Source organism: Homalodisca vitripennis, chromosome 7 (genome assembly GCF_021130785.1).
Source record: "Homalodisca vitripennis isolate AUS2020 chromosome 7, UT_GWSS_2.1, whole genome shotgun sequence".
Taxonomy (NCBI): domain Eukaryota; kingdom Metazoa; phylum Arthropoda; class Insecta; order Hemiptera; family Cicadellidae; genus Homalodisca; species Homalodisca vitripennis.
In genome coordinates this window covers 121,991,247-122,063,335 of record NC_060213.1, presented here as the reverse complement: position 1 = coordinate 122,063,335, position 72,089 = coordinate 121,991,247, and the positions used below count along the sequence as shown (strand labels likewise).

General features: G+C 33.0%; 2 long non-coding RNA genes across 2 annotated transcripts; both read right to left on the bottom strand.

Moving 5' to 3' along the window:
• Positions 1–22,301: 22,301 nt before the first annotated feature.
• LOC124366246 lies at positions 22,302–31,765 on the bottom strand. The gene is made up of 6 exons (XR_006922794.1): positions 31,633–31,765; positions 29,851–30,201; positions 28,069–28,419; positions 26,287–26,637; positions 24,505–24,855; positions 22,302–23,073 (listed from the first exon to the last, which is right to left on the bottom strand). It is a non-coding gene; the product is annotated as an uncharacterized LOC124366246 (long non-coding RNA).
• A 108-nt stretch (positions 31,766–31,873) lies between these two features.
• On the bottom strand, positions 31,874–49,808 carry LOC124366245. The gene is made up of 11 exons (XR_006922793.1): positions 49,458–49,808; positions 47,676–48,026; positions 45,894–46,244; positions 44,112–44,462; positions 42,330–42,680; positions 40,548–40,898; positions 38,766–39,116; positions 36,984–37,334; positions 35,202–35,552; positions 33,419–33,769; positions 31,874–31,986 (listed from the first exon to the last, which is right to left on the bottom strand). It is a non-coding gene; the product is annotated as an uncharacterized LOC124366245 (long non-coding RNA).
• Positions 49,809–72,089: the final 22,281 nt, after the last annotated feature.

The following is a 72,089-nucleotide window of genomic DNA, read 5'->3' as shown; positions in this document are numbered from 1 at the left end:
GAAGATGCGATTGATCAAAAATCTTGTAATCTTACTTGTTGAATCTTGTGTGTTGTTGAACAAAGCTCAAACACCTCATATATATGAGTTTGTAGTAAATTCAAGTTTTGATAGGAGTAGAATAATCATCAGTAATTAACAGACTATACTTGACGATTTGAAAAGTTGCGTTTGAAAAAGCTACATATTTAGTTTACTTTGAATAACAACTTCACAATTCCAAACTAATTATGTATTTTGAAAAAGCCTCTACATAATTTTAACAAACTAAATCTTGACGTTATGATACTTGACAGTTTGAAATGGACCCGAAAGCGAAAGCCTTAATATGTTTCAAAAACTAGTGGCTGATTGACAAAAACAAGGTTTTACATTTCCTCCTGTATAACATTTTTTAAATGAGTAATTAATAAGTATGATTATAAATACAACACCACCTATACTCATTTACTTCCAATGTGTACCATATGAACACTCCATTATCATCTATAGGACCTAAAAACTGAATTTATTAATTTATTATCGTTCACAGTCACATTACAAACTGTGCCAACCCTCTCCCTCTCACTGATGAAGAGTGCGACCATACATCAGACCTTTGACATAGCCAACTGTAGAAATTATTAGCGGGTTAAGTCGTGCATTTAAAGCATTTTAATTAACCTTTCATTATGAATTCATCCAGGTTACATGTGTAAATAAAATTGTCAGTTAATATATATAAACATAGTTTATATCACAATTACATAAAGTATTAATTAAAATGTATGGCTTTAATATAGGAGGATTTGGGTTACAATTGATGAATGTCAGCAATTAAAGTTACATACTAAGTTACGTCATTGTGGCATACAGGTATCACACAACTTTGTATAATCACCAGCGTGTTCTTAAGCAATGTGGACTGGTCTTGCATATGTTTAAATAAAAGAATACCTTCTGCCAATGGCCACCAGGCGAGCAGTATTACTAGTTCAGTTCCTGTCCACCAGGTTACTGACTGAATTAGTTTCGATCGACACCAGTAGGTTCGCTGTTGTTGTTCATATCAAATAATTATTGGTATTTAAAATAAAAATAAAATATTTAACTAAATAGTTTCACATAATACTGTATTTTAAGTTTTATCTTTCATATAGATATTTTAATTGACGTTCAATATGAGTACAAAGAGAATAAACTTTAACGCCGTTATGAATACGCTCCCGTCCAAAGGTTTACTTGTTCTAATTTTATAGTGAAAAATGATTGATCTTCAGCGAAGTTCTCTTAATTTGGTTGTTTTTATTTTGTTCTTAACTAATTTTGGAAGTTGTAGTCAGCCATTCTTACTAGATTGCTGACATACGGCTCATCATTATAATGACCGAACGAGTGAATGAATAGAGGAAGTAAAAGAAATATCGTACACATATAGCATTAAGTATATTGTAGGATCCAAGACGTAAATATATCCACGAAAACTGTTTTTAATTTAACTGTGGTAATTATCAGATACGCCAATAAATATTTTTAATGCTTGTACTCTATGAACAATGTAATTCATTCATTAACTTATAAATATTTGATATAATATAAGTTAGGGCATCATTAAAATAAGGAATAAATACTTAAATGGGTGGTCGATGATACCTAATCATTGATAATCATGAGTACTGAATCCTCGCTACAACTACTTAAACCAAATTACGTTATATTTTAATTACGTTGTATTACAAATTACAGTATAAAAAGCACTAATACAGACTGGGAATAAAAGTGTTTTTTTGTTCAAATACGACTTGTTCTTTTGTGTTGCGTTTAAAACAGTTGTTTAATAAATCAATAATATGGCTGAACAGGAATACAGGACATGGGAGAGTGTTTACAAATACAACGGACAGGCGGAATACAGACAATAAGTAAAATTCTGTAAGAGTCCACTTGGGGGCTTAGACCAATACATGCCTTCAGGCAATCATTGGTATACCTCATTGTTCTATGATATTTATTTTGGCTAAAGAGTGAAGTTCCTAGAACCTTTGTATCCGACGGATAGCTCATTCTTAAACCTGTATCATATTTCAATTATCCCACTACTATTGTGTCTGGTTACGCCACTGCAAGCACAGGAACTTCTACGGTATACCTCACACCACTAAGTATTATATAACGGGTTTTGATAAACTTTTGTAGTTGTAACTTGTTAGTTACAAACTAAAATCATTCTGAATATTATGATAATTCATTACAGTGGTTTATTACAAGTGATATTTTAAAACATCCTAATAAGATTCGGTTTAATTAATAATAAGTATAACCAGTGCTTAATTTCTAAAATTTTAGGTGTGGGAACTCTTAAAGCGGGAAGCTCAGACCGGTGGGTATGGAATACACCCCAGGAAGGAGGGGGGCCCTCACCCAGGAAAACTTTTGAAAATTATAACTGTAAACCTTTGTTTTTAGGCCACCCAGACATAATAATACATTCATTTTTATATAATACCAAGTGATATTTTAATGCTGTTTATTTTCTTTAAGGTGCTTGATTATGATGTAAGAAAATAAAAACATGAATTTAAATTATTGAGTTTACTCTCTACTCTACTCTACTCCATTAACACCTTGTTGCCTACTTTAAATTTCCCAGAAATATTTGGTTTGATTTCATTGACCATTTTGTTTGAATCAATGAAGCTCGCCAATATTAATTTTTTAATGAATGGTAAAATAAAAACAAATTGAGCCTTATTCACAGTTTTATTTATACACATTACAGTAGTAATAATAATACATATTAATATGTAAATGGATGTTTGTTAATATAACAGCTTTTTTACAAGTTTGCATATTTTACAAAAAAATTGCATACCTTATGGGTACAAAACAATATTAATACATTCAAAATAAACCAACTTCTTGGAAAGGAAAAGAAAGCGTTTAATTACACACAAAATAAATGACACACAGAGTGGAGTAACACGGTTTCATTTTTTAAAATTTAGTGTAGTTTTAAAAAGTTAAGGTTGATTATTTTATTTGCTTATTAGTTATTATAACAAATATGTACGGATTTGTAGTATAATATTGTAAGGCAATGCCAAGACTGTTGGTAAACTTAGTTTTAGTTGTTTGTTAATATTTTAAAGTGAAAACTACAAAAGAAACAAAACAACAATACACAAAACTAACTGTAAGTACAAAAAAGAACTCAGAAACTTGAGTTCAGAACACAACTATAAGTTAAGTTAGGCATAGGCTAGTTATTTTAATGAAAACTTAATGTTCTGAAATTCTAAAAGATATTTAAAAAACAGATTTAGGAAAAAAAGTTCCCACAATGCAATGCTGTCTTCATGGTAAGTTTTCTGCCCTCGTTGTTTTGACTTGGTGTCAAGTGCAGAATGGTGTCCCTTCGCCAGCCAGGTTTTGACGTGTCTCTCGGGATTGTATCTAGCCACAGGAGGTCCTAGGAGCCTGATCCGCAATAAATCGCAAACAGTGCTAATGTAGAGTGAAGATCTAAGAGGAGACATAATTAGATTCATTGCAGAAAACCCACGTTCACATTCAGCACTAGACACTGCAATACTATTTATGATGGAAATCAGTTTCTTAAACGACGGCGGTTGCTCTAGAATAGTAGGTTTCTCTCCACTTAACATAGGCTTCAGTCCCTGCTTGAAGTGTCTGAAGTCTCTAATTATATCCTGAGAGCTGCTAATCTTAAATCTATCGCAGATTCGCTGGATCTCACATTCTCCGTAGGTGATGGATAAGTCTTTTGGCCAATACATGGGGTGGATCACTTTGATGTCATTCATGATTTTGGTGTAGTGTTCAGCCGCATTTGAAGATGATGATAGCAACCTTGAAGTCAAGTTGTTAGCGAGGCTCCGATAGAACTGTTTTTCTGGAATACTGGGTATCTTGGATCTTACACAAAGTTTAACATCTTGAAACATCAAATCGTCAATAGCAATTTTAGCTTCCACTGAACGTCTACCCATGTTTTCAACTCGGTTTTCAAACACTTTGATTAACAGTGTTATATCACTGTGGGCTTGGATAAGGTTGAGGCTTGATTTTTGAAGCTGTAATGACAAATCCGATAACTCTTCTAGAGCATCGAACATCAATGCCAGGTTGTGTACAAAAGTTGTAGAAGATAATGTACTACAAAGCCCTTTGTAAGTTGAACGTTGCTTCGAGTCCCTTTGTTTGTCTTCAGATGCTTCAATGAAATGATTGTACAAAGCTTTAAAATCTGTCCAAACTGCTTTCACCGCCATTAAGCTGGAGGCTACCCAACGAGTATCTAAAACACGGCCGATTTTCAACATTTGCTCCTTTAGTCCTTTAGCAACTTCTGCCAACTCCCTGATGTTTTTCGGTGAACAACTAAACATGTTTCTAATTTTATCCATGAATATCTTAAAATGATTGATTCCAGCTACTTCTGCTATGGAATCGTGCACGGCAAGCTCTAAACGATGGTTCAAACAATGCCAAATGAAACAAGTTGGGGAACGTTTCAGTAAGCTGTATAGCAAGGCCAGATTTCTTGCCTAGTAGCACTGAAGCACCATCACAAGTTAGAGCAATCATATGGTCTTTCATGAATTCAAAGCTTAGACCTAATGCTTGTAACTGATTTAAAAGTTCTTGTAATATACCAGCTGATGTTGTGCTATTTAGCTCAAAAAGTGTTAAGAACACTGTCATAGGGTTTTGCATTCCCTTTAGAACAGTTCTGATATAAACCACCAAAGCATTTTTGTTTGAAACTGAAGTGGCTTCATCCAAAAGCAGGGAAAATTTAGAGTCTGACTTGATTAGGCCATTTATCAAGTCTGATTTCATTTCATCAGAAATATGATGAATATATTGGAGCAAGCAACATTTGAATGTAGGATTCGCCCCATATCTAAGCCATTCATTATTTGAAGATCAATTTCAGTTTCAAACTCAAAAAATGGCCTATTTAGTTTAGCTTGCTTATAAGCCGTGCGGAAAATGCGCTCAGTTACAATCTGCTGCTCTTTATGCATAGAAGCAACAGCTTTTTTCATTGTATCTTTCTTAGCTTCAATGAGTATTTTTTCAGCTAAAGAATGAGCTCGAGACCCACGGTGTAAAAATATCTTTTTCCTAAGAGAGGATTGCTGGTTTTTTTTATTGTTTCCATAAGCGGTAACAGTTCCTAAAACCCACTCTTCGCTAATCTTTAGGCCCTTCGTTTTCTCTGCACCTAGAGTACTCACACTACGGCAAACGTTGCAACCTAGTTCTCTGTTCACAATTAACCATGGATTTTTAGCTTTAAATTCAACAATTTGTTCTTCAGACCAACAAACTGGCTGTTCACCCCTATTAACAAAATCATTATTTTCATTACTAACCTTAGCTTCGTCTGCATCAGATCCCAAACCCACCAACCTGGATACTATTTTGACCGACGAGGAAGTCGAAGGGGAATGGTAATCGCAATTATCCTCATTGATCCCGATTGCGTCTTCTTTTTTATCTTGATCAACAATTGAAGTTGTAGTCAATGCTTCCGAACTGCAGTTCTCATTATTCGCATAACCTTTTTGTTTCTTAGGGTTAGGTTTAAAGAAATCAACAATTTTTCTGGTAGTCATAGTCAATTAGGAAACTATTTAGCTGCACCAGCACTAATAAGCATAAACACGAACACAATCAACGACCTGCACCTCAAAAACGAACTTAAGCGTGATGGGATGCGATGCAACTTGTAACTTAAACGCGAAACACACCAAGGTCAAGTCAACTAGTCAACACACTTGTGATCACTGGGGCGGTGGCGCGGTGAAGGAATGGAGGGGGAAAGGAAGGGGGTGGGGTGGGTATTGCTTGAGAGGCGCAGCCGCGCATGCGCGAACTAGGATGACTCGCCCGTCACCTTCCTTCTGCCTGATTCCGTGCAAGACTCATCACCAACGAACTATACTACTGGAACGCGCACTGCCCATCAAGCCACCATGTTTGTGTTTTCCCGGTCGCACACAGCCTGTGAGCTTACTTGGGTGTATCCATGGGTATTTGGCAGGCGCTTAAAGTGGGCAAAACGAACATCACTCGAGTTCTTGTACTCCATGGCCAATTGATGACTGATCTTAGAAACACATTAACTGTTTATTGAATTTTAAATCTAAGGGTAAATTAAGTAGAGATCAAAGTGATGATGTACGGGCAATTGAAAATTGTAAAATATTGTTATTGTGCTCTAAGTTATCTCAAACAAATGCGACCACTTCTAAATTGACCGAAATTTAACTGGAAGTCCCACGTAGTTATTTTTAATTAAAAAACTGGGACTAAAACTATTTTTTTAAATTAATATCTGCCGTTAACATCGAAAAAACATAAAAACTTTTGACGATTATAAAAAAATCCAACTTAGATAAATATAAGGCAAAAATTGGTTCAAAAATAATTGTTATTTTCTAACACACATAGATTAAGTATGTCCATGCTTGTAAATTTTATGTAGTATTAATTTTGAAAATAAAATACTGTCCAGATAAAAAAGTTGTTTTTTTTTCTACCTGGTGAAATATTTTAAATGCCTGTAATCTTTGTTTCCGACTTTGAAAAGTAAAATAAAAAATCAAAATCTCAGTTATTTTGATATTGTACAAAAATTCAGTTTTGTTTTAACTAAAAAATAAAAATCCACGTGTTATAAAAATGCAGCTACTAAACATTTGTTAATAATAAAAATAAATTTTATGTATTTAAACAAATTGCTATTAAGTCTAGAAGGCGTTCTTTAAAATGATGTAAGATTCATTTACTATAATGCCTGCCCATATCGGACGGAGTTAGTTTCTTGCCCATTTATCCAGCGCCCTTGCAGGCTCGGAACGCAGCCCAGGATTTCGGCTCAGTTTCTCCGGCCCAGAGGCGCGTTCCATTATTATAATTACCGTTGCTCATCACAGCCACAGCTCAACAACCTGCTTGTAACGTGGCGACTTTACTATCTGCTTACGAGTCCACTCGCAAACAATATGCATAGCATAATATTGAGAATCCTAACCTTACAATTGTTTTTTAAACTAAAACTTGTACTCGTAGTTTTAAAAGCGTTCCCTTGCGTTCCGGCACTCTTGGGAGGTAAGGGAACGCCGGTTCCCATTGCCGTTTCCCACTGAAATTAACCACTGAGTTAATAACTAAATGCATGCAAGTTACCCAACATTTGTTTCTTTGGGGGGGGGGGGTGGGGGGGGGGGGGGGTGGGGGGGGGGGGGGGTGGGGGGGGGGGGGGGTGGGGGGGGGGGGGGGTGGGGGGGGGGGGGGGTGGGGGGAAATGAAAATTCTTATAAAGCTATGATTACAATTCATCTTATTACCATAATAAAAACTCGTCATATACAAAGGATAATTAGACTAGTTCATTCATTCATTAATTTATTTTTTTAGTTTTGATATCTCTTGGTTATATTATATTTTAATCGGAGCCTTTTTTTATACTTGAAATCTATATATCAAGTTTTAATAAAATTTTTTTACTATTCAAAACTCCGTTATATAGATACTTGGTTGGCATGATTTATAACCTTGATAAATTTTACCACTTGGATGAGGAGTTAGCCCAGACAAAAATCTTTTGGGAGCAGGATTTAAAATGATCCAACAAGTTAATGCATCAATAAATTATGGAAGAGCAAAGATTTATACATAGGACATTTTTACTAATTTATCAAAAAAATGTAAGATTTGTGGTTTATTACTTACAAAGTCACAAAAATTGTGATTAAGAAACCAGCTCAAAAAAACGATAAAAGCAACTCCAATTGAGATCTAACTGAGAAGGATTCTTTTGTTTTTGTTTTTCATTTTTCTAAAAAAAGGGGAAAATGTCTACAAACCCTCTTATCGTTTTAAACCCTTCTATCGTAAATAACAAACTTCTACGAAAAAAACCTTGTAGATTGTTACACAATAGTTCAATAGCTGTCATGTACTATAAGAACAAGTAGGGACTAAGACGATTGTCGATCAATTTTAGCTGGTGTTTCTTGGAAACTTTCACCTTTCAGCACAAATAAATAATCACATGGCTAAAAGTTTGGAGCAGCGTTTTTGAATATCTAATCCTCAGCTATTAAAGCTAAATATTTTGATTTATAGCTGTAATTTATAATATTTATTTTAAACACTTTTGTTATTTTGATATGCGTAACAATAATTTTTTTTCCACGTGTAACCTGAGTGAATTCATCATGAAAGATACAGATTGTTTAATGTTATAATATGTTATTACAAATTAAACTTAGTCAAAGATTATTCCTGTAAAACAAATTTAAAATTAACTCTAATATTTTATTCACATTTTTCCCCAGCAAATAATTTAGTTGATGATCCTATTATTAGTTGAACGATAACATATTTTTACACACAGTGTAATTTCTAACGGGTTATATGACACCTGGCCAACCTAAGTAAATCATACAATAGGTGCTTGTAGTGTCCTCACACACGTCAAACTCCTTGAAGGTGACATAACTCACACTGTGTTTCTACAATTAGCTATGTCAACGGTCTGACATATGGTCGCGCTCTTCATCGGTGAAATGAAGAGGGTTGGCAACAGTTTTCGATGTGACATAAACTATATCTTATGTACACACTATAATATTTTTACTTTCTTATCTTCACCTATTTTTTTATTTGGACCTGATTACAAGATTGCTTAACCTCCTACTGTAATACCCTAGATTTCTTGTAGGATGATAAAAATGTTCACTGTAACCGGGAAAAATTAACTCAAGGGGGCTATGTATTTTAGCATTTATCCTTATTTACCAAACCCAAAATTGATAGCATAACCTTAAGGAGCAATGTTTCGAGGCCTGGCAGTGATACAATTCTTATAAATAGAACTCGAATTTGTATGTAAAATTCCAAAATGTATTATTGGATCAAAAAGTTTAGATTACCAGAGTTTGGAAAGTTAACAAACAAACTTACCAAAACACAGGTACAATATTGGGAGATTGGACTAAAAATTATTGTTTATAAATTATCCGTTAGGCACGTAAAGCAAATAATTTACAAACTAACATTCCAGTTGTCATGTCTATCACAACGAGCAATAATTTTATTGCAGAAGTTCTGTTTGTGAGTTTAAATTTACATGAAAAAAAATTGTTAATTAAATTATCATTAATTTTAACTTTTATTTTTAAACCGGATGGTACAAATTAATCTACAATAACTGTTCTCGTTATGATTTTCCTAGTCATATTAGGCGAGTGATTTTGTGTAAACCACAACTTGGGGTATAAAGCTGAGGCCAGTAACCTGGAGGGCAGGAAACTGAATCCACAGTACTGCTCGCCTGGTGGCCATTGGTAGAACTAATTTCTTTATTTAAACATAAGGACCAGTACACAAGCTGAACAACGACTCTGTAAGTAACAAATTTCAATTACCTTTCAACATTCACAAATTTATTAATTGAGTAGAGTCTACATACTACAAAACCAGTGTTAATTACACATATTGTGTAAGTAATCAATATATTTGTAATATAATGTGAATGTTCCTATTATAGTAAACTAGTATTAATAATTTGTTTTCGCTTTATGTCTAAAGTAACAAATTGTTATTTATAGCGTATAAAATGTTAAATTGATATTATTTATAGTACAGTGAAAGTAAGAATTCTAATATCTGATCAATCATTGGTATATTATAAAGCAGTCGATATGTATTCACGTCAACTAAGCTGGATATTTCATAGTTTTATAAGGAATTTTGATTTTGTCTAATATATCACATGTGTCTTTGTAAACAAAATTACTCAAAGCAATTAATTTTAATACAAGTTAAACATTTTTCCTTATGTATGTCAAAACATAGCGAAGGTTTATAAACCTAAAAATTAATCTTATTTACCTACAGTGATACACGTATATTTCATCACAACAAGATGTTTATCAAGTGCTAAACTCTTTGATAACACACTAGGGTATTTTGAAGAAGCTAAATAATTCAGTGGTGGTTCACAATGAAACCATATGCTATTAAGTACGGGAAAAAACAAAATATGTCAATTTTAGTCTCAGAAAAAATGGACATTATATATTTGAAACCATTTTCTGTAGATGTGTGACTGTATTTTGAAATCAAGCCAAATCAAAAATTGCTTAACAATGAATTGTTCAACGATACAAAAATCGGATATAATAAAATATTTGGGAATTCATAACAGCGCCACCATCTAGTCTTAGTTGTAACTAGCTCAGCTAGTAACCTGGTGGACAAAATTAGAACTAGACAATACTCAGCCAGTAACCTGGTGGACAAATTCAGAACTAGAAAACACTGATCGCCTGGTAGCCATTGGCAGAAGCTATTCATCCGTCACTGTCAAGTTTTAATAGAAAAGCAATATTATCGAAACCGTTATATTTTTTACATGATTTTAGGTTACCGGTAATGTTACTTTAATAACAATTACTTGCTAAAATAACTAGAAATAGAAAAATTTACAAATTTATCTAATTTTTGTTTTTTAAACATGCTAATTAAACATGTTTTTTAAGAACCCTAAAATAACTTAAAACAACTCAAACAATGTTTTAAAGTAATATTTTGTACATTTAATATGCTAGTAATATTCCACAAAAACAAAGAACCGCTATTAATTTCAACAGCGGTTTTACAGTTTACATTAAAAGTTTTGTATTCCAGGAGAATAATGGACTTCTATCAATGAACTAGTGAAACCACTGTCAGTTTTTCAATGCTTTGACTGATGAAATAAATGTTAAATTACGTTATTATTTAGAGTTACCTATTAAATATAGGATATATGTAAGGCACAAGACTATAAGTGCAAGTTGCTATGAGAGTAAAGAAAAATTTACTCAAACTTATGTATATTGTACCTCAAATATTTTTGTTACTTATGGAAATAAATTATTCTTAAATCAGTTTAATTTTCATTTTTTTTTCATTTGTAAGTGAATTATTTAACTTATAATAAATAATGACATAAAGATATATACATTAATTATTGAAGTCTATTCTAAGCATTACAAATGCATATTAAAATACCTGTAACTTACAGGTAATAAAAACAGTTGTAATGGATAGAAAAAACGTGTCCTAGATTCCTCAAATCATATGATTTATCTTTATTTTTCAAGTACTAGAACAGCTTCAGTTTCATTCATTAGGTTTTTTTTTAGAAAAGTGTACTTAAACATGGGCGAGATAGGCGCTGACAGGTCCACTTAAATCTTTTTGGGGACTTATCACCTGTGAAACCATAGCAATAGCAGAAGGAAGCATCGATTCTCTGATATTGAATGAGGTTTGGTGCTTTGGGAAATTTTTAGTGCTACATAATATGAAATATGAAGACTATGTTGGTTAGTATTACTGTTTAAACTGAAATTGATTCAATGATTTGATTCTTCATATCCTGAAATTACTGTTAAATAAAGCTTCCTTGAGACCATGATGCTTGGTTTCCAGATAATGTAATATTTTCGGTGGTTTCATTGATTCAGTGAACAGTACTTCACTACAAACGACATATTGCGGCTTATTTTCAAGAGTCGTAACCCCAAACTATTTAGTTTGATCCACCTCGTTCCTCACACAGGGACTTATTTAAAAATTATCAATTACAACGTTAAAATAACTCAAACTAGCAAAATAAACACGCAAAGTCTTTGGCACCTTAATTAATTTAGTTTATAATATCTCCCAAAGGTAGCAGCACAGACTGGACACGGTTGTTTACATGCTTAGCTACACATACACATTTTATATTTTGAATTCATATTCGTTACATATTATAGGTTTTTTACTGTCGTACTTCTATTGGAAAAATATATTTAGTTGTTATCAAATGCAGTATTTAATGAGAGAATTCCATAAAATAAAACCACTGTTATAGCATATGAACACATTTATTTTGTTAAGCACCTCATCCCTACCATCACCCAATTGCAATTTACTGTCCGAGGTTGTCAACATTTCTGGTTAAATAAGGAAGTCGTGGGTTCAAAGAGGTTCTCTGAGAACCACTGGCGTGAAAATTATAGAGAAGTAAACATTTTACGATATGAGCCGTGTCTCAGCATTCAGATTAGAATGACTGACCACAGCTTCTAAAATTTAATTAATGGAGATTGAAGTGACAATGGTTCTAATGCATTCTTAACTGATTATAAAGTTATTACGACTAAAACTTCGGACGGGACCGTTTTATTTATTTTATATGGCGCTATAGTTTTATTCTCTTTCTATTTGTATTAAACAAAAGTTACCATATTTGAATCAAGGCTAAAATTTTACATACAATATAATGTTAAAACATGTAACTAATTATTTTATTTTCATTTATAAAACAATAATTATGTAGTTTTGAGGAAGAGTGAACGACAACGGCGCACCTATTGGTCTCAGTCGTAACTAACTCAGCCAGTAACCTGGTGGACAGGACTGAACTAGCACTGCTGTTTGTTCCCTAGTGACCATTTGTACAACTTATTCTTTTTTTAACACAGCCCAACGTGAACATTCATTGGAATGGTATTTGCACTTACTGTCGTGGAACACAGACTTTGTGTCTGAAAGTGTTAAACATAATACACATATTACACGTTGCTTGGCAGTAGACTGGCAATTATACAAAGCTTTCTGACAACTGTCCACTAAAATAATATATCTTAGTGTGTAGCACTCTCACTCTCTTTTCAATTTCACTCTCTTCACGTGTTAATTTTACTGTTTGGTATTAGTTCAACGTTGTAATTGATACATTCTTAGAAAGAAGTATTTCCGCGAGTAAAGAAACAAATAAAACTAAAAAATAAAAAAGTAATTCAGATTAAAATAAGGGAGTCGTGGGTTCAAAGAGATTCTTTAAGAACTACCGGTGTGGAAGGTATAGTGAAGTAAACAATAATACGATATGAGCTGTGTCTCAGCATTCAGATAAGAATGACTGACCACAGCTTCTAAAATTTAGTTTTATCAAACAGTTGACTATAGATGGGAGACATAGCCATCAATGTATTTATCACTTTTGATTATAAAGTTATTACAAGTAAAACTTTGGACGGGAAGCATTTTGATATGACGCTATAATTTTATTCTCTTTCTATTTATATTAAACAAATGTCAGTATATTTGAATTAATGCTAAATTTTACATACAATATAATGTTAAAAAGTGTAATTAACTATTTTATTTTCATTTATATAACAATAATTATAAAGTTTTGAGGAAGAGTGAAAGACAACGGCGTACCTATTGGTTTCAGTCGTAAATAACTTAGCCAGTAACCTGGTGGACAAGAAATTAACTAGCACTACTGTTTGTTCCCTAGTGACCATTTGTAGAAATTATTCTTTTATTTAACAGTGAGCCCTACGTGAACATTCATTGGAATGGTATTTGCACTTACTGTGGTGTAACACACACATCGGGTCTGAAAGTGTTGACATAATACACATATTACACGTTGCTTGGCAAGAAGATTGACAATTATACAAATCTTTCTGACAAACTGTCCACTATAATAATGTATTTTAGTGTGTAGCTTTAATCGTTGACATCCGATAAGTGTAACTTGTCTCCTCAGGTATTAAATCTAAACATTTTAACTAAATTTTTATATGTAATATAATTTTTATTTCAACTTTACGAATAGTTTGATTTCCTCGCGTGTAATCCGGATGAATTCATCATAAAAAATAAAGGTTTCTTCAGTATTATAATAAATTATTACGTATTAAACTTAGTCAAAGATTATTCCTATGATAGGAATTTTAAATGGCCCCTAATATTACTTCACTTCTTCCTCAGTAATAAAATCAGTTGATGATCCTAATGATTTGAAAATAACCTTTGACATAACAAATCATTTTGACGAGGTTAGATGACGTCACGTTTCTACAGGGTAGGTCAGTGTGTCCACGTTTCCAAAAATTACCTGTACACTCTTCATTCTAGTCATACTTCTAATGAGCTCGTATAGTAAATTATGTAAATTAGTAAATGATAACTCAAATCAAAATGTATTTTAATTCAAATAGAATAGTAATTTATTATGATTACTTTGAAAAAAACTTTAGCCATCACTATATTATACTCTGAGTTATAACGTTCTTCTTTATTACTTAATAAAGGCTTGTTATTATTTTGGACAGTTTCCATAGGATTTTGATACATTTGAATTATATTATATGAGTTTGCTTAAATATGACAACAGCACAGCAATATGAGTTTAACCTACCTTAAGTTTCATTAAGTTGCGCTGTATTTTAACACAGAGTCCTGTAGCTCTTTGAATGATTTCTTATGCAGTTCAAAAACTCACCTTTAATTAAAATGTTCTGTATATTTCTTACCATAAACTGTTGAAATAGTCTTTTGAGTAATGAATATATCCTCCAGTCAGATATACTGTTGGATCCCATTCAGATTCTCCAAGAAGATATGTCGTTTGGGCGTTAAAAAGTGCATTGACTTTATTACATCTGGGTTTGTGGAAGTATCTCATACCCAAGGAAATATATTCCATTAAACTTGTTTCTAAGACATGGTTTGGCCTCTGGTTCTCAGCTACATCTGCTGTTTTGTTATAAGATTTTGCGTAATAGTTAGTAGGTTCTTTAACTCGGTTCATCCTATTATAACCGTATATTAGTTGCAACTGAAGGGTTAATGCAAAATACGAGTGTAACTCGCCTTTTAGGGTAACACATCAGATACCGATGAATTTGTACTTGAACTTTAAAGCGGTAAAGTACATTTCATGGAAACTCGTTTTGTTTAGCCACTATAATGTTTTGTTGCCTTGTATTTTTTACAAAATTCGATCATACAAATCTAGTTGTTTTAGTTTGCCCTTTACTGGTACTTGTGATTGTCGCATTTTAATTATTATTCATTCGTGACAAAAAGAGTTTAATTGTCATTTGTGACCTCCTCTGTGACATGAAACGCACCAAAGTGTATGCAGGTGTTGTTAAAAAGTCCTGGATTATGATCCACTCATGTTCTATGATAATCTGAGGCGTGTATTGGACTAAGCTCCTAAGTGGACTTCTTTAATTTTAATTATGGTCTGTATTTCGTCTGTCTGTTGTATTTGTTTCTCATGTCCTGTATTCCTGCTCTACCTGGCCTCACTACCAAAAATAAAACAAAGAGATCTGTTGTCATTTACTTAACAACAATTTAGTTTATGATAAACGAAAATTAAAATTAGTTCATCAGTGTATGAGTTCATCAACATAGTAAACGTCATTGGATACCAGAAGAAGGGGTAAAAGTTCGAGTGCTACCAGAAGAACCTCCCTTATTTAATAATATTGAGTTAATAAACAATTGTTTTAAACGCAATACAAAGGAACTTGTTCTATCAGAACTAAAGAAAATTTAAATAACTTTTCTTTAGGGGGTTTTAATGCAGTTTAATACCTGAATAAAACCATCGCAGTGCAGATCGTCCTCAATTAGGCAGTACACGTTAACTTGGAACCGAGAATGCTTTTAAATAATGTTACAGTTTCAAAACTTCTGCATTCATATTGTACAACAAATAAACTATTTAAAACATGCTGCATTTTTAAAATCCACAAATATCCTAACACGTTTATAAAATTGTAGTAATTTTATTTTAAATACCAATTTTATATGAGTACTCAGGAAGAGAGAACAACAACAGCGCACCTACCGGTCTCAGTTGTAACTATTTCAGCCTCTAACCCTGTGGGCAGGAACTGAACTAGCAGTACTGCTGCCTGGTGGCCATTGGCAGAAGTTATTCTTTTATACAAAGACCAGTACACATAGCTTAACAACACGCTGGTGATTATACAAAGCTGTGTGATACCTGTTTGCCACAATGACGTAACTTAGTATGTAGCTTTAATCACCGACATTAAAGAACTGCAATGGAATCCTATATTAAAACCAAACACTTTAATTTAAGTTTCAATTTCACACAATTATTATATGAACTATGTTAACTTAAGTTATAATTCAACCGATAATTTTCTGTAACATATGAAACCAGGATCAATTCATAATGAAAGGTTAAACTGCGTTTCAATGTTATAATACTTCGTTACTAAGTAAAATTCGTCAAAGATTACTCCTCTGACAAAAATTGAACAACTCCGAATAATAAATGTATCCCCGACCTTACCCGCAAATAATTTAGTTGATGGTCCTAATGACTAGAAAGAAATTGTATATTTAATTTAAAACACACTGTCTACCTGACATTCAACTGGATTATATGACACCTGCCAGCCTAACTGTAAACAATGGGTGTTGTAGGCTACTGTTATCACGCAATAGTGTCACACTCCTCGAAGGTGACATAACTAACACTGTGTCTTCAGTTAGCTATGTCAAAAATCTGCTACATGGTCGTGCTATTCATCATTTGAGGGGGAGGGGGCTAAATTCAGTTTGAGGCCCTATTATAGATGATAATGGTAGCGTTAATATGGTAAAAATTACACATTGTTCATAGAATATTTTGTGTTTTCTTTATATTCATAGTTAACATTAATTTTATTTAAAACTGTTGTACATAAGGATACTTAAAAACTCTTTTTTTGTCGTTTAGATACGATAAGCAAATAATTTACAAACAATAACTTCCAGTTTTCATGTCTATGACAACGAACAATAATTGCAGAAGTTCTGTTTGTGAGTATAACATTACACGAAAATAGTTCTAAATAAATTACTGTTACTTTTATTCTTGACCGGGTGGTACAAAACATTATGCATTGTTCTCGTTATGACTATCTTTAAGTCAAATTGGGCATGTAATCTTGTGTTTCACAATTTTAATATAAGTTGTTTCTCAGCATTCAGCTAAGCATGACTGACTACAGCTCCCAACATACCTCTACCATACAACTCAACACCTTTAACTATTATAAAAATGCTACTCGTAAATCTAAGGGCGGGATGGTTTTCAATTAATGTTATAGTTTTGTAATTTTTCTATTTATATTGAACTAGAAATAAAATACTTTTATAAACAAAATTTTTAAGCATTATTGTGTTCAGAAATTTATAATTAGATCAATCGTTGGTATAATATGTGGCAGTCAATATGTATATATCATTAAACCAACATTTTTTCAGAAGCTAAATTATGTTATTAATTTTAATTATAGAAAAATTTGGCAATTTTTTTTATTTTAACAGGAAATATTAACAACAACATGGTAATCCGACAAGATAAACAATATGCGTCAATTTAAATATTACATTAATACCCGTTCAAATAACGTTTACTTTTTTTATTCTGACATGTACAATTTATTTATGACTTAACGATAATGTCAAAAAAAGGATTAGCACTTTGTCTGAATAACCAATAAATGTATTCATAAGAACTAACAAGGGCTTTTATGCCTATTAATTGTATATTAATAATGAGACATCCCCCATTGGTTGTAATAAGATTGGAATTAAGGGCTTAAGACTGAGGTTTAATGGTATTGGTAAGGGCCTAAAATAGAGATCGAAGCCAGTACATTCAGTTTTTAACATATACAAACGGTAGCCCTACCCCACAATAATGTAATGTAAAAAAGAAAATTGTTTACTTTCCATCATAGCTCTAGTTTGGATCTAGATAAACCCGTGCAACCACTGCATCGTGGGTACAGTCCCTTGTCAACCCTTTGTCAAAGAGACCCTTAAGTCGGACAGTATGTCCCAAGCTGTGACCATGGACCCGGTGTCCGCCCCTCAAGAAGTAGGTGTGAATGGTCTCCATGTTTAGACTCTGCCCCTGACATGTTTAGTGTCAATCCTGGGTAAACCATGAGAGAAAGTTATAAGATTCATCTACAAACGTCTCATACGTTTATATTTGCATCATTCGTTAACATCAGAACGAACTATTTTCTAAAGGAATATATTGTTTTTATGTAAAGTGATATAATTAGTCCTGATGTAACTTTAAATCAAGTTTATTGATTTTCATATCATGCTTGATGGAATAACCATTACTCGGAAATTTTGAATCGTTATATGTTACAAGATGTATAACACAACGTTTCAATAACAAAAAAATCTATGAGAAAATAAATGTCTGCAACGCTATTACGTGTTTGAACCTCCCGTCGTAAATACCAAACTTTGTAGGTTGTTAGAAATAGTTCAATAGCTGTCATGTACTACAGAGCAAGTAGAGACTAAGACGATTGTCGATAAATTTGAGTTGGTTCTTGGAACGTCTACCTTTCAGCAAAAGTCAAATTTCATATGGCAATAAGGCGGAACACGTTTTTTAAATTCTATTACAGACATGTAGGCAATTTCTATACCAAACACACAATTTTGAATATGTGTCATTTTACTTTATTAAGAAAACTTTGAAACCACTGGATGGATGTTGGGTCGATCTGCTGGGAACTTGTTTCCAGCAAGAGATGGAATTATTTCTGGCTAGTTTGAGTAATTATAGGTTATTGAAAAATAAATATCTGGATTCTCATAATTCTGCACGTTTGCTGTTGTATGCCCTTTTTTAATCTCTGTTAGCCACTATCGGATCAAAAGGTTTACATACACCAGCGTGAAAGTTATCTACAAACTAACAACTACAATAATGAGAGATTATAATTTATTTATCCTTTTGGACACATAAAGCAAATAATTTGCAATAAAAACCCCTGGTAGACTTGTCAGTGACAACAACAAAAATCATTTACAAATTTCCTTTTTTTTAAGATAAAACTACATAAACAATGTAATTAATAAATTACCATTTAAAATTATATTCTTTTTTCCGGGTAGTATAAAATATTTAGTTTTGGTCTCAAGGTAAATCTCCGGATTTGTACTTCGGGTAAGCCACGATATAAGTATCAGCTGTACCTCAGCATTCAAGTAAGAATGACTGCCTTCAGCTTTCAAAATTATACTAAATATGTATAATAATTTCCTTGAAAAAAAAGCATCTTCAAAGATCGTTTATTAAATGACATGCTTATAAACGTACTACTAATAAACCTGGAAACGGGAGGGTGTTGAATTAACGATACAATTTTTTTAAAAATTTCTATTCATATTGAACAAAAAATGAAATAATTGTATAAAAAAAATACATTTTTAAATACAGTAATGTCTTAAACAATGTATCATATTTTGTATTGTTATTTTAATTAGCAATATTTATTTAGTACTCAAGGAAAAGTGAACAACAACAGAGCTACCTGCTGGTCTCCGCCAAAACTAACTGAGCCAGTAACTGGGTGGGCAGGAACTGAACTAGCAATACTGCTTGTACTTCGGCCTGGTGGCCATTGGTAGAACTAATTCTTTTATTTACACATATTCATAACTGTAATAATTAAATCTGAAAACTATTTTTCATTCAATAATATAAACAATTAACCAGTTTAATTACATAGACTGTGAAAGTACCTAATACAATTTTTTGTATAATGTACCTAACGTAATGTTCTTAACTTAGTCATTTACTATTAATGATTTGTTTTCTCTATTAGTAATATGTACCATGTTGTTCTTTATAGCGTATAAATTGTAATGGATACTATTTATAGTTGAGTAAAAGTAAGATTCAAAGCTCTGGTCTATTTTTTGGTATGCAGTCTACGTCAACTGTACCGGATATTTTATAGTTGTATAAGAACTCAAAGTCCAAACTAAAAACTAACTCTAAATGTATGTCTAAAATCTCACATGTTATTTGTAGCAAATTATACCATGAGATCAATATTATAGAAGACAAGAATTGTTCATTATCTTAAACATAGAAACTGTTTATAAACCCAAAATTAATCTTATTTATCTACAGTTATACACTTATATTTCATTATACCAATATGTTTATCTGGACCTATACTATTTCATAACACACTAAGATATGTTACAGGAGCTAAATTATATTAAGAATTAAAAATATTAAGAAATAAAAAAAGTTAAGAATTGGCTACTTAATATATTAACAATAGGACCTATATACAAAAACATGTTAAACCTTCAAGATAAACTATTAAATATAAATATAAAACTAATAAGCGTCCAAACACCCTTTAGTTTTTCTTCATATATAAACACTTTTTTTAATGATTTAACCATTAAGTAAAAAAAGGTTAGGTACTTTCTCTAAATAACCAATAAAAGTATTATTAAAAAGGAAAAAGATATTTGATACGGTACCTATTAATAATATAATTGAGACATCTCCTATAGTTATTGTTATACGATGGAAATTAAGGGCGTACGACTGAAACTTAATAATTTTGGTAAGGGCCTAAAATAGAGATGGCAGCCAGTACAGCCAGTTCTAAACATTTACAATCAGTAGGCCTACCCCACAGTAATGTACTATAAGAAAGGATATTGTTTTACTTTCCCTCTTAGCTCTAGTTTGGATCTCAATACACCCGTGTAACCACTACATCGTGAGTACAGCCCCTGGTCAACCCTTCGTCAATAAGAGACCCTGTGAGTAGGACAGTAGGTCTGAGGCTGTGACCATGGACCCGGTGTCCGCCCCTCAATAAGTAGGTGTGAATGGTCTCCATGTTTAGACTCTGCCCCTGACATGTTTAGTGTCAATTCTGGTTAATCATAAAAGAAATGTATAAGATTAATCTACAAACGTCCCATATGTTTATATTTGCATGATCTCAAATGTTGTGATCAATATATACATTCACTGTGGGTCACTGTGTCAAGTTTCCTTGAATTCAATTCAATATAAAAAGATCGTTTTCACGCTAGTCTCTACTCCAAACATTTTAAATTTGTTACAAGCAGTTAGAAAATATTTAGATCCTTGTTAAAATTTTGCAAGGGGACTGAAAAATAAGCACTTGAAATAACTATTTATACTTCACTTCAGGAACATTATCAAAAGCTATCCAATATTAGAGTTTTTATTTCTTTTTTGGTGCATATAAGAACCTTGAATCATGGCCAGGTCCTCGAAACACTGTTTTTTTAACTCTTTAAGTTTGTGCAATCAATTTTGGATTTGAGAAAAAAGATAAATATAAAATTCATATAACATGCATATAAAAGTTAGCTCCTTGAGACAAATTTCCTGGATACAGGAACATTATTTAACTCTACATGGAATCAACGGTATTACAGTAGGAGTTTAAGGCAATTTTGTAATCAGGTCCAAGTAAAAGCAGGTGAAAAAAATATTTTAGTATGTACATATTAAGATATAGTTATGTCACATCGCAAACTGTGCCAACCCTCTTCATCACACCGATGAAGAGCGCGACCATACATCAGACAGCTGACATAGCCAACTGTAGAAAACAGTGTTCGTTACTAAAACTCTCCGTCCGTAACAGTTCAATTCAACGTCTGTTCCGAAGCCTATTGTGATACAGTTATAGCGTTTAAAAATATTTCATATCAAAACAAACACCTTTCTTCCGGGTTACTCCGCATCAAACCATTGATTGCACAATGAAATTATTGAAATAATTTGCTTCATCGTAGAGAATGACCTGCATTAAAGTAATATTAAACCTAAAACGTCTATTAAACATTTATTTCATATCAACTAAAAAATTTAAGTTCTATTTTCCAGTGAACTACGCCTAATTATTAATACAACTAGGAGAGCCTTATTAATTTAAAATTAGAATCATGGACATAAGAAAATAGTAACTAAATGTTTGTAATGATTAAAATAATTAATTAATTAAACTCACGCCCCTGAAACTCGTGTAGGCTCCTTTCTTCTTGTTGTACTCCCATGCAGAAGAGGAAGACTTGTTGCAGTAGGGAAGGTCTTGCAAATTTTCAGACAGCACGTAGTCCTCATCACCAAAAATGTCAGACACCTGAGGATCAATAATAGTATTAGAATTTATGGAGTTTCAACTGACAAAGAATAACTATTAGGAAATTTATTTGAGGAGCTGGGACCTTTTACATAATCAGGAATTAGAACTATCAGTTAATGACGATACCTAAACTCCTACTCAGATGTATAAAATATACTGTAGCATAAGACTTGCGTACGTCAGGGTCCAAATAGCTATGTTGTTTTCACCAACTAGTAACACAAACAGCAGAAACAGCTACTGGCCGTGGTTTACTGAGACAGTGAATTTCATAGTTCAAATAAAAATAAATGTTAAGAGATAACAATTATTGTCATCCCTTATACTGATACGAAACTATATTTTAATTTAGAAATTGCCAACCCCTTATTCAAACTTTAAAAATGTATAAAAGTTAGATTAATTGAAGTATTTAACATAATAAACCAATATTATAGTCTGTAGCTGTACATATATTTCACAATTTCCGGTAGGAAAGATTTGAATGAAAATGTATATTACATTTGAATGAAATCCCGGATAGTAAACCTAATTCAAACAACAACAAAAAGAATTTTGTAAAACTATACTAGGTATGGTTTAAAATATTAACCTACTTTAATATTGGTAATCATTTTGAAATTATATAATATTACTTATTCTGTTAGTACGCTATTCATTAAGTAACTAATAAATATTCTGATTTTTGGATGATTCTTTTTTTCTCTTAATGAAATTCAATTTGGTCGACTCCATTATTACATAAAGGGTGGAGGATAACTGAGTTCGGCATTTAAACTGTTACTTTTGGACGGAGAGTTTTGTTGAGTAAAAGATTTGTACATTAGGCTATATGCGAAGCAAACATTCAAATTATCTATCTTACCTAACAGTACCTACAAAAGTTTTAGACCTCGCACGACACGTGATGTTTGGTGATCCTGGCGTTGAAGGGCTCAGAGTTTGGTTGGTTCTTGTGCCTGGAGCGTTATATAAGCTGAAAAGAATTTTCTGGAAGTGAAGGGGAATCCATGTATGCTTTTCACGTCCCCCAGAATGATCAATAATTGATAAAAATTATTGATTATAATGAGGAGCGGAGTGAGAAGGGCTGGGAGTACTGAAGTGGGTGTAGAGTCGTCGGGCAACGAAACGATCCTGCTTGAGATTTGCGTAGGGGTTGGCGGACGGAATACATCTTGTGTTATCCTCCTCAATCCTAGTGTATCCAGTATTCCTATCAAAACCACACAATGATGTAATCACAACTGTTTCGTTACTAAAACTCTCCGTCCGTAACAGTTCAATTCAACGTCTGTTCCGAAGCCTATTGTGATACAGTTATAGCGTTTAAAAATATTTCATATCAAAACAAACACCTTTCTTCCGGGTTACTCCGCATCAAACCATTGATTGCACAATGAAATTATTGAAATAATTTGCTTCATCGTAGAGAATGACCTGCATTAAAGTAATATTAAACCTAAAACGTCTATTAAACATTTATTTCATATCAACTAAAAAATTTAAGTTCTATTTTCCAGTGAACTACGCCTAATTATTAATACAACTAGGAGAGCCTTATTAATTTAAAATTAGAATCATGGACATAAGAAAATAGTAACTAAATGTTTGTAATGATTAAAATAATTAATTAATTAAACTCACGCCCCTGAAACTCGTGTAGGCTCCTTTCTTCTTGTTGTACTCCCATGCAGAAGAGGAAGACTTGTTGCAGTAGGGAAGGTCTTGCAAATTTTCAGACAGCACGTAGTCCTCATCACCAAAAATGTCAGACACCTGAGGATCAATAATAGTATTAGAATTTATGGAGTTTCAACTGACAAAGAATAACTATTAGGAAATTTATTTGAGGAGCTGGGACCTTTTACATAATCAGGAATTAGAACTATCAGTTAATGACGATACCTAAACTCCTACTCAGATGTATAAAATATACTGTAGCATAAGACTTGCGTACGTCAGGGTCCAAATAGCTATGTTGTTTTCACCAACTAGTAACACAAACAGCAGAAACAGCTACTGGCCGTGGTTTACTGAGACAGTGAATTTCATAGTTCAAATAAAAATAAATGTTAAGAGATAACAATTATTGTCATCCCTTATACTGATACGAAACTATATTTTAATTTAGAAATTGCCAACCCCTTATTCAAACTTTAAAAATGTATAAAAGTTAGATTAATTGAAGTATTTAACATAATAAACCAATATTATAGTCTGTAGCTGTACATATATTTCACAATTTCCGGTAGGAAAGATTTGAATGAAAATGTATATTACATTTGAATGAAATCCCGGATAGTAAACCTAATTCAAACAACAACAAAAAGAATTTTGTAAAACTATACTAGGTATGGTTTAAAATATTAACCTACTTTAATATTGGTAATCATTTTGAAATTATATAATATTACTTATTCTGTTAGTACGCTATTCATTAAGTAACTAATAAATATTCTGATTTTTGGATGATTCTTTTTTTCTCTTAATGAAATTCAATTTGGTCGACTCCATTATTACATAAAGGGTGGAGGATAACTGAGTTCGGCATTTAAACTGTTACTTTTGGACGGAGAGTTTTGTTGAGTAAAAGATTTGTACATTAGGCTATATGCGAAGCAAACATTCAAATTATCTATCTTACCTAACAGTACCTACAAAAGTTTTAGACCTCGCACGACACGTGATGTTTGGTGATCCTGGCGTTGAAGGGCTCAGAGTTTGGTTGGTTCTTGTGCCTGGAGCGTTATATAAGCTGAAAAGAATTTTCTGGAAGTGAAGGGGAATCCATGTATGCTTTTCACGTCCCCCAGAATGATCAATAATTGATAAAAATTATTGATTATAATGAGGAGCGGAGTGAGAAGGGCTGGGAGTACTGAAGTGGGTGTAGAGTCGTCGGGCAACGAAACGATCCTGCTTGAGATTTGCGTAGGGGTTGGCGGACGGAATACATCTTGTGTTATCCTCCTCAATCCTAGTGTATCCAGTATTCCTATCAAAACCACACAATGATGTAATCACAACTGTTTCGTTACTAAAACTCTCCGTCCGTAACAGTTCAATTCAACGTCTGTTCCGAAGCCTATTGTGATACAGTTATAGCGTTTAAAAATATTTCATATCAAAACAAACACCTTTCTTCCGGGTTACTCCGCATCAAACCATTGATTGCACAATGAAATTATTGAAATAATTTGCTTCATCGTAGAGAATGACCTGCATTAAAGTAATATTAAACCTAAAACGTCTATTAAACATTTATTTCATATCAACTAAAAAATTTAAGTTCTATTTTCCAGTGAACTACGCCTAATTATTAATACAACTAGGAGAGCCTTATTAATTTAAAATTAGAATCATGGACATAAGAAAATAGTAACTAAATGTTTGTAATGATTAAAATAATTAATTAATTAAACTCACGCCCCTGAAACTCGTGTAGGCTCCTTTCTTCTTGTTGTACTCCCATGCAGAAGAGGAAGACTTGTTGCAGTAGGGAAGGTCTTGCAAATTTTCAGACAGCACGTAGTCCTCATCACCAAAAATGTCAGACACCTGAGGATCAATAATAGTATTAGAATTTATGGAGTTTCAACTGACAAAGAATAACTATTAGGAAATTTATTTGAGGAGCTGGGACCTTTTACATAATCAGGAATTAGAACTATCAGTTAATGACGATACCTAAACTCCTACTCAGATGTATAAAATATACTGTAGCATAAGACTTGCGTACGTCAGGGTCCAAATAGCTATGTTGTTTTCACCAACTAGTAACACAAACAGCAGAAACAGCTACTGGCCGTGGTTTACTGAGACAGTGAATTTCATAGTTCAAATAAAAATAAATGTTAAGAGATAACAATTATTGTCATCCCTTATACTGATACGAAACTATATTTTAATTTAGAAATTGCCAACCCCTTATTCAAACTTTAAAAATGTATAAAAGTTAGATTAATTGAAGTATTTAACATAATAAACCAATATTATAGTCTGTAGCTGTACATATATTTCACAATTTCCGGTAGGAAAGATTTGAATGAAAATGTATATTACATTTGAATGAAATCCCGGATAGTAAACCTAATTCAAACAACAACAAAAAGAATTTTGTAAAACTATACTAGGTATGGTTTAAAATATTAACCTACTTTAATATTGGTAATCATTTTGAAATTATATAATATTACTTATTCTGTTAGTACGCTATTCATTAAGTAACTAATAAATATTCTGATTTTTGGATGATTCTTTTTTTCTCTTAATGAAATTCAATTTGGTCGACTCCATTATTACATAAAGGGTGGAGGATAACTGAGTTCGGCATTTAAACTGTTACTTTTGGACGGAGAGTTTTGTTGAGTAAAAGATTTGTACATTAGGCTATATGCGAAGCAAACATTCAAATTATCTATCTTACCTAACAGTACCTACAAAAGTTTTAGACCTCGCACGACACGTGATGTTTGGTGATCCTGGCGTTGAAGGGCTCAGAGTTTGGTTGGTTCTTGTGCCTGGAGCGTTATATAAGCTGAAAAGAATTTTCTGGAAGTGAAGGGGAATCCATGTATGCTTTTCACGTCCCCCAGAATGATCAATAATTGATAAAAATTATTGATTATAATGAGGAGCGGAGTGAGAAGGGCTGGGAGTACTGAAGTGGGTGTAGAGTCGTCGGGCAACGAAACGATCCTGCTTGAGATTTGCGTAGGGGTTGGCGGACGGAATACATCTTGTGTTATCCTCCTCAATCCTAGTGTATCCAGTATTCCTATCAAAACCACACAATGATGTAATCACAACTGTTTCGTTACTAAAACTCTCCGTCCGTAACAGTTCAATTCAACGTCTGTTCCGAAGCCTATTGTGATACAGTTATAGCGTTTAAAAATATTTCATATCAAAACAAACACCTTTCTTCCGGGTTACTCCGCATCAAACCATTGATTGCACAATGAAATTATTGAAATAATTTGCTTCATCGTAGAGAATGACCTGCATTAAAGTAATATTAAACCTAAAACGTCTATTAAACATTTATTTCATATCAACTAAAAAATTTAAGTTCTATTTTCCAGTGAACTACGCCTAATTATTAATACAACTAGGAGAGCCTTATTAATTTAAAATTAGAATCATGGACATAAGAAAATAGTAACTAAATGTTTGTAATGATTAAAATAATTAATTAATTAAACTCACGCCCCTGAAACTCGTGTAGGCTCCTTTCTTCTTGTTGTACTCCCATGCAGAAGAGGAAGACTTGTTGCAGTAGGGAAGGTCTTGCAAATTTTCAGACAGCACGTAGTCCTCATCACCAAAAATGTCAGACACCTGAGGATCAATAATAGTATTAGAATTTATGGAGTTTCAACTGACAAAGAATAACTATTAGGAAATTTATTTGAGGAGCTGGGACCTTTTACATAATCAGGAATTAGAACTATCAGTTAATGACGATACCTAAACTCCTACTCAGATGTATAAAATATACTGTAGCATAAGACTTGCGTACGTCAGGGTCCAAATAGCTATGTTGTTTTCACCAACTAGTAACACAAACAGCAGAAACAGCTACTGGCCGTGGTTTACTGAGACAGTGAATTTCATAGTTCAAATAAAAATAAATGTTAAGAGATAACAATTATTGTCATCCCTTATACTGATACGAAACTATATTTTAATTTAGAAATTGCCAACCCCTTATTCAAACTTTAAAAATGTATAAAAGTTAGATTAATTGAAGTATTTAACATAATAAACCAATATTATAGTCTGTAGCTGTACATATATTTCACAATTTCCGGTAGGAAAGATTTGAATGAAAATGTATATTACATTTGAATGAAATCCCGGATAGTAAACCTAATTCAAACAACAACAAAAAGAATTTTGTAAAACTATACTAGGTATGGTTTAAAATATTAACCTACTTTAATATTGGTAATCATTTTGAAATTATATAATATTACTTATTCTGTTAGTACGCTATTCATTAAGTAACTAATAAATATTCTGATTTTTGGATGATTCTTTTTTTCTCTTAATGAAATTCAATTTGGTCGACTCCATTATTACATAAAGGGTGGAGGATAACTGAGTTCGGCATTTAAACTGTTACTTTTGGACGGAGAGTTTTGTTGAGTAAAAGATTTGTACATTAGGCTATATGCGAAGCAAACATTCAAATTATCTATCTTACCTAACAGTACCTACAAAAGTTTTAGACCTCGCACGACACGTGATGTTTGGTGATCCTGGCGTTGAAGGGCTCAGAGTTTGGTTGGTTCTTGTGCCTGGAGCGTTATATAAGCTGAAAAGAATTTTCTGGAAGTGAAGGGGAATCCATGTATGCTTTTCACGTCCCCCAGAATGATCAATAATTGATAAAAATTATTGATTATAATGAGGAGCGGAGTGAGAAGGGCTGGGAGTACTGAAGTGGGTGTAGAGTCGTCGGGCAACGAAACGATCCTGCTTGAGATTTGCGTAGGGGTTGGCGGACGGAATACATCTTGTGTTATCCTCCTCAATCCTAGTGTATCCAGTATTCCTATCAAAACCACACAATGATGTAATCACAACTGTTTCGTTACTAAAACTCTCCGTCCGTAACAGTTCAATTCAACGTCTGTTCCGAAGCCTATTGTGATACAGTTATAGCGTTTAAAAATATTTCATATCAAAACAAACACCTTTCTTCCGGGTTACTCCGCATCAAACCATTGATTGCACAATGAAATTATTGAAATAATTTGCTTCATCGTAGAGAATGACCTGCATTAAAGTAATATTAAACCTAAAACGTCTATTAAACATTTATTTCATATCAACTAAAAAATTTAAGTTCTATTTTCCAGTGAACTACGCCTAATTATTAATACAACTAGGAGAGCCTTATTAATTTAAAATTAGAATCATGGACATAAGAAAATAGTAACTAAATGTTTGTAATGATTAAAATAATTAATTAATTAAACTCACGCCCCTGAAACTCGTGTAGGCTCCTTTCTTCTTGTTGTACTCCCATGCAGAAGAGGAAGACTTGTTGCAGTAGGGAAGGTCTTGCAAATTTTCAGACAGCACGTAGTCCTCATCACCAAAAATGTCAGACACCTGAGGATCAATAATAGTATTAGAATTTATGGAGTTTCAACTGACAAAGAATAACTATTAGGAAATTTATTTGAGGAGCTGGGACCTTTTACATAATCAGGAATTAGAACTATCAGTTAATGACGATACCTAAACTCCTACTCAGATGTATAAAATATACTGTAGCATAAGACTTGCGTACGTCAGGGTCCAAATAGCTATGTTGTTTTCACCAACTAGTAACACAAACAGCAGAAACAGCTACTGGCCGTGGTTTACTGAGACAGTGAATTTCATAGTTCAAATAAAAATAAATGTTAAGAGATAACAATTATTGTCATCCCTTATACTGATACGAAACTATATTTTAATTTAGAAATTGCCAACCCCTTATTCAAACTTTAAAAATGTATAAAAGTTAGATTAATTGAAGTATTTAACATAATAAACCAATATTATAGTCTGTAGCTGTACATATATTTCACAATTTCCGGTAGGAAAGATTTGAATGAAAATGTATATTACATTTGAATGAAATCCCGGATAGTAAACCTAATTCAAACAACAACAAAAAGAATTTTGTAAAACTATACTAGGTATGGTTTAAAATATTAACCTACTTTAATATTGGTAATCATTTTGAAATTATATAATATTACTTATTCTGTTAGTACGCTATTCATTAAGTAACTAATAAATATTCTGATTTTTGGATGATTCTTTTTTTCTCTTAATGAAATTCAATTTGGTCGACTCCATTATTACATAAAGGGTGGAGGATAACTGAGTTCGGCATTTAAACTGTTACTTTTGGACGGAGAGTTTTGTTGAGTAAAAGATTTGTACATTAGGCTATATGCGAAGCAAACATTCAAATTATCTATCTTACCTAACAGTACCTACAAAAGTTTTAGACCTCGCACGACACGTGATGTTTGGTGATCCTGGCGTTGAAGGGCTCAGAGTTTGGTTGGTTCTTGTGCCTGGAGCGTTATATAAGCTGAAAAGAATTTTCTGGAAGTGAAGGGGAATCCATGTATGCTTTTCACGTCCCCCAGAATGATCAATAATTGATAAAAATTATTGATTATAATGAGGAGCGGAGTGAGAAGGGCTGGGAGTACTGAAGTGGGTGTAGAGTCGTCGGGCAACGAAACGATCCTGCTTGAGATTTGCGTAGGGGTTGGCGGACGGAATACATCTTGTGTTATCCTCCTCAATCCTAGTGTATCCAGTATTCCTATCAAAACCACACAATGATGTAATCACAACTGTTTCGTTACTAAAACTCTCCGTCCGTAACAGTTCAATTCAACGTCTGTTCCGAAGCCTATTGTGATACAGTTATAGCGTTTAAAAATATTTCATATCAAAACAAACACCTTTCTTCCGGGTTACTCCGCATCAAACCATTGATTGCACAATGAAATTATTGAAATAATTTGCTTCATCGTAGAGAATGACCTGCATTAAAGTAATATTAAACCTAAAACGTCTATTAAACATTTATTTCATATCAACTAAAAAATTTAAGTTCTATTTTCCAGTGAACTACGCCTAATTATTAATACAACTAGGAGAGCCTTATTAATTTAAAATTAGAATCATGGACATAAGAAAATAGTAACTAAATGTTTGTAATGATTAAAATAATTAATTAATTAAACTCACGCCCCTGAAACTCGTGTAGGCTCCTTTCTTCTTGTTGTACTCCCATGCAGAAGAGGAAGACTTGTTGCAGTAGGGAAGGTCTTGCAAATTTTCAGACAGCACGTAGTCCTCATCACCAAAAATGTCAGACACCTGAGGATCAATAATAGTATTAGAATTTATGGAGTTTCAACTGACAAAGAATAACTATTAGGAAATTTATTTGAGGAGCTGGGACCTTTTACATAATCAGGAATTAGAACTATCAGTTAATGACGATACCTAAACTCCTACTCAGATGTATAAAATATACTGTAGCATAAGACTTGCGTACGTCAGGGTCCAAATAGCTATGTTGTTTTCACCAACTAGTAACACAAACAGCAGAAACAGCTACTGGCCGTGGTTTACTGAGACAGTGAATTTCATAGTTCAAATAAAAATAAATGTTAAGAGATAACAATTATTGTCATCCCTTATACTGATACGAAACTATATTTTAATTTAGAAATTGCCAACCCCTTATTCAAACTTTAAAAATGTATAAAAGTTAGATTAATTGAAGTATTTAACATAATAAACCAATATTATAGTCTGTAGCTGTACATATATTTCACAATTTCCGGTAGGAAAGATTTGAATGAAAATGTATATTACATTTGAATGAAATCCCGGATAGTAAACCTAATTCAAACAACAACAAAAAGAATTTTGTAAAACTATACTAGGTATGGTTTAAAATATTAACCTACTTTAATATTGGTAATCATTTTGAAATTATATAATATTACTTATTCTGTTAGTACGCTATTCATTAAGTAACTAATAAATATTCTGATTTTTGGATGATTCTTTTTTTCTCTTAATGAAATTCAATTTGGTCGACTCCATTATTACATAAAGGGTGGAGGATAACTGAGTTCGGCATTTAAACTGTTACTTTTGGACGGAGAGTTTTGTTGAGTAAAAGATTTGTACATTAGGCTATATGCGAAGCAAACATTCAAATTATCTATCTTACCTAACAGTACCTACAAAAGTTTTAGACCTCGCACGACACGTGATGTTTGGTGATCCTGGCGTTGAAGGGCTCAGAGTTTGGTTGGTTCTTGTGCCTGGAGCGTTATATAAGCTGAAAAGAATTTTCTGGAAGTGAAGGGGAATCCATGTATGCTTTTCACGTCCCCCAGAATGATCAATAATTGATAAAAATTATTGATTATAATGAGGAGCGGAGTGAGAAGGGCTGGGAGTACTGAAGTGGGTGTAGTAGAGTCGTCGGGCAACGAAACGATCCTGCTTGAGATTTGCGTAGGGGTTGGCGGACGGAATACATCTTGTGTTATCCTCCTCAATCCTAGTGTATCCAGTATTCCTATCAAAACCACACAATGATGTAATCACAACTGTTTCGTTACTAAAACTCTCCGTCCGTAACAGTTCAATTCAACGTCTGTTCCGAAGCCTATTGTGATACAGTTATAGCGTTTAAAAATATTTCATATCAAAACAAACACCTTTCTTCCGGGTTACTCCGCATCAAACCATTGATTGCACAATGAAATTATTGAAATAATTTGCTTCATCGTAGAGAATGACCTGCATTAAAGTAATATTAAACCTAAAACGTCTATTAAAACATTTATTTCATATCAACTAAAAAATTTAAGTTCTATTTTCCAGTGAACTACGCCTAATTATTAATACAACTAGGAGAGCCTTATTAATTTAAAATTAGAATCATGGACATAAGAAAATAGTAACTAAATGTTTGTAATGATTAAAATAATTAATTAATTAAACTCACGCCCCTGAAACTCGTGTAGGCTCCTTTCTTCTTGTTGTACTCCCATGCAGAAGAGGAAGACTTGTTGCAGTAGGGAAGGTCTTGCAAATTTTCAGACAGCACGTAGTCCTCATCACCAAAAATGTCAGACACCTGAGGATCAATAATAGTATTAGAATTTATGGAGTTTCAACTGACAAAGAATAACTATTAGGAAATTTATTTGAGGAGCTGGGACCTTTTACATAATCAGGAATTAGAACTATCAGTTAATGACGATACCTAAACTCCTACTCAGATGTATAAAATATACTGTAGCATAAGACTTGCGTACGTCAGGGTCCAAATAGCTATGTTGTTTTCACCAACTAGTAACACAAACAGCAGAAACAGCTACTGGCCGTGGTTTACTGAGACAGTGAATTTCATAGTTCAAATAAAAATAAATGTTAAGAGATAACAATTATTGTCATCCCTTATACTGATACGAAACTATATTTTAATTTAGAAATTGCCAACCCCTTATTCAAACTTTAAAAATGTATAAAAGTTAGATTAATTGAAGTATTTAACATAATAAACCAATATTATAGTCTGTAGCTGTACATATATTTCACAATTTCCGGTAGGAAAGATTTGAATGAAAATGTATATTACATTTGAATGAAATCCCGGATAGTAAACCTAATTCAAACAACAACAAAAAGAATTTTGTAAAACTATACTAGGTATGGTTTAAAATATTAACCTACTTTAATATTGGTAATCATTTTGAAATTATATAATATTACTTATTCTGTTAGTACGCTATTCATTAAGTAACTAATAAATATTCTGATTTTTGGATGATTCTTTTTTTCTCTTAATGAAATTCAATTTGGTCGACTCCATTATTACATAAAGGGTGGAGGATAACTGAGTTCGGCATTTAAACTGTTACTTTTGGACGGAGAGTTTTGTTGAGTAAAAGATTTGTACATTAGGCTATATGCGAAGCAAACATTCAAATTATCTATCTTACCTAACAGTACCTACAAAAGTTTTAGACCTCGCACGACACGTGATGTTTGGTGATCCTGGCGTTGAAGGGCTCAGAGTTTGGTTGGTTCTTGTGCCTGGAGCGTTATATAAGCTGAAAAGAATTTTCTGGAAGTGAAGGGGAATCCATGTATGCTTTTCACGTCCCCCAGAATGATCAATAATTGATAAAAATTATTGATTATAATGAGGAGCGGAGTGAGAAGGGCTGGGAGTACTGAAGTGGGTGTAGAGTCGTCGGGCAACGAAACGATCCTGCTTGAGATTTGCGTAGGGGTTGGCGGACGGAATACATCTTGTGTTATCCTCCTCAATCCTAGTGTATCCAGTATTCCTATCAAAACCACACAATGATGTAATCACAACTGTTTCGTTACTAAAACTCTCCGTCCGTAACAGTTCAATTCAACGTCTGTTCCGAAGCCTATTGTGATACAGTTATAGCGTTTAAAAAATATTTCATATCAAAACAAACACCTTTCTTCCGGGTTACTCCGCATCAAACCATTGATTGCACAATGAAATTATTGAAATAATTTGCTTCATCGTAGAGAATGACCTGCATTAAAGTAATATTAAACCTAAAACGTCTATTAAACATTTATTTCATATCAACTAAAAAATTTAAGTTCTATTTTCCAGTGAACTACGCCTAATTATTAATACAACTAGGAGAGCCTTATTAATTTAAAATTAGAATCATGGACATAAGAAAATAGTAACTAAATGTTTGTAATGATTAAAATAATTAATTAATTAAACTCACGCCCCTGAAACTCGTGTAGGCTCCTTTCTTCTTGTTGTACTCCCATGCAGAAGAGGAAGACTTGTTGCAGTAGGGAAGGTCTTGCAAATTTTCAGACAGCACGTAGTCCTCATCACCAAAAATGTCAGACACCTGAGGATCAATAATAGTATTAGAATTTATGGAGTTTCAACTGACAAAGAATAACTATTAGGAAATTTATTTGAGGAGCTGGGACCTTTTACATAATCAGGAATTAGAACTATCAGTTAATGACGATACCTAAACTCCTACTCAGATGTATAAAATATACTGTAGCATAAGACTTGCGTACGTCAGGGTCCAAATAGCTATGTTGTTTTCACCAACTAGTAACACAAACAGCAGAAACAGCTACTGGCCGTGGTTTACTGAGACAGTGAATTTCATAGTTCAAATAAAAATAAATGTTAAGAGATAACAATTATTGTCATCCCTTATACTGATACGAAACTATATTTTAATTTAGAAATTGCCAACCCCTTATTCAAACTTTAAAAATGTATAAAAGTTAGATTAATTGAAGTATTTAACATAATAAACCAATATTATAGTCTGTAGCTGTACATATATTTCACAATTTCCGGTAGGAAAGATTTGAATGAAAATGTATATTACATTTGAATGAAATCCCGGATAGTAAACCTAATTCAAACAACAACAAAAAGAATTTTGTAAAACTATACTAGGTATGGTTTAAAATATTAACCTACTTTAATATTGGTAATCATTTTGAAATTATATAATATTACTTATTCTGTTAGTACGCTATTCATTAAGTAACTAATAAATATTCTGATTTTTGGATGATTCTTTTTTTCTCTTAATGAAATTCAATTTGGTCGACTCCATTATTACATAAAGGGTGGAGGATAACTGAGTTCGGCATTTAAACTGTTACTTTTGGACGGAGAGTTTTGTTGAGTAAAAGATTTGTACATTAGGCTATATGCGAAGCAAACATTCAAATTATCTATCTTACCTAACAGTACCTACAAAAGTTTTAGACCTCGCACGACACGTGATGTTTGGTGATCCTGGCGTTGAAGGGCTCAGAGTTTGGTTGGTTCTTGTGCCTGGAGCGTTATATAAGCTGAAAAGAATTTTCTGGAAGTGAAGGGGAATCCATGTATGCTTTTCACGTCCCCCAGAATGATCAATAATTGATAAAAATTATTGATTATAATGAGGAGCGGAGTGAGAAGGGCTGGGAGTACTGAAGTGGGTGTAGAGTCGTCGGGCAACGAAACGATCCTGCTTGAGATTTGCGTAGGGGTTGGCGGACGGAATACATCTTGTGTTATCCTCCTCAATCCTAGTGTATCCAGTATTCCTATCAAAACCACACAATGATGTAATCACAACTGTTTCGTTACTAAAACTCTCCGTCCGTAACAGTTCAATTCAACGTCTGTTCCGAAGCCTATTGTGATACAGTTATAGCGTTTAAAAATATTTCATATCAAAACAAACACCTTTCTTCCGGGTTACTCCGCATCAAACCATTGATTGCACAATGAAATTATTGAAATAATTTGCTTCATCGTAGAGAATGACCTGCATTAAAGTAATATTAAACCTAAAACGTCTATTAAACATTTATTTCATATCAACTAAAAAATTTAAGTTCTATTTTCCAGTGAACTACGCCTAATTATTAATACAACTAGGAGAGCCTTATTAATTTAAAATTAGAATCATGGACATAAGAAAATAGTAACTAAATGTTTGTAATGATTAAAATAATTAATTAATTAAACTCACGCCCCTGAAACTCGTGTAGGCTCCTTTCTTCTTGTTGTACTCCCATGCAGAAGAGGAAGACTTGTTGCAGTAGGGAAGGTCTTGCAAATTTTCAGACAGCACGTAGTCCTCATCACCAAAAATGTCAGACACCTGAGGATCAATAATAGTATTAGAATTTATGGAGTTTCAACTGACAAAGAATAACTATTAGGAAATTTATTTGAGGAGCTGGGACCTTTTACATAATCAGGAATTAGAACTATCAGTTAATGACGATACCTAAACTCCTACTCAGATGTATAAAATATACTGTAGCATAAGACTTGCGTACGTCAGGGTCCAAATAGCTATGTTGTTTTCACCAACTAGTAACACAAACAGCAGAAACAGCTACTGGCCGTGGTTTACTGAGACAGTGAATTTCATAGTTCAAATAAAAATAAATGTTAAGAGATAACAATTATTGTCATCCCTTATACTGATACGAAACTATATTTTAATTTAGAAATTGCCAACCCCTTATTCAAACTTTAAAAATGTATAAAAGTTAGATTAATTGAAGTATTTAACATAATAAACCAATATTATAGTCTGTAGCTGTACATATATTTCACAATTTCCGGTAGGAAAGATTTGAATGAAAATGTATATTACATTTGAATGAAATCCCGGATAGTAAACCTAATTCAAACAACAACAAAAAGAATTTTGTAAAACTATACTAGGTATGGTTTAAAATATTAACCTACTTTAATATTGGTAATCATTTTGAAATTATATAATATTACTTATTCTGTTAGTACGCTATTCATTAAGTAACTAATAAATATTCTGATTTTTGGATGATTCTTTTTTTCTCTTAATGAAATTCAATTTGGTCGACTCCATTATTACATAAAGGGTGGAGGATAACTGAGTTCGGCATTTAAACTGTTACTTTTGGACGGAGAGTTTTGTTGAGTAAAAGATTTGTACATTAGGCTATATGCGAAGCAAACATTCAAATTATCTATCTTACCTAACAGTACCTACAAAAGTTTTAGACCTCGCACGACACGTGATGTTTGGTGATCCTGGCGTTGAAGGGCTCAGAGTTTGGTTGGTTCTTGTGCCTGGAGCGTTATATAAGCTGAAAAGAATTTTCTGGAAGTGAAGGGGAATCCATGTATGCTTTTCACGTCCCCCAGAATGATCAATAATTGATAAAAATTATTGATTATAATGAGGAGCGGAGTGAGAAGGGCTGGGAGTACTGAAGTGGGTGTAGAGTCGTCGGGCAACGAAACGATCCTGCTTGAGATTTGCGTAGGGGTTGGCGGACGGAATACATCTTGTGTTATCCTCCTCAATCCTAGTGTATCCAGTATTCCTATCAAAACCACACAATGATGTAATCACAACTGTTTCGTTACTAAAACTCTCCGTCCGTAACAGTTCAATTCAACGTCTGTTCCGAAGCCTATTGTGATACAGTTATAGCGTTTAAAAATATTTCATATCAAAACAAACACCTTTCTTCCGGGTTACTCCGCATCAAACCATTGATTGCACAATGAAATTATTGAAATAATTTGCTTCATCGTAGAGAATGACCTGCATTAAAGTAATATTAAACCTAAAACGTCTATTAAACATTTATTTCATATCAACTAAAAAATTTAAGTTCTATTTTCCAGTGAACTACGCCTAATTATTAATACAACTAGGAGAGCCTTATTAATTTAAAATTAGAATCATGGACATAAGAAAATAGTAACTAAATGTTTGTAATGATTAAAATAATTAATTAATTAAACTCACGCCCCTGAAACTCGTGTAGGCTCCTTTCTTCTTGTTGTACTCCCATGCAGAAGAGGAAGACTTGTTGCAGTAGGGAAGGTCTTGCAAATTTTCAGACAGCACGTAGTCCTCATCACCAAAAATGTCAGACACCTGAGGATCAATAATAGTATTAGAATTTATGGAGTTTCAACTGACAAAGAATAACTATTAGGAAATTTATTTGAGGAGCTGGGACCTTTTACATAATCAGGAATTAGAACTATCAGTTAATGACGATACCTAAACTCCTACTCAGATGTATAAAATATACTGTAGCATAAGACTTGCGTACGTCAGGGTCCAAATAGCTATGTTGTTTTCACCAACTAGTAACACAAACAGCAGAAACAGCTACTGGCCGTGGTTTACTGAGACAGTGAATTTCATAGTTCAAATAAAAATAAATGTTAAGAGATAACAATTATTGTCATCCCTTATACTGATACGAAACTATATTTTAATTTAGAAATTGCCAACCCCTTATTCAAACTTTAAAAATGTATAAAAGTTAGATTAATTGAAGTATTTAACATAATAAACCAATATTATAGTCTGTAGCTGTACATATATTTCACAATTTCCGGTAGGAAAGATTTGAATGAAAATGTATATTACATTTGAATGAAATCCCGGATAGTAAACCTAATTCAAACAACAACAAAAAGAATTTTGTAAAACTATACTAGGTATGGTTTAAAATATTAACCTACTTTAATATTGGTAATCATTTTGAAATTATATAATATTACTTATTCTGTTAGTACGCTATTCATTAAGTAACTAATAAATATTCTGATTTTTGGATGATTCTTTTTTTCTCTTAATGAAATTCAATTTGGTCGACTCCATTATTACATAAAGGGTGGAGGATAACTGAGTTCGGCATTTAAACTGTTACTTTTGGACGGAGAGTTTTGTTGAGTAAAAGATTTGTACATTAGGCTATATGCGAAGCAAACATTCAAATTATCTATCTTACCTAACAGTACCTACAAAAGTTTTAGACCTCGCACGACACGTGATGTTTGGTGATCCTGGCGTTGAAGGGCTCAGAGTTTGGTTGGTTCTTGTGCCTGGAGCGTTATATAAGCTGAAAAGAATTTTCTGGAAGTGAAGGGGAATCCATGTATGCTTTTCACGTCCCCCAGAATGATCAATAATTGATAAAAATTATTGATTATAATGAGGAGCGGAGTGAGAAGGGCTGGGAGTACTGAAGTGGGTGTAGAGTCGTCGGGCAACGAAACGATCCTGCTTGAGATTTGCGTAGGGGTTGGCGGACGGAATACATCTTGTGTTATCCTCCTCAATCCTAGTGTATCCAGTATTCCTATCAAAACCACACAATGATGTAATCACAACTGTTTCGTTACTAAAACTCTCCGTCCGTAACAGTTCAATTCAACGTCTGTTCCGAAGCCTATTGTGATACAGTTATAGCGTTTAAAAATATTTCATATCAAAACAAACACCTTTCTTCCGGGTTACTCCGCATCAAACCATTGATTGCACAATGAAATTATTGAAATAATTTGCTTCATCGTAGAGAATGACCTGCATTAAAGTAATATTAAACCTAAAACGTCTATTAAACATTTATTTCATATCAACTAAAAAATTTAAGTTCTATTTTCCAGTGAACTACGCCTAATTATTAATACAACTAGGAGAGCCTTATTAATTTAAAATTAGAATCATGGACATAAGAAAATAGTAACTAAATGTTTGTAATGATTAAAATAATTAATTAATTAAACTCACGCCCCTGAAACTCGTGTAGGCTCCTTTCTTCTTGTTGTACTCCCATGCAGAAGAGGAAGACTTGTTGCAGTAGGGAAGGTCTTGCAAATTTTCAGACAGCACGTAGTCCTCATCACCAAAAATGTCAGACACCTGAGGATCAATAATAGTATTAGAATTTATGGAGTTTCAACTGACAAAGAATAACTATTAGGAAATTTATTTGAGGAGCTGGGACCTTTTACATAATCAGGAATTAGAACTATCAGTTAATGACGATACCTAAACTCCTACTCAGATGTATAAAATATACTGTAGCATAAGACTTGCGTACGTCAGGGTCCAAATAGCTATGTTGTTTTCACCAACTAGTAACACAAACAGCAGAAACAGCTACTGGCCGTGGTTTACTGAGACAGTGAATTTCATAGTTCAAATAAAAATAAATGTTAAGAGATAACAATTATTGTCATCCCTTATACTGATACGAAACTATATTTTAATTTAGAAATTGCCAACCCCTTATTCAAACTTTAAAAATGTATAAAAGTTAGATTAATTGAAGTATTTAACATAATAAACCAATATTATAGTCTGTAGCTGTACATATATTTCACAATTTCCGGTAGGAAAGATTTGAATGAAAATGTATATTACATTTGAATGAAATCCCGGATAGTAAACCTAATTCAAACAACAACAAAAAGAATTTTGTAAAACTATACTAGGTATGGTTTAAAATATTAACCTACTTTAATATTGGTAATCATTTTGAAATTATATAATATTACTTATTCTGTTAGTACGCTATTCATTAAGTAACTAATAAATATTCTGATTTTTGGATGATTCTTTTTTTCTCTTAATGAAATTCAATTTGGTCGACTCCATTATTACATAAAGGGTGGAGGATAACTGAGTTCGGCATTTAAACTGTTACTTTTGGACGGAGAGTTTTGTTGAGTAAAAGATTTGTACATTAGGCTATATGCGAAGCAAACATTCAAATTATCTATCTTACCTAACAGTACCTACAAAAGTTTTAGACCTCGCACGACACGTGATGTTTGGTGATCCTGGCGTTGAAGGGCTCAGAGTTTGGTTGGTTCTTGTGCCTGGAGCGTTATATAAGCTGAAAAGAATTTTCTGGAAGTGAAGGGGAATCCATGTATGCTTTTCACGTCCCCCAGAATGATCAATAATTGATAAAAATTATTGATTATAATGAGGAGCGGAGTGAGAAGGGCTGGGAGTACTGAAGTGGGTGTAGAGTCGTCGGGCAACGAAACGATCCTGCTTGAGATTTGCGTAGGGGTTGGCGGACGGAATACATCTTGTGTTATCCTCCTCAATCCTAGTGTATCCAGTATTCCTATCAAAACCACACAATGATGTAATCACAACTGTTTCGTTACTAAAACTCTCCGTCCGTAACAGTTCAATTCAACGTCTGTTCCGAAGCCTATTGTGATACAGTTATAGCGTTTAAAAATATTTCATATCAAAACAAACACCTTTCTTCCGGGTTACTCCGCATCAAACCATTGATTGCACAATGAAATTATTGAAATAATTTGCTTCATCGTAGAGAATGACCTGCATTAAAGTAATATTAAACCTAAAACGTCTATTAAACATTTATTTCATATCAACTAAAAAATTTAAGTTCTATTTTCCAGTGAACTACGCCTAATTATTAATACAACTAGGAGAGCCTTATTAATTTAAAATTAGAATCATGGACATAAGAAAATAGTAACTAAATGTTTGTAATGATTAAAATAATTAATTAATTAAACTCACGCCCCTGAAACTCGTGTAGGCTCCTTTCTTCTTGTTGTACTCCCATGCAGAAGAGGAAGACTTGTTGCAGTAGGGAAGGTCTTGCAAATTTTCAGACAGCACGTAGTCCTCATCACCAAAAATGTCAGACACCTGAGGATCAATAATAGTATTAGAATTTATGGAGTTTCAACTGACAAAGAATAACTATTAGGAAATTTATTTGAGGAGCTGGGACCTTTTACATAATCAGGAATTAGAACTATCAGTTAATGACGATACCTAAACTCCTACTCAGATGTATAAAATATACTGTAGCATAAGACTTGCGTACGTCAGGGTCCAAATAGCTATGTTGTTTTCACCAACTAGTAACACAAACAGCAGAAACAGCTACTGGCCGTGGTTTACTGAGACAGTGAATTTCATAGTTCAAATAAAAATAAATGTTAAGAGATAACAATTATTGTCATCCCTTATACTGATACGAAACTATATTTTAATTTAGAAATTGCCAACCCCTTATTCAAACTTTAAAAATGTATAAAAGTTAGATTAATTGAAGTATTTAACATAATAAACCAATATTATAGTCTGTAGCTGTACATATATTTCACAATTTCCGGTAGGAAAGATTTGAATGAAAATGTATATTACATTTGAATGAAATCCCGGATAGTAAACCTAATTCAAACAACAACAAAAAGAATTTTGTAAAACTATACTAGGTATGGTTTAAAATATTAACCTACTTTAATATTGGTAATCATTTTGAAATTATATAATATTACTTATTCTGTTAGTACGCTATTCATTAAGTAACTAATAAATATTCTGATTTTTGGATGATTCTTTTTTTCTCTTAATGAAATTCAATTTGGTCGACTCCATTATTACATAAAGGGTGGAGGATAACTGAGTTCGGCATTTAAACTGTTACTTTTGGACGGAGAGTTTTGTTGAGTAAAAGATTTGTACATTAGGCTATATGCGAAGCAAACATTCAAATTATCTATCTTACCTAACAGTACCTACAAAAGTTTTAGACCTCGCACGACACGTGATGTTTGGTGATCCTGGCGTTGAAGGGCTCAGAGTTTGGTTGGTTCTTGTGCCTGGAGCGTTATATAAGCTGAAAAGAATTTTCTGGAAGTGAAGGGGAATCCATGTATGCTTTTCACGTCCCCCAGAATGATCAATAATTGATAAAAATTATTGATTATAATGAGGAGCGGAGTGAGAAGGGCTGGGAGTACTGAAGTGGGTGTAGAGTCGTCGGGCAACGAAACGATCCTGCTTGAGATTTGCGTAGGGGTTGGCGGACGGAATACATCTTGTGTTATCCTCCTCAATCCTAGTGTATCCAGTATTCCTATCAAAACCACACAATGATGTAATCACAACTGTTTCGTTACTAAAACTCTCCGTCCGTAACAGTTCAATTCAACGTCTGTTCCGAAGCCTATTGTGATACAGTTATAGCGTTTAAAAATATTTCATATCAAAACAAACACCTTTCTTCCGGGTTACTCCGCATCAAACCATTGATTGCACAATGAAATTATTGAAATAATTTGCTTCATCGTAGAGAATGACCTGCATTAAAGTAATATTAAACCTAAAACGTCTATTAAACATTTATTTCATATCAACTAAAAAATTTAAGTTCTATTTTCCAGTGAACTACGCCTAATTATTAATACAACTAGGAGAGCCTTATTAATTTAAAATTAGAATCATGGACATAAGAAAATAGTAACTAAATGTTTGTAATGATTAAAATAATTAATTAATTAAACTCACGCCCCTGAAACTCGTGTAGGCTCCTTTCTTCTTGTTGTACTCCCATGCAGAAGAGGAAGACTTGTTGCAGTAGGGAAGGTCTTGCAAATTTTCAGACAGCACGTAGTCCTCATCACCAAAAATGTCAGACACCTGAGGATCAATAATAGTATTAGAATTTATGGAGTTTCAACTGACAAAGAATAACTATTAGGAAATTTATTTGAGGAGCTGGGACCTTTTACATAATCAGGAATTAGAACTATCAGTTAATGACGATACCTAAACTCCTACTCAGATGTATAAAATATACTGTAGCATAAGACTTGCGTACGTCAGGGTCCAAATAGCTATGTTGTTTTCACCAACTAGTAACACAAACAGCAGAAACAGCTACTGGCCGTGGTTTACTGAGACAGTGAATTTCATAGTTCAAATAAAAATAAATGTTAAGAGATAACAATTATTGTCATCCCTTATACTGATACGAAACTATATTTTAATTTAGAAATTGCCAACCCCTTATTCAAACTTTAAAAATGTATAAAAGTTAGATTAATTGAAGTATTTAACATAATAAACCAATATTATAGTCTGTAGCTGTACATATATTTCACAATTTCCGGTAGGAAAGATTTGAATGAAAATGTATATTACATTTGAATGAAATCCCGGATAGTAAACCTAATTCAAACAACAACAAAAAGAATTTTGTAAAACTATACTAGGTATGGTTTAAAATATTAACCTACTTTAATATTGGTAATCATTTTGAAATTATATAATATTACTTATTCTGTTAGTACGCTATTCATTAAGTAACTAATAAATATTCTGATTTTTGGATGATTCTTTTTTTCTCTTAATGAAATTCAATTTGGTCGACTCCATTATTACATAAAGGGTGGAGGATAACTGAGTTCGGCATTTAAACTGTTACTTTTGGACGGAGAGTTTTGTTGAGTAAAAGATTTGTACATTAGGCTATATGCGAAGCAAACATTCAAATTATCTATCTTACCTAACAGTACCTACAAAAGTTTTAGACCTCGCACGACACGTGATGTTTGGTGATCCTGGCGTTGAAGGGCTCAGAGTTTGGTTGGTTCTTGTGCCTGGAGCGTTATATAAGCTGAAAAGAATTTTCTGGAAGTGAAGGGGAATCCATGTATGCTTTTCACGTCCCCCAGAATGATCAATAATTGATAAAAATTATTGATTATAATGAGGAGCGGAGTGAGAAGGGCTGGGAGTACTGAAGTGGGTGTAGAGTCGTCGGGCAACGAAACGATCCTGCTTGAGATTTGCGTAGGGGTTGGCGGACGGAATACATCTTGTGTTATCCTCCTCAATCCTAGTGTATCCAGTATTCCTATCAAAACCACACAATGATGTAATCACAACTGTTTCGTTACTAAAACTCTCCGTCCGTAACAGTTCAATTCAACGTCTGTTCCGAAGCCTATTGTGATACAGTTATAGCGTTTAAAAATATTTCATATCAAAACAAACACCTTTCTTCCGGGTTACTCCGCATCAAACCATTGATTGCACAATGAAATTATTGAAATAATTTGCTTCATCGTAGAGAATGACCTGCATTAAAGTAATATTAAACCTAAAACGTCTATTAAACATTTATTTCATATCAACTAAAAAATTTAAGTTCTATTTTCCAGTGAACTACGCCTAATTATTAATACAACTAGGAGAGCCTTATTAATTTAAAATTAGAATCATGGACATAAGAAAATAGTAACTAAATGTTTGTAATGATTAAAATAATTAATTAATTAAACTCACGCCCCTGAAACTCGTGTAGGCTCCTTTCTTCTTGTTGTACTCCCATGCAGAAGAGGAAGACTTGTTGCAGTAGGGAAGGTCTTGCAAATTTTCAGACAGCACGTAGTCCTCATCACCAAAAATGTCAGACACCTGAGGATCAATAATAGTATTAGAATTTATGGAGTTTCAACTGACAAAGAATAACTATTAGGAAATTTATTTGAGGAGCTGGGACCTTTTACATAATCAGGAATTAGAACTATCAGTTAATGACGATACCTAAACTCCTACTCAGATGTATAAAATATACTGTAGCATAAGACTTGCGTACGTCAGGGTCCAAATAGCTATGTTGTTTTCACCAACTAGTAACACAAACAGCAGAAACAGCTACTGGCCGTGGTTTACTGAGACAGTGAATTTCATAGTTCAAATAAAAATAAATGTTAAGAGATAACAATTATTGTCATCCCTTATACTGATACGAAACTATATTTTAATTTAGAAATTGCCAACCCCTTATTCAAACTTTAAAAATGTATAAAAGTTAGATTAATTGAAGTATTTAACATAATAAACCAATATTATAGTCTGTAGCTGTACATATATTTCACAATTTCCGGTAGGAAAGATTTGAATGAAAATGTATATTACATTTGAATGAAATCCCGGATAGTAAACCTAATTCAAACAACAACAAAAAGAATTTTGTAAAACTATACTAGGTATGGTTTAAAATATTAACCTACTTTAATATTGGTAATCATTTTGAAATTATATAATATTACTTATTCTGTTAGTACGCTATTCATTAAGTAACTAATAAATATTCTGATTTTTGGATGATTCTTTTTTTCTCTTAATGAAATTCAATTTGGTCGACTCCATTATTACATAAAGGGTGGAGGATAACTGAGTTCGGCATTTAAACTGTTACTTTTGGACGGAGAGTTTTGTTGAGTAAAAGATTTGTACATTAGGCTATATGCGAAGCAAACATTCAAATTATCTATCTTACCTAACAGTACCTACAAAAGTTTTAGACCTCGCACGACACGTGATGTTTGGTGATCCTGGCGTTGAAGGGCTCAGAGTTTGGTTGGTTCTTGTGCCTGGAGCGTTATATAAGCTGAAAAGAATTTTCTGGAAGTGAAGGGGAATCCATGTATGCTTTTCACGTCCCCCAGAATGATCAATAATTGATAAAAATTATTGATTATAATGAGGAGCGGAGTGAGAAGGGCTGGGAGTACTGAAGTGGGTGTAGAGTCGTCGGGCAACGAAACGATCCTGCTTGAGATTTGCGTAGGGGTTGGCGGACGGAATACATCTTGTGTTATCCTCCTCAATCCTAGTGTATCCAGTATTCCTATCAAAACCACACAATGATGTAATCACAACTGTTTCGTTACTAAAACTCTCCGTCCGTAACAGTTCAATTCAACGTCTGTTCCGAAGCCTATTGTGATACAGTTATAGCGTTTAAAAATATTTCATATCAAAACAAACACCTTTCTTCCGGGTTACTCCGCATCAAACCATTGATTGCACAATGAAATTATTGAAATAATTTGCTTCATCGTAGAGAATGACCTGCATTAAAGTAATATTAAACCTAAAACGTCTATTAAACATTTATTTCATATCAACTAAAAAATTTAAGTTCTATTTTCCAGTGAACTACGCCTAATTATTAATACAACTAGGAGAGCCTTATTAATTTAAAATTAGAATCATGGACATAAGAAAATAGTAACTAAATGTTTGTAATGATTAAAATAATTAATTAATTAAACTCACGCCCCTGAAACTCGTGTAGGCTCCTTTCTTCTTGTTGTACTCCCATGCAGAAGAGGAAGACTTGTTGCAGTAGGGAAGGTCTTGCAAATTTTCAGACAGCACGTAGTCCTCATCACCAAAAATGTCAGACACCTGAGGATCAATAATAGTATTAGAATTTATGGAGTTTCAACTGACAAAGAATAACTATTAGGAAATTTATTTGAGGAGCTGGGACCTTTTACATAATCAGGAATTAGAACTATCAGTTAATGACGATACCTAAACTCCTACTCAGATGTATAAAATATACTGTAGCATAAGACTTGCGTACGTCAGGGTCCAAATAGCTATGTTGTTTTCACCAACTAGTAACACAAACAGCAGAAACAGCTACTGGCCGTGGTTTACTGAGACAGTGAATTTCATAGTTCAAATAAAAATAAATGTTAAGAGATAACAATTATTGTCATCCCTTATACTGATACGAAACTATATTTTAATTTAGAAATTGCCAACCCCTTATTCAAACTTTAAAAATGTATAAAAGTTAGATTAATTGAAGTATTTAACATAATAAACCAATATTATAGTCTGTAGCTGTACATATATTTCACAATTTCCGGTAGGAAAGATTTGAATGAAAATGTATATTACATTTGAATGAAATCCCGGATAGTAAACCTAATTCAAACAACAACAAAAAGAATTTTGTAAAACTATACTAGGTATGGTTTAAAATATTAACCTACTTTAATATTGGTAATCATTTTGAAATTATATAATATTACTTATTCTGTTAGTACGCTATTCATTAAGTAACTAATAAATATTCTGATTTTTGGATGATTCTTTTTTTCTCTTAATGAAATTCAATTTGGTCGACTCCATTATTACATAAAGGGTGGAGGATAACTGAGTTCGGCATTTAAACTGTTACTTTTGGACGGAGAGTTTTGTTGAGTAAAAGATTTGTACATTAGGCTATATGCGAAGCAAACATTCAAATTATCTATCTTACCTAACAGTACCTACAAAAGTTTTAGACCTCGCACGACACGTGATGTTTGGTGATCCTGGCGTTGAAGGGCTCAGAGTTTGGTTGGTTCTTGTGCCTGGAGCGTTATATAAGCTGAAAAGAATTTTCTGGAAGTGAAGGGGAATCCATGTATGCTTTTCACGTCCCCCAGAATGATCAATAATTGATAAAAATTATTGATTATAATGAGGAGCGGAGTGAGAAGGGCTGGGAGTACTGAAGTGGGTGTAGAGTCGTCGGGCAACGAAACGATCCTGCTTGAGATTTGCGTAGGGGTTGGCGGACGGAATACATCTTGTGTTATCCTCCTCAATCCTAGTGTATCCAGTATTCCTATCAAAACCACACAATGATGTAATCACAACTGTTTCGTTACTAAAACTCTCCGTCCGTAACAGTTCAATTCAACGTCTGTTCCGAAGCCTATTGTGATACAGTTATAGCGTTTAAAAATATTTCATATCAAAACAAACACCTTTCTTCCGGGTTACTCCGCATCAAACCATTGATTGCACAATGAAATTATTGAAATAATTTGCTTCATCGTAGAGAATGACCTGCATTAAAGTAATATTAAACCTAAAACGTCTATTAAACATTTATTTCATATCAACTAAAAAATTTAAGTTCTATTTTCCAGTGAACTACGCCTAATTATTAATACAACTAGGAGAGCCTTATTAATTTAAAATTAGAATCATGGACATAAGAAAATAGTAACTAAATGTTTGTAATGATTAAAATAATTAATTAATTAAACTCACGCCCCTGAAACTCGTGTAGGCTCCTTTCTTCTTGTTGTACTCCCATGCAGAAGAGGAAGACTTGTTGCAGTAGGGAAGGTCTTGCAAATTTTCAGACAGCACGTAGTCCTCATCACCAAAAATGTCAGACACCTGAGGATCAATAATAGTATTAGAATTTATGGAGTTTCAACTGACAAAGAATAACTATTAGGAAATTTATTTGAGGAGCTGGGACCTTTTACATAATCAGGAATTAGAACTATCAGTTAATGACGATACCTAAACTCCTACTCAGATGTATAAAATATACTGTAGCATAAGACTTGCGTACGTCAGGGTCCAAATAGCTATGTTGTTTTCACCAACTAGTAACACAAACAGCAGAAACAGCTACTGGCCGTGGTTTACTGAGACAGTGAATTTCATAGTTCAAATAAAAATAAATGTTAAGAGATAACAATTATTGTCATCCCTTATACTGATACGAAACTATATTTTAATTTAGAAATTGCCAACCCCTTATTCAAACTTTAAAAATGTATAAAAGTTAGATTAATTGAAGTATTTAACATAATAAACCAATATTATAGTCTGTAGCTGTACATATATTTCACAATTTCCGGTAGGAAAGATTTGAATGAAAATGTATATTACATTTGAATGAAATCCCGGATAGTAAACCTAATTCAAACAACAACAAAAAGAATTTTGTAAAACTATACTAGGTATGGTTTAAAATATTAACCTACTTTAATATTGGTAATCATTTTGAAATTATATAATATTACTTATTCTGTTAGTACGCTATTCATTAAGTAACTAATAAATATTCTGATTTTTGGATGATTCTTTTTTTCTCTTAATGAAATTCAATTTGGTCGACTCCATTATTACATAAAGGGTGGAGGATAACTGAGTTCGGCATTTAAACTGTTACTTTTGGACGGAGAGTTTTGTTGAGTAAAAGATTTGTACATTAGGCTATATGCGAAGCAAACATTCAAATTATCTATCTTACCTAACAGTACCTACAAAAGTTTTAGACCTCGCACGACACGTGATGTTTGGTGATCCTGGCGTTGAAGGGCTCAGAGTTTGGTTGGTTCTTGTGCCTGGAGCGTTATATAAGCTGAAAAGAATTTTCTGGAAGTGAAGGGGAATCCATGTATGCTTTTCACGTCCCCCAGAATGATCAATAATTGATAAAAATTATTGATTATAATGAGGAGCGGAGTGAGAAGGGCTGGGAGTACTGAAGTGGGTGTAGAGTCGTCGGGCAACGAAACGATCCTGCTTGAGATTTGCGTAGGGGTTGGCGGACGGAATACATCTTGTGTTATCCTCCTCAATCCTAGTGTATCCAGTATTCCTATCAAAACCACACAATGATGTAATCACAACTGTTTCGTTACTAAAACTCTCCGTCCGTAACAGTTCAATTCAACGTCTGTTCCGAAGCCTATTGTGATACAGTTATAGCGTTTAAAAATATTTCATATCAAAACAAACACCTTTCTTCCGGGTTACTCCGCATCAAACCATTGATTGCACAATGAAATTATTGAAATAATTTGCTTCATCGTAGAGAATGACCTGCATTAAAGTAATATTAAACCTAAAACGTCTATTAAACATTTATTTCATATCAACTAAAAAATTTAAGTTCTATTTTCCAGTGAACTACGCCTAATTATTAATACAACTAGGAGAGCCTTATTAATTTAAAATTAGAATCATGGACATAAGAAAATAGTAACTAAATGTTTGTAATGATTAAAATAATTAATTAATTAAACTCACGCCCCTGAAACTCGTGTAGGCTCCTTTCTTCTTGTTGTACTCCCATGCAGAAGAGGAAGACTTGTTGCAGTAGGGAAGGTCTTGCAAATTTTCAGACAGCACGTAGTCCTCATCACCAAAAATGTCAGACACCTGAGGATCAATAATAGTATTAGAATTTATGGAGTTTCAACTGACAAAGAATAACTATTAGGAAATTTATTTGAGGAGCTGGGACCTTTTTTTACATAATCAGGAATTAGAACTATCAGTTAATGACGATACCTAAACTCCTACTCAGATGTATAAAATATACTGTAGCATAAGACTTGCGTACGTCAGGGTCCAAATAGCTATGTTGTTTTCACCAACTAGTAACACAAACAGCAGAAACAGCTACTGGCCGTGGTTTACTGAGACAGTGAATTTCATAGTTCAAATAAAAATAAATGTTAAGAGATAACAATTATTGTCATCCCTTATACTGATACGAAACTATATTTTAATTTAGAAATTGCCAACCCCTTATTCAAACTTTAAAAATGTATAAAAGTTAGATTAATTGAAGTATTTAACATAATAAACCAATATTATAGTCTGTAGCTGTACATATATTTCACAATTTCCGGTAGGAAAGATTTGAATGAAAATGTATATTACATTTGAATGAAATCCCGGATAGTAAACCTAATTCAAACAACAACAAAAAGAATTTTGTAAAACTATACTAGGTATGGTTTAAAATATTAACCTACTTTAATATTGGTAATCATTTTGAAATTATATAATATTACTTATGGGGGGGGGGGGGGGTGGGGGGGGGGGGGGGTGGGGGGGGGGGGGGGTGGGGGGGGGGGGGGGTGGGGGGGGGGGGGGGTGGGGGGGGGGGGGGGTGGGAAAGATAAAAAATTAACTTAACATTGTCTTGCACTTTTAATGTCATTTACTCGGTAACTTATACTAACGAGAAATGCGGGAAGAGGCTTCGTTTTAAACGCTCAATAAATGCCTGTAAATATCAAGTAAATTTGCCAATGGCGCAGTGTAGCGGGTTACAAAACGGTTATCGCGAGATAACCAGATCAGCAACGTCGTAGCGTGGCCGACTGCTTGGATTGGGTGGCCGCTGAGCCGTTCCTGTCCTTGCAAGCAGCCCGCCTGGCCCGGCCATTGGTGGTGGTTCGGAAGTCACCCTTTGAGCCGTTTGGTCCCCAGACCAAGTATTTTTTTAGACGAGAGCTCTTAGCCGTAACTTCGCCGCTGGCAAAAACAAGACACCTTTTACTTATTACTTTTAACTTTAAATTGATTTAGATTGAGCTTTAGTGAAAATAGGCAAGTTATAAGTTTATAATTCTAAGCAAGGAATGTTTCAGTTTGTACAGCTCGGTCTCACTTAACTGGCTGTGATGCTACTAGAGTACTCAGTTTGAAGATATAGGAGCAACGGCTATCTCTTCGGGTGGTCCATCCCAGCCAGTATAGGAGTACTAAAACTCGACTATTAAAAACTTTCCTTGCCAAAAATATCTCATGAGACTATAGACTAACAACTGTCTCTTTCCTAGTGGAACATCGGCACGTCCGGATACTCCGTCGGTGATCCTAGTGCCTCAACTTTGTATTTATTTTTTTCCAACTCCCAAAGGCTGGTATAGGATTTTCACGAGATAACTCTCTGTTTACCACACAAGTTTCTTCTCATTTAAGAAAGTAAAGTGTTTGATTCAAATCACCAAGGGTTACTCATGATGAGAAATGCTATTCATGACAACACGTTGAAATAACCCAAACAAACACCATAAGGAAGAGAAGGGAGTACCGATGGTCGAGTGGTCTACAGACGTTGGATTTCATGGTTGACTTAGGGATAACGTCGGGTTTTAGGTTCTGTCCTGTGACCGTATTCGGCATTTATTTATCGAGTTAACCATTTATCTTTGTACTATACCCGGACTTTCTCCCCTTATTTTGTTCGATTCAGAATCCTCGCACAGGACCAATGTTTTTCACGTGTAGGTCAGAATATAAGCCTTAAAAACGGGGATCGGTCTCTCTTTGTTTTTTTTTTTTTTTAAGAGCAAACTTTCAGGTTTTCCGAATAAAATCAGTGGAGAAGCAGGTCTACCGATAAGTTGCATTTTATGATATTTAAAAATTATTTTTTCATGAGCTGGCTTACTGGATACTTTAAAAGCTATAAATATTATTATGGCTGAATGAACAAATTAGAAACACTCTGCAATAAAGAAAATATGCCTAGTAAGTTTAGTTACAATATCAAATGAGTGTGTGTAACATGTGATGACTAGAAGAAGAAATGCCACTGGCTTCTGATTTCTCCAGGGTACGGCAACAGTGTAAAATTTTAATTTCCAAGCCAGGAGAGATATCCTGCAGGAAGAACTATTTAATAGCACTGTTCCCCGGTTGTAAGCCGAAACCACTAGGACCTATAACTTATGCTTAGAATGATAATCATTTCTCAATTAACTAGCCTCCATTATTACTTCTACTGTTTTAAACGTTGTTAGTTTGTGGTTAAGCAGGTGGGACACCTTGAGAAATTCTCCTGCAGGGGAAACATCTGGGTTTATATTGATAGTACAATGGTCATTGCTGCGTAAAACATCAAACAATTTTGAAATGATTTGTGGAAATTTAACTTATGTTTGGCTAACCAGTATTGGACTTAACTGATTAGGTATGTTATTTAGAAAGGTATGTTATTTGAATCCACCCTGTTAGTAACCAGATAGGAATATCCAATCGATTATGTGAGTAGATAATACATTCTTTCTTTTACAATTTTACTCACTATTAACTAAATGTGTTTGTGTGTGTGTATATTCTCATAAGTTACTCTATAATTTTTAAAATTAAAGTACTTTATGGATATTTATTTAATCTCCCTAACTAGTAATCGAGTGTGAGAACTTTTTGACCCTCAGCTAATTTTCCTTTACTGGTGGTAAAGACTCCCTTTGAACTGTTAATGAACACATAGCCACGTAATTCCAGAACTAAATGGGCTAGAAAATATGGATGCATGTAAACGTTTGAGGAAATAAACAAAAAAAAAGTTTTTTACACTTTGTTAAAAAAAATATTATACGAGAATGTTAAATGTTTAATTAAAAGTTTCAATATTAAAAAATAAAAAACTTTCCACGTATCCACAAATGAAAAGATTCTAAACCCCAAACACGCTAAACATTTTATTTTTATAATCTTCGAGTAGACAAAAAATTATTCCAATAAACGGACTACTTGACTCGTACTCCACAGCTGAAATGCAAAGTTCTAGAAGTGGATTCAACAGTATTATATTGAATATTTATACATTTCAGTAGCACAATTATAATTAATACTAGTAGTACTATTACAATTTACAGCATGCAGAAACACAATATTCGCTTAGAACTGCGATATGCACACAGAATTAAAATCAGATTGATTACTGTTGGCGAGAGAAAAGAAGAGAACCTGGCCGTGCCTCGGCGCAACGCTGTGTACTTGTGTGTTGCCGCCGGTAATTTCAGGCGCTTCGCCCCACAGCCACTGCGAATTGTTTTATACCTAGGCATGGAACAGTGACAATTATTAATGGAATTACGAACAGGGCCGCGGGCAACCATACTAGTAGTTAAAGCCTGCAATTTCAGATAGGCCAGAATCCAGGTCTCTTCTTTTCTCTCGCCATCAGTACTGTTGGCGAGAGAAAAGAAGAGACCTGGCCCGTGCCGCGCACAGCTGTGTACTAGTGAGTTGCCGCCCGGTAAATTTCAGGCGCTTCGCCCCACAGCCAACCCTGGCGAATTGTTTATCCTCAGCAATGGAACAGTGAAATAATAATGGAATTACAAACAGGGCGCGGCAACATACTAGGAGTACGCCCTGCAAATTTCCCAGATAGGCCAGAATCCAGGTCTCTTCTTTCTCCTCGCCATCAGTATCATTCATTCAAGTCCCCCAAAGGCAACAAAAGTAGGGGGGTAATATTATTTTATTAGTCTATGAGTGTATATTCACTGTACAGCACAACATCGCTCGGGTCCATTTTAGACGGATATATCCTAACGATAGATATACCTATGCACTTATATTACAGTAGATATCTTTCATTTCCCTGAGGCAAACGACAGTTGAGTGTTTTTATGACTCTTATGAACTGTTTAGGTCCACAATTTAGCGGCCATTTTAGACGGGATATATCCCTGACGATTAGATATATATATATATATATATATATATATATATATATAATAATATATATATATATATATATATATATATATATATACTATATATGTACTTTTATTAAAACAGATATCTTTATTCCCTGAGGGCAACGGACAGTAGAGGTTTTTTATGACTCCGATAAACTGTTTTGAGTCCACACTTAGCGGCCAATTTTAGAACGGATATATCCTACGATATATATATATACTATATATATTATATATATATAGTATATATATATATATCTATGCACTTATATTAAAGCACGATATCCTTCATTCCCTGAGGGCAACGACAGTAAGAGTTTTTTATGACTCTATAACTGTTTAGTCCACATAGCGGAGTCCATTTAGACGGATAACCTACTGATAGATAAATCTATGCACTTATATTGAAGTAGATATCTTCATTCCCTTGAGGGCAACGACAGTAGAGTTTTTTATGGACTCTATAACTGTTTAGTCCACATTAGCGGCCATTTAGACGGATATATCTACTATAGATATATCTATGCAATTATTTTGAAGTAGATTTCATCTGTTCCTTGGAGGCAACGACAGTAGAATAGAGTTATAGTATTTTTTTATTGACTCTATGACTGTTTAGTCCGACATTTTAGCGGCCAGATTTAATACGGATATATCCACAAGAGATATCTATGCACACATTAATGGACAGGATATATCATCAGTCCCTGAGGGCACACGAACAGTCCGGGTGGTAACATGAATTTATGACTCCCGTGACTGTATATTCCACTATACAGACCACAAAATGAGTGCACTGTTTTGTAAATTACCTCACTCATGTCTGCTTTCCCCAGGGCCTAGCGCGTAAATAAGTAATGGAGTCAAAGCTTTCAAAAATTATTCTAAAGACCAACGGGGTTTTGTTTTTTTAAAGTTATGAATTACTGGAGTTATGATTTGGTCCTAATGAAAAGGCTCAAAGAAAACGTATCACACATTTTTGAAATAAGGTTCTTTAGTACCACGATGAGCAACATGAGCATATAGATGTTCCAAATTAAAAACCATTAACCTATTAAGAAACATTTGGTTTTACTAAAATATAATCTTATAAGTTCAAGTGAAGTTTTCATAGTACAATTATTCTGTCAACAATTGTCTAATTGAGACTGAAAGGTCACAGATTTGGACATTGTGCGCTACAATCCCATAGTCAAACCTCTACAACTACTTGAATATACGTCCATTTTAATTTAACTTTGGTCAATTTTTACTAATTTAATTATATTTTCTTTCTGTTTCCCCATCCTTGTATTTTTTATTTATATACTTAAAAATTGTGTTAAAAGAATAATATACAAAACTTATCACAGATTTTCAAAGGTATATGAGAGATGGTGAATTGCCATAATCATATTCTGCAAAATAGATAAAATAATTTTAATTCCCACACAAATATTAGATTTTGATCTAATATTACTTTTACATTAAAATTTTTTATTTACAACTGTTTTAACCACATTAAATAACACATCATCTGTGTCATTTTTATGGGGTTTTTTTTATAAAAGTAGATTCATATTACTCGAAATTAATTTAATGTAATTACTACTAGTTATTTTTTATTTTTAGCATCAAAGTACTTTACACCATATGAAAATTATTTACTAAGTTGAGTAACAATACATCTGTAACAGGACTAAAATAGGCACGGTCAGTGCAAGCAGTCTGATGATGCAAAGGGTTTGTCTGTCACTGTCAGACGGATCTGAGAACATGTCATATCAATGTCCTACAGGGCTACTTGATTGTTTGCTACAACTAAATCCGACAAATAGGATCCTTGGTAGGGGTGGTGTGAATGTATTGTCTGCTCATGCTTCAACACACTGAATTTAATCAACTGTTTTACACATTATATCTTGTTAAGGAATGTGCGTTGTTATTTTCCTTTAGTGGTTCGGTTACCAATATGTATCTAGTCCTTTGTATGAAGTTTGTTTTTGAGGATGGAGGATTGTGAAGGAAACAGGATTTTCCGGACATTTGATAAAGAAAAAACAAAGATGATAAATGTGCGTTTATGTCAATACTTATATGCTCTGGATTATCGTAGAAGAAAAATTAGAAGAGTAGGTTTGAAATTTAAACATTAGAACCGCGCATAAAACACACTATAACTCTTAGACAAAGTCTCGTAAAACGAAACAAAAATAAATGGTACAAAGGATTAAAAATAACTGGGTTTAACTGAATAAAATATAGTTGCAACAGGGAATACTTAGGCGAGGCAAGAAGATCATTAAAACGTAAGGAAGAAGAACACAAGTAAAGGGTCTAATAGAAAAGTCAACGGGTACAACCACTGTTGGCCGAAGACCGTCATATAAATTGGGATGCAGCAACATAATACATCGGGATCTCATTTATTTAAAAGGAAAAATAGAGGCAACGTTATTATATTGGCAGGACCAAAACTATCAGTCGAGCTTAGGTAACTATGGTTTGACCAAATCTATGAAAAAATAAAACTAAAAGAAGACCAAAAGTATCAAAACAGATTAGATATTTTGTAATAAACCAATTCGGAGCCCAAACGGTCTGTGATTTAAGAAGTTCACCTAACATGAACTAATAATAAAAAAGGTCAATACTGTTTCCTTACTTTTTTGGTTCGCCCATCTTGTTTCTTGACGTGTCGGATCGCAGACTTTTGTGACCTGTATTCTGTAGTTTGTTTTAATTATTAGTGTTGTGTTTAGTTTTTTTATTAAGTGCATTTTTTTAGAGTTAAATGAAAGTTGTCGCACAACGTGGTGGTTGTGATTCCTGACTTACGCGTGTCACAAACGCTTCTTGGTAGTATGATTTGCCGTTATTATAACAATAGTTTGTAATTACGTATTTGTTAGTTATTTACCTGAGGAAGATATTTTTGTCAGATCGCAGGGATCTCGAAACATAGTGTTACTGTTTTTAATAATTGATTACAGGAAAAAGTCACAATTTATCCAATAATTTTATCTATATTTATATATTGTGTTATTAAAAATAAAATTATTGGAATAATGTGACCTTTTATTTCATCCAATTATTATAAAAATAGTGTATATTTTTTTTTCCCAATAAGAGAAGAGCTCATCCTTAATTGTGTTACTTGATTTCTTTTATAACTGAAACGATGGCAAATCGAAAAATCCTGTTTCCTGTGAAAATAATTGTACTTTTAGAATTATCTGAAAAAAGTTGTGCAAAATTTGTTTGAGTTTTGATACACTCCTTCTATTATTCCTCTCAAACCTAAATTAGACAAAATCAGGTCTAATTCAATTTTGCTGAGTATATTCTCACAGATCCCGTTCTGTGGTTTTAAAATAATAAGAGGCGCGGAATGTTTGATAATTTTGTACTCAGATTTGTGGATTTCGCCAACGTTCTCGCCACTTGGCAAAGTTGTCCAAATTCTCACTCTGCCGCCACTCAATGAGTGTACTGCTGCTGACGTCATAGTACTTTATTGTTTCTGGCCATAATCCTAAGCAGTTGTCTTGCTGTATGGAAACACCCCCGACGCTTTATTATTAAGCATTAATCATTGTATAATATCATTTTAATATTATCATTAACTAATTTAAATTTATTCCTTACAAAGGTTATAGTTGTAGTTTGTAAACGATCCCTTTTATTTTTATATTTATGGAATTTACTGTATCATTAAAAGGATTGTCTGGTGCATCACTTTTGTTGCTATTCTCTTGGAAGGTCCACAAACATTTGATGTCACTGTTATGAGAGAAAGATATAATATTTTTTGTGTTCCCATACTATGACAAAACCAGTAGGCGAGGTAGAACGACATCTGTTTTGCTGATATGAGTATGAACACGTAAGAAGTGATTAAAACTTTAAAATTAATTTAAACATTTTCTGGATATAGATTCCAAATCGATATAATTTCACTACCAACTTAATAATATTACTGAGAAGATTTCTCCTACATTACAGGGCCAAACGAAAATAGGTACTAATTAGAGGTATGAATACTAAATACTATAGGGAATATTGCGCCTTAAATTTTCTTGCTTGAAATATATACATGCATTTTTTTTAGGTAAAATCTATAAAAGTTTAAGTACCATTTCAAGTTTCCACAATAAAAAGTATAATTTTTTAATATAACCCATTCTTAACTTTAAAACGTATACATTGAATATAAAGCTGTGTAAGATGGGCTTTAATAATGTAATATTATGTTCAATTTCACATATTTCCTACTTAAAATTTAAGCTTATTGGATATTATTTGCGCTCTAAACGTTTTTTTCAAGTGTGATTTACTTAAAAAATATATGAGTATCCAATTCTAACTGCTGTGTTCAAATTGTATGTGTTCCATAAGAATTTGTGTAGTATTGCCCAGATGTATCAATAGCTGACAATTTTTTGGATTAATTAATAGCCTTTAAGCCACGGATTTTTAAGTTTTTAAAAGTATTGATAACTCGGTAATTCTAAATAGTTCTTTATCAGAATCTTTGTAAAATGTAATAAACAGTAATAACACCAAGTAATAAATAGAGTTCAATACAACACAAAAGCTGCAAAATTCGGTGAACATACTTTAGGCCTCGAAGAAGGATCGAAGAAAAAACTTGCTTTGCATACGTGGTTTCGTCTAACTTCAGATAACAATAAGTGAAGTATGAATATGGTCCCATCAGTATTCAATAAGCAATATCGACAATGCATTAGACGTATCGAGGAAAAAATCTTGCTCACATTGGTATCGTCTAACTTCAGAAACAATAGTCAGTATGAATATTGTCCATCAGTACTTAATTAGGCAATATTCGACAATGCTTGACGAAACGAGGAAAATCTTGCTTCACTTGGTATCGTCTAACTTCAAGAAAACAATAAGCAAGTATGAATACGTCCATCTGTATCAATAGGAATATTCGACATTGCATTAGACGAATCGAGGAAAATCTTGTTCACAATTGGTATGTCTAACTTCAGAAACAATAAGTCAAGTATGAATTTGTCCCATTCAGTATTCACTTAAAGCAATATTCGACAATGCATTAGACGAATCGATGAAAAATCTTGCTTCACATTGGTATCGTCTAGTTCAAAAAACTGTTAACCAAGTACGAATATTTCCATCCAGTATTCAATAAGCATTATTCGACGATGTATTTGAAACTAACCCTTCTTGCTCCTATGAATACAGTTTGAAATTGTTATTTATTATTTCTTAAAATTATTTTTATACCTACTTGACAATATGTATTTACTATTCCGTTTGTTATTAAATTAATAATTTATGATAAAGATAAGTAACTGTTAAATAATCTAAACAAAGTACCAGCTAGAAATAATTCGCATTTTTATTATTTACCAGAATAAATACGCTAAACGGAAGAGTGCGAGAGAAATGCGATGTAGATGAGAGATTATGACGAGAGAAGTTAATGTTAAAAAGATAGCAAGAAATTTTTTTGAAATAAAAAGGAGGATAGGCAAGAAAATTATGGATGAGAAAATGGGATGAAATTCCGGAATGATTAGAAGATCATGAATGATAAATGGCATATAAGATAAGAGAATTACAAAAGAGTTGTATGAAGACTGAAAAGGCGATAAGATGAAAAAAAGAATGGTTGATGTTATGAAATGTGCAGCAAGGGACCATGATCATGATAGATGATTATAAAATGTTAATAGAGGAAGTACATTTGATAAAATAAATAATGATGTTAGAAATAATGATGATAAGATATGGCAGTTGAGAAATTGATCCGGGATGGCAATTTATATCAAATGGAAAAAAATTTATACACAGGTAATGAGATGGTAGGGAATTGAAAACGGTGATGAACCTAGGAAAGGAATTTTTTAAAGAAAGCCTGCTATGATTTAGATAAAGGGGCGAGTAGATGAAGGAGGATCATGAATGCGATAGAAGAGACTTAATAAGTACGAAATGGGGAAGATATCAACGAATAAGATGGTACATATGGAAATGAAACGATAATAATGAAATCAAATTGGAGATGATACATGAAAGATTCTTGAGAAATAAGTAGTCAAGGACATCATTGAGAAAGATAATATGGGATTGGGATGATTTGAACAAAGAGATGGAGTTAAGCGCAATAATATGATCAATGGTAGCAAACTGTTTCATTAAATCTCCTAATGATAACGTTTACAAAATTTTAAACATTTCAAATTTTATTTGTTGCGTTTCCATATTGGTTACTTATAATTAAAAGCGTAAAAATGTTTACATACGCGCCATTACAGGATAGATTTTAAAATGTGTTTTTTTTAATTTAAATCATTGACGTGTTTCTTTTATAGAATGAAGCTTCATTCACAATTTGAGTCAAAAATTAATATATTGTCCTTTTATTGATGTTAGTGAACATTAGTGGCCATTTAAAGAAAACAAAGGAAGATGCGTGAAAGTGTACCCAGAAATGTTAACAACTGTCATACCCAAACCTAAACAAGTGCACCAAAACATTATAACAAAATTCACAGCGCCTGCATGTTTGTTGTTACAGACACCACACAAGCGTCGTTTGTGCAGAGGTGAACATCCTCCTTAGTTCTCTAGTGCTATAACATGTCGGGGAATGGCCTGAAGAGCGTGTTTTATGAAGTGTAACTGTTCGTGTGCCATTTGACAAAGGCATGTTGTTTTTAAGGCTTTAAAATTATGATTATTTAATTTGGTTGTATGTGATTCAACGTATATAAAGACTAGATTTCTATAAAATTTGCAATTAATTTAACTTGATATGATTGATTATATTTACAAAATTGTTTGTGTTACGTATAAAATCTTATCTCTAAATAATAATAACAAGAAAAAATGTTATAAATTTCTGTTTGTATTAAATTTCTTTTCCTTTTTTATGTTAGGTACTCAGCCTAGCAAAACTCAGGTTTTCTAGGCTATATGTAAATGTGATTTTTTCCTGAATATCAATATATTTGGACTGTCGAGGAACGAGCTGCATAGTTTTTGCAATGAGGTACTAACGGTTATATCCGTTTTATTCCTAAAAAGATTGGACACGGTTTAAAACAAGTCATCTTTTTTTTTAAATTTTTTCCAAAAAAAAAAACTGTTAATGTTCTCTAGTGGCAATTTAGAACTATTTCGACTGTAAAATGTTGAAGTAATTTTGCTGTAATTTTCCAGCGCTGTTCAACAGAAACATGTAATTCACAGCTTTGTCAATGTCCTGTAATTTTTCGCGCTATGTCCATTTATTCTGGTTCTAGCAATCAATTGATTCATTGGTTTACGGAGCTGACACCTAGTGACAGAATGATTTAAATAAATAATCACAACGCTGTCAAATACAGATGGGAGTGATAGTAAAAGACAAGAAACTGCTAAAGAGTGCACTAAACGTTGAAGTTAGTACCTTAGCATATTCCTGAGTTTAAATGTTATCATACCTAGGTAAAAAGTCTTTTAAAGAATTTGGAATGTACAGTTTTAAAGCCAGGAAGAAAGTACTAAAAGGGCAATAAATGCTTTTTATTTTATATTGTTTAAATGCATATTGAATCAAGAAATACTACTAAAACGTTAGTTCTTTAATCTTGGATTCTATTAATGATATTTTTGCTTACTAGTAGACCTAGACAGATTGACGGTTATAGCGTTAGTACTTCAAAAGAGGTTAAAGTATATATATATATATATTATATATATATTAATATATAATATAATATATTTATATATATTATATATGATAATTATATTTATATTATATATAAATTTATATTTTATATTATTTTAAATATATATATATATTTATATATATATATATATAATATAACCCAATCTAAAATGGATTTGGAAAACATATAAGATAGTTAGCACTGATACTTACATTAAAATATAATGTAGCATGTTTTATTGTTAAAACTAAATCTATACTCTTAATTTCTTTTATTGGATGATAAACTTAAGATATCATGTTTCTTAAAATAATAATTTAAATGTTAAAATCTAATATAATATATTAAAATAATAATAATAATAATTTCGTTAATTAAAAGCAATAAGTTTTTTCATAATTTTTAAATGGACAAAAAAAAATACCGATTTTAAGTGGTTTTGCTTGCAAAACCTCCTGTATATATCATAGAAAGATTTGTAAATGTATTTTAGAACGTTGTTGTATTAATTTTAAAAATCTTCAGTTTTTTTCTGTTTTAAACGGTACGATTAAACCTTTATATACTGTAATAGTTAGTGATATATACTGTACAGACATTGGATAGGGGATAATACTATTCTCTTCACGTACGGAATAATTACAATTCTGGACGGTTGTGCGCTACTGCTAAATCCTTACAATGGGTATTTTATAGTGGCATAAATTTAACGGACAAGGGGGCCAACTAAATATTCGACCGCCAAAATTTAATTCGGCAGGAGTGCTTGACACTTTAGGTGTTATCAGTTTAGAGCATATATATTTTCACTGCCCGTGAATCACTCGTTTAATGGAACTATTTCTGCAAATGTAGTTAAAATATTAATGAATACTAAATGAAACTTATTTAATGTGAATTACTTACTGTTCTTCATTTACTGTTTTTTTATTTAGTGCCGATGATTGAAAGGCTAACACTATTGCTGGCATTTGCCAGCGTTTATAAATGACAAATATATGGCTAATCCGTTATGTTTTGGATGTTTTGAGGATAGAAAATCATCCTTTTTCTCAAGTGCGATGATTTTTGAAAGTTTAAGAATACACTAAATACCTACGTTTTGTGCTAACGCGCAGGGAAAAGCAAAATTTTAAAATGCCTGACCTTAATGATTTTTTATGTCACATGTTACGAATATCATATTATTGTACTTATTTTTTGTGCATATTTATTTGATCTGGATTTTATCTGTGACTTATAAGTTATTTTCAAGTTTGTGAGTGAAGTTGGATGGTTTGAGAGATATCGGACATTTTTGCCATCGTTAAGGTTATAAAAGGTATATTACACAACGTTTCGAGGGATTGGAATCTATCTTCTTCGTCAGGTGGGGGGGATGGTATTAATATATACAAAAATACATTTCCCCCAACTGCGTAAGTGGTTAGATTCCAATCCTCGAAAACGTTGTGTTTATACCTGTTTTATAACCTTAAAAACGATTGGAAAAATGGGTCCAAAAATATCTATTATTCCTTATACGGTACATAGGAAAACTTTTCTCTACACTCAGGCAAATCTCTATGACTGACCATTATACCATCAATGAGTTTTTCCTTGTTTCCTTTGAAAAAATGAAGATTTATTTGCATAATAAAGTATTATAGGTTAGTTTGTTTCAAGCCATTAGTTTAGGCAGGATAGACAGACTTCGCTAAAGTTCAGTCAACTATGTCTATTAAAAACATAAATCAACCTTTACTATTAAAACGAAATCATTAATTTGGCTGCGTTATAAAACATAATACTGTTACGTAATAAACTCATTATAATAAACCTTTTACACTTTTTTTGTAAACTTTTATTTTTGTTACAATGTTACATTTTGAAATCTGTGGTTCTCATCTTCAGGTACCTAACTTAGTGTAAGTTATGAAATAATTATAATTAAAACCCAATTTGTCATGTGTTTTTCACTTCCTTGGTGGCTTAAATATGTTGTATTTAATTTTATGTGTGACAATGTATATCGTTTAAAAGTCTATTGAATAATACATTTTTGTAGAAAATGACAAAGATTTAAAATTAAATACAAAAAAAATTTCGCCATCAGGTAAGTGAAAAAAACACATGACAAAATTGGTTTTAATTATTTATTTCATAACTGTAACCTTAGTTAGTACCTGAAGATGAAATCACAGATATCGAAATGTAACATTGTAACCAAATAATAAAAGTTTACAAAAAAAGTGTTTATAGGTTTAGTTATCTTGTGTTATATCATATTTATAAAACACTTTCAAGGCTACATCTCTATTACTGTTACGTTTCTGTTGATAAGATTAAATTAAAAAGTAAACATGGAGAATTCACATTGAGGCGATGGGCAAGCAGACTCTGTTATATAGCGGAAGGATTAAGTGTTATTATGCCTAAAACATCTGCCCAGGGACATTTATAATCAACAACAGCCTGTAATTGTCAGACTGTGATAATATCTAGGGAACCATACTTATGGTTAGTGTCGGCCAGTTTGTGATCATACTGATATACTGACCTCTGTACTTGTGATTTTACAAAAAGATGTACAAGAACAACAGGATTTATGTAATCTAATCATATCTTATTTTTACGATGATAAAGTAAATCACAACTGTTAGGTTTTTATTTCCACAACAATGTATGGTAAAAAAATATTGATTGAAAATGCACAAAAGTGAAAAATTTAGCAGCTAAAAAGTAAATATGTGTAGATGGGGGGCTGCATAATGTACAAAATGAGGTCTTATGTTATAAACTATATGAAAGAAAGATTTTCATATTAATTATAGCAGAAAAATATATAACTTAACTAAGTTCTTAATGCGCACTTTGATTGATTAAAATTCTAATCTCAAAAATTAAAGAATTCTGACGATTCAAAATCTCAAATTTTTGTTTTAGGTGCTTTAATTAAACTAAGCTAACATGAAATTATAGAACTAGGTTTCCGATGTGTTCTTATTGATTTTGAAATAATTCATTTAAGAGTATTTACTTTTACTGATGACAGCATTATCGTATTATATACAATTAAAATCATTTGTAAACGTATATTGAGTGTTCAAAACAATTTGACTTCAATTATGTAACCTTTGTAAAATGTATACGTGTTTGTAATTTTCAAAAACAGGATTAGTTGAATCAATAACTTTACTCCAACCATCCAATTATAATGCAAACTATCGTGTTCAAAATTTTATACATTTATCGTTATTTACCTATGTTGTAACCTAGATTATTATTTTTTAATAATAATTATACAATTCACATAGTCACCCTAAATACCATGTCCTTGGACTCGGATCTAGATTAACTTCTTTTTACACTAATTGGTTTGATGAATTTCTAAATTCAATTAATTATTCCCGGAAACCTTAACTCCCAATATACTGTTCCAACCAATACAAATTTGTTACATCTAAGGTACAACTCGAAGCTATCTGCTGTCATTACTTTGGATGCGCCATAAAATTCACAGCTCCTGCCATAAACTGAATGCTGCATGAAACGCACTATAGTACTAATTGATATTGGAACAGGCTACAAACATGTTGAAATATTGATTCACTGAAAATTCCCTTTTTAGGACTAAAAAACTAAATGTTTTATGCTAGGGATATGAATATATTCTATTTAGTACTAAAATCACACCTACGGATAGTCGAACTAAATGGTAACCTGTTTAGCTATTAACATGTCATATTTATATTCTAAGTAGATTTCCAAAATAGTGTTTATTAAATAAAATAAAAAAGCAAATCTTTTGCATAATTTGGATACTCGTACAGACCATTATTGAGCATTCATGAAGCCCATGAAATAATTAGAGGTTATCATTAATTATGTTTAACTTAAGATTCATACTATTGCTTATGTAATTCGGTGTTTTTAAAATTGATTTCCTTGTATTCCAATGATGGAGGATGATAAAATGTTCACTAACAAATGTTTCATTAGGTTCATGATTAAACTTTGTTACATTAATATTGTTCACCCCCCCCCAAACCCAAAAACCGTAAATATACCCAACCAAACAGCGCTGTTGTACCGAGGTACAACGTTAATCGCAACGTTAAAGGATCAAGCACGTCGAGCGTGGCTGCTGTTTGGAACAGGTGACCGCTTAGCGATCTGTCCTTGCAAGCAGCCCGCCTGCCCGGCCCATGGTGGTGGTTCGGAAGTTCACCTTTAGACCGTTGGTCAACAGTTATAATCATAGTGGGATTCTAGTCTAACTTCAACTGGTGGAATCAGAGGTTCCTTATCGTTTCCTTTCACAGGGAATCCAAATTATTCAGATTAAAATTATTCAAACAAGAAAGGCGGAAATGTAACGTTAAATAAGGGTTATAATTATAGTTGGCTTCTTAAGAAGTAAGAAAATCATTAATCGTTGCAACAAATTGTAATCTTACTGTATTATAATACTTTGTGGCGTACCTAATAAAATTGAAAAATCCGATCATCGAGGGTATTTACCATTTGGATAGAGGCATCAGAGGAGATATTTTATTTGTTGTACTCGCAGCAAGATGATTGTCAATATTTGTGAGCAGCCTATTTAAAAGCTTATGCATATAAAAATAATATTTGGTGCGTGATAAGAATACATCGTGAAAGGATCTTGGTTAGGAGGACATCTTTCTTATATTTAAAATTACGAGGGACGAGTACGCCGCACCGTATGCTGTTTTTACAGGTTTTCGTTGAGGTTGCATGAAAATGTCAAATCTACAGCTTATTAATTTTTGAGACTCCAAACGGACAGATAGACAGGCAGAAAATATCTAACATGTTTTTACATTCCTTAACCGCCAAAAAAACAGTTGTGTCAGGTTACTGAGTCGTGTCAATGCAAAGTTTGATTTTTTTGTACAGATTATGCAATCAGATTTAAGTCCGATATTTTGGATACTTGTTGTATAGTACAAAAGCACATTGTATAAAAGGGAATAGATTGAGAAAATTCACAGTCAATCATAAAATCTTGATAGCGTACTACTATAAAAGATACCGTTTGAAAATGTTTATAAGCTATCCCCGTTTACAACACTAGTTAATAGTCTTAGTTACTATTACCCTGTGGTTTCTAGATTAGAATACTAGAACTAGCCTACATTTAACATTTGCGATGTTTTTTGTGCCTAAATAATGTTAATTGTGCCATTAAGCACTAATTCGAGTAACTCAGGCGCATGCGCGTTCTAACCTTTTGTTATCTTTAAACTACATTTATTTGAACGATTTGGTGTTGGGGTTCTAATAAAATTTCTATAGAACCAGTAGTTCTTGTAAAATTTGTGTGTAATATGCTCCTATTGTGAGTTATTTCAACTTACAATTTATTTTATTTTACCTTGTTTGTACCATTTTAAGTACGTCATTATGAAATGGAAAGAACATTTTTCATTACAATTGTTTTATCTAAATTATAGATATTGCAATCCATTCTGTATTTATAAGTGTTTTAAAGAAATATTAATAAAAAACACATATGCAGACACACAGATTGAATATTAAAAGCAATAATTCAATTAACACTTATTTTACTACGACCATTTTTAAACCAATTTAAATTAGTGAATACATATAAATTACATATTTAGTATTTGAGTGTACACAGAGAAACGCTCAATTCTACCCCAACAAGGACTGTGTTTTATCGGATTTAGTTGTAGCAATCAAGTAGCCCTGTAGGACATTGATTACATGTTCTCAGGTCCGTCTGACACTGACGCCCTTTGATCATCCGACTGCTTGTACTGACCTTGCCTATTTTAGTTATGTTATAAGTTATTTTAAGACATATGATATAATTTTTCGTCCATTACATAGAGGAAAGGTAATTTTAAGCCACTATACATGACATTTATAAAGCATCAATTCATGTATAAATCTAAACAATGTATACTAATTTAAATTGATTATATTTTACACATAATAATTTTTATTCAATTTTGTGATTGTGGGAGAAACGATGGTTGAAGATCGAATTTAGATTATTTCTAAAAATTATTTGCGCAGTATTATCCCAAAGATTTAAACACAAATATATGACATTAGAAATATGCACATAATATGTTAAAATGTAAATTAAAAGTACAGAGTTAATGAGCCTAAAACATAGAAAATTAAAGATTAGAATTGTTATATGTCTAAATAAAATTTTGATTCAGAATTAAATAATCAGAAGTCATGAATATTTCAAATAGTAGTCTGCCAGACATATCGGCCACAGTAAAATTAAATGGACATTTCTAATCCATGCCGCAACATACAGATTTAAAATTAACATTAACAAGGTTGGAATGTTCAATAAACATTCATAAGAGTTTAAAATTTGATAAACATTTGAACAATTTAAAGTTTTATTTATGTTCTGTAATTTAAGAACCTAAGTGACACTCTAGGTTGTTTAGTAGACTAGCTGACTTTTTTGTCTGCCTGGAGGCGGAAAAAATGATCCTTCTTATTCGATAGCCTGCATGTCCCCAGAACACCTCAAGGAAACGACGTATAACTTATATATATTTTGTTTACATAATTTTCGTTTCTGTATTTGAATCTTTTTGTAATCTTTGTTATTGTTTCTGTGTTGTAATGTATATTATTGTTATATGTTATTGTTATTTAATTGACGCAAGTTATTATAAAACAATTATGTACTGAGAAATACTTAAGGAATAAAGGCAATTTTATTTATATTTTTTTTTTAATATGACACTTGCATGTATGACGCCTGTTTACGTGACACGTGATGTGTACTCCTACTTTTATTATTTAAGTCTTATCTCACAAATACTGCAAATGAGTTAACAGAGTTTATTGTACATCCCTCCTTAATCTTTATTAATCTCTTGGGATTATGGAATTATATGAAATAATATTTATGAATTACACGACACAAAGCTAAAATATGTAAGTAAAATAATACAATTACATATTTTAATGACGCCAAATATTGATTATCAGACGAATTTGCTACATATCCCTACTCTACGTCGTTGCCCTCTGAGACTAATGATGAATCTGCTTTAATCTCAGCACAGACATATCTCACGTATGATATATCTGAGTAACTGGCCTCGATAGTGGACTGTACAGTAAATACACAATCATAAATCATATTACCACTCTACGTCGTTGCCCTCAGAAACTAATGATGAATGTGCTTTAATCTCAGCACATACAAATCTCACGTAGTATATAACTGAGTAACTGGCGTCTCGATAGTGGACTGTACAGTAAATACACAATCATAAATCATATTACCACTCTACTGTCGTTGCCCTCAGAGACTAATGATGAATGTGCTTTAATCTCAGCACAGACAAATCTCACGTAGTATATATAAACTGAGTAACTGGCGTCGATAGTGGACTGTACAGTGAATACACAATCATAAATCATATTACCACTCTACGTCGTTGCCCTCAGAGACTAATGATGAATCTGCTTTAATCTCAGCACAGACAAATCTCACGTAGTATATAACTGAGTAACTGGCCTCGATAGTGGACTGTACAGTGAATACACAGTCATAAAATCTTATTACCACTTTACTGTCGTTGCCCTCAGAGACTAATGATGAATGTGCTTTAATCTCAGCACATACATATCTCACGTAGTATATAACTGAGTAAACTGGCGTCCGATAGTGGACTGTACAGTGAATATACAGTCATAAATCTTATTACCAACTTTACTGTCGTTGCCATCAGAGACTAATGATGAATCTGCGTTTAAATCTCAGCACAGACAAATATCACGTAGTATATAACTGAGTAACTGGCCTCGATAGTGGACTGTACAGTGAATATACAGTCATAAATCATATTACCACTTTACTGTCGTTGCCCTCAGAGACTAATGATGAATGTGCTTTAATCTCAGCACAGACAAATCTCACGTAGTATATAACTGAGTAACTGGCCTCGATAGTGGACTGTACAGTGAATATACAGTCATAAATCTTATTACAACTTTACTGTCGTTGCCCTCAGAGACTAATGATGAATGTGCTTTAATCTCAGCACATACAAATCTCACGTAGTATATAACTGAGTAACTGGCGTCGATAGTGGACTGTACAGTGAATATACAGTCATAAATCATATTACCACTCTACTGCCGTTGCCCTCAGAGACTAATGATGAATGTGCTTTAATCTCAGCACATACAAATCTCACGTAGTATATAACTGAGTAACTGGCCTCGATAGTGGACTGTACAGTGAATATACAGTCATAAATCTTATTACAACTTTACTGTCGTTGCCCTCAGAGACTAATGATGAATGTGCTTTAATCTCAGCACATACAAATCTCACGTAGTATATAACTGAGTAACTGGCGTCGATAGTGGACTGTACAGTGAATATACAGTCGTAAATCATATTACCACTCTACGTCGTTGCCCTCAGAGACTAATGATGAATGTGCTTTAATCTCAGCACATACAAATCTCACGTAGTATATAACTGAGTAACTGGCCTCGATAGTGGACTGTACAGTGAATATACAGTCATAAATCTTATTACAACTTTACTGTCGTTGCCCTCAGAGACTAATGATGAATGTGCTTTAATCTCAGCACATACAAATCTCACGTAGTATATAACTGAGTAACTGGCGTCGATAGTGGACTGTACAGTGAATATACAGTCGTAAATCATATTACCACTCTACGTCGTTGCCCTCAGAAACTAATGATGAATGTGCTTTAATCTCAGCACATACAACTCTCATGTAGTATATAACTGAGTAACTGGCGTCGATAGTGGACTGTACAGTGAATATACAGTCGTAAATCATATTACCACTCTACGTCGTTGCCCTCAGAGACTAATGATGAATGTGCTTTAATCTCAGCACATACAAATCTCACGTAGTATATAACTGAGTAACCGGCGTCGATAGTGGACTGTACAGTGAATATACAGTCGTAAATCATATTACCACTCTACTGTCGTTGCCCTCAGAAACTAATGATGAATCTGCGTTAATCTCAGCACAGACAAATCTCACGTAGTATATAACTAAGTAACTGTCATCGATAGTGGACTGTACAGTGAATATACAGTCATAAATCATATTACCACTCTACTGCCGTTGCCCTCAGAGACTAATGATGAATCTGCGTTAATCTCAGCACAGACAAATCTCACGTAGTATATAACTAAGTAACTGTCATCGATAGTGGACTGTACAGTGAATATACAGTCATAAATCATATTACCACTCTACTGCCGTTGCCCTCAGAGACTAATGATGAATCTGCGTTAATCTCAGCACAGACAAATCTCACGTAGTATATAACTAAGTAACTGGCGTCGATAGTGGACTGTACAGTGAATATACAGTCATAAATCATATTACCACTTTACTGTCGTTGCCCTCAGAGACTAATGATGAATCTGCGTTACTCTCAGCACAGACAAATCTCTGGAAGTATATAACTGAGTAACTGGCGTCGATAGTAGACTGTACAGTGAATATAAAGTCATAAATCATATTACCACTCTACGTCGTTGCCCTCAGAAACTAACGATGAATCTGCGTTAATCTCAGCACAGACAAATCTCACGTAGTATATAACTGAGTAACTGTCATCGATAGTGGACTCTACAGTGAATATACAGTCATAAATCATATTACCACTTTACTGTCGTTGCCCTCAGAGACTAACGATGAATGTGCTTTAATCTCAGCACATACAAATCTCACGTAGTATATAACTGAGTAACTGGCGTCGATAGTGGACTGTACTGTGAATATACAGTCATAAATCATATTACCACTCTACCGTTGTTGCCATCAGAGACTAATGATGAATCTGCTTTAATCTCAGCCCAGACATATCTGACGTAGAATATATCTGAGTAACTGGCCTCGATAGTGGTCTGTACTGTGAATATACAGTCATAAATCA